General features: G+C 37.2%; 10 protein-coding genes across 17 annotated transcripts in view; 2 read left to right on the forward strand and 8 right to left on the reverse strand.

Annotated features, from left to right (window-relative positions):
- The first annotated feature begins 957 nt into the window (after positions 1 to 957).
- LOC113725616 (uncharacterized) lies at positions 958 to 4,165 on the forward strand. Its single transcript, XM_027248881.2, has 3 exons — positions 958 to 1,278; positions 2,265 to 2,614; positions 3,644 to 4,165. The coding sequence occupies exons 1-3, from the start codon at positions 1,093 to 1,095 to the stop codon at positions 3,828 to 3,830; spliced, it is 723 nt and encodes a 240-aa protein (XP_027104682.1). The 5' UTR covers positions 958 to 1,092; the 3' UTR covers positions 3,831 to 4,165.
- Positions 4,166 to 18,319: 14,154 nt separating this feature from the next.
- On the forward strand, positions 18,320 to 22,972 carry LOC113725617 (uncharacterized). Its single transcript, XM_027248882.2, has 4 exons — positions 18,320 to 19,005; positions 20,540 to 20,695; positions 20,872 to 21,552; positions 21,690 to 22,972. The coding sequence occupies exons 1-4, from the start codon at positions 18,661 to 18,663 to the stop codon at positions 22,737 to 22,739; spliced, it is 2,232 nt and encodes a 743-aa protein (XP_027104683.2). The 5' UTR covers positions 18,320 to 18,660; the 3' UTR covers positions 22,740 to 22,972.
- Positions 22,973 to 23,524: 552 nt separating this feature from the next.
- LOC113725619 (uncharacterized) lies at positions 23,525 to 28,360 on the reverse strand. Its single transcript, XM_027248883.2, has 10 exons — positions 27,960 to 28,360; positions 27,663 to 27,825; positions 26,887 to 26,947; positions 26,570 to 26,702; positions 26,227 to 26,350; positions 25,729 to 25,785; positions 25,538 to 25,634; positions 24,978 to 25,185; positions 24,458 to 24,518; positions 23,525 to 23,874 (listed from the first exon to the last, which is right to left on the reverse strand). The coding sequence occupies exons 1-10, from the start codon at positions 28,118 to 28,120 to the stop codon at positions 23,818 to 23,820; spliced, it is 1,122 nt and encodes a 373-aa protein (XP_027104684.1). The 5' UTR covers positions 28,121 to 28,360; the 3' UTR covers positions 23,525 to 23,817.
- Positions 28,361 to 31,125: 2,765 nt separating this feature from the next.
- On the reverse strand, positions 31,126 to 32,833 carry LOC113725620 (uncharacterized). Its single transcript, XM_027248884.2, has one exon. It carries the CDS (start codon positions 32,655 to 32,657, stop codon positions 31,527 to 31,529), a length of 1,131 nt encoding a protein of 376 aa, XP_027104685.1. The 5' UTR covers positions 32,658 to 32,833; the 3' UTR covers positions 31,126 to 31,526.
- Positions 32,834 to 35,869: 3,036 nt separating this feature from the next.
- Positions 35,870 to 36,415, reverse strand: LOC113721560 (RING-H2 finger protein ATL70-like). Its single transcript, XM_027245557.2, has one exon. It carries the CDS (start codon positions 36,413 to 36,415, stop codon positions 35,870 to 35,872), a length of 546 nt encoding a protein of 181 aa, XP_027101358.1.
- A 1,324-nt stretch (positions 36,416 to 37,739) lies between these two features.
- Positions 37,740 to 38,255, reverse strand: LOC113725621 (RING-H2 finger protein ATL70-like). Its single transcript, XM_027248885.2, has one exon. It carries the CDS (start codon positions 38,253 to 38,255, stop codon positions 37,740 to 37,742), a length of 516 nt encoding a protein of 171 aa, XP_027104686.1.
- A 2,474-nt stretch (positions 38,256 to 40,729) lies between these two features.
- LOC113725622 (dnaJ protein homolog) lies at positions 40,730 to 43,871 on the reverse strand. 7 transcript variants are annotated; one of them, XM_027248890.2, is made up of 7 exons: positions 43,626 to 43,871; positions 43,371 to 43,533; positions 42,541 to 42,706; positions 42,308 to 42,449; positions 41,941 to 42,217; positions 41,649 to 41,847; positions 40,730 to 41,292 (listed from the first exon to the last, which is right to left on the reverse strand). In XM_027248890.2, exons 2-7 carry the CDS (start codon positions 43,518 to 43,520, stop codon positions 40,976 to 40,978), a joined length of 1,251 nt encoding a protein of 416 aa, XP_027104691.1. In that variant the 5' UTR covers positions 43,521 to 43,533; positions 43,626 to 43,871; the 3' UTR covers positions 40,730 to 40,975. The 7 variants fall into 7 exon arrangements, with proteins under 7 accessions (XP_027104691.1, XP_071930159.1, XP_027104692.1 ...); XM_072074058.1 differs by having other exon boundaries at positions 43,674 to 43,846; XM_027248891.2 differs by having other exon boundaries at positions 43,371 to 43,539; positions 43,674 to 43,846.
- A 3,531-nt stretch (positions 43,872 to 47,402) lies between these two features.
- LOC113725623 (uncharacterized) lies at positions 47,403 to 50,491 on the reverse strand. The gene is made up of 2 exons (XM_027248899.2): positions 47,769 to 50,491; positions 47,403 to 47,631 (listed from the first exon to the last, which is right to left on the reverse strand). Exons 1-2 carry the CDS (start codon positions 50,227 to 50,229, stop codon positions 47,618 to 47,620), a joined length of 2,475 nt encoding a protein of 824 aa, XP_027104700.1. The 5' UTR covers positions 50,230 to 50,491; the 3' UTR covers positions 47,403 to 47,617.
- Positions 50,492 to 57,957: 7,466 nt separating this feature from the next.
- Positions 57,958 to 59,510, reverse strand: LOC113723806 (cytosolic sulfotransferase 5). Its single transcript, XM_072074062.1, has one exon. It carries the CDS (start codon positions 59,213 to 59,215, stop codon positions 58,262 to 58,264), a length of 954 nt encoding a protein of 317 aa, XP_071930163.1. The 5' UTR covers positions 59,216 to 59,510; the 3' UTR covers positions 57,958 to 58,261.
- Positions 59,511 to 67,573: 8,063 nt separating this feature from the next.
- LOC113721572 (probable caffeine synthase MTL2) overlaps positions 67,574 to 69,498 on the reverse strand; it is a 1,958-nt gene continuing 33 nt past the window's right edge. The window contains exons 1-5 of one of the 2 annotated variants that reach the window (XM_072074063.1): positions 69,417 to 69,498; positions 68,862 to 69,272; positions 68,305 to 68,565; positions 67,894 to 68,076; positions 67,574 to 67,774 (exon numbers count right to left, since the gene is read on the reverse strand). The exon at positions 69,417 to 69,498 is cut by the window's right edge and continues 33 nt beyond it. In XM_072074063.1, the coding sequence (XP_071930164.1) occupies positions 67,724 to 67,774; positions 67,894 to 68,076; positions 68,305 to 68,565; positions 68,862 to 69,272; positions 69,417 to 69,491 (981 nt within the window). In that variant the 5' untranslated portion in view covers positions 69,492 to 69,498 and the 3' untranslated portion in view covers positions 67,574 to 67,723. Of the gene's footprint in view, positions 68,077 to 68,304; positions 68,566 to 68,861; positions 69,273 to 69,416 lie in introns of both variants that reach the window. The other variant, XM_027245558.2, reaches the window with a different exon arrangement.

Here is a 69,498-nt window from a genome sequence, read left to right on the forward strand (position 1 = left end):
AATACTTTTACAATTTTACCATTCCCAAAAAACTCCTACAAATGTCAGTTGAAAATCGTCCAAAAGGAGACATAAGTTGTTTCAGACAAAGGAATACCGAATGCCCTCCAACAGCTAGTTATAGTAACATGTTAATTGCACAACAAAAATCATACTTCAATTAAATGTGCCTATAACACCATTTCAATAATTACACCAACACATATGTTTATATGAGTTGTATTCAATGCAAAAATAATTGCAAAATAATTCCATATTCCAAAAATACTCAGATGTCTGCATAAATCAAAGTTTTAAATGCATCAAAATGAGGGAGTTTCGATAAATATATCTAAACACATGCTACTCTCAGTTGTATCGAAAGTTTTTAAAAAACTACATAATATTCTAAATATTTCCAAAAAAATTCCTATCCATGTAGTTGAAATTCAAACCCTACTTTGACCACAAGTTATTCTTATATAGTATAAAGATACAAACTAATGGATGTTTCTACTCTTATCCTTGAATAAGAATTATTTGTAATAAAACACATGTAGGTTTAAATTAAAATACCAAGTTTGCCTATTAAAATTTGTTCAAAGCAGAGGATGGATAAGTTTTTAAAAGTAGTTGGACCCTTGGATAAATTTTCTATTTTGTAATAATATAAATTCTGTTATTGTAAGATTATTAGTATAAAAAAATGAATTCTAGTTATCGTAAGATTGTCAGTTAAAGAATGAACAATGCATCATTATTATTTTTTTTGTTCAAAATTCTTTTTAAATATATGTGTTAGTGATATGAGAAAAATCTGAAAGTGTAGTTACCAATTTTAAGTAGATTAAACTAAGAAAGATTAAACAGGATTTTAAAAAAAATACTAAGCCGTGTATTGCATATTCCTTATTCAGTCCGTACCTAGTTTCAATTTCCAGTAACTTAAGGGGTGGAAATTATAAGATTGTTCCCCGAGATAAAAGCTCTCGGCCTCACGGGCGCACAAATGACAAATCCAAACTCCAAAACCCTCCAAAATTCGAGAGCAGGGTTTATCATACGGGAAGTAAAAACACAGGGTTTGAAGGAAACCAAACAAGTTCAAAGGAAATGTGGCGAAAAGCTCTGGTATCTTATGCCGGAGGGGTTCTGCTAAAACAGCCATGGTGGCGGACGATAGCTGCCCGGCTGTCGTCGAGTTCGAAAGCCACCTCCTCATCCGTCGCCGTCAACTCCATCCTTCTCCGTTCCCTCAAAGATCATTACCTTGAAGTCTCCAAAATGACCCCTCCTCCAGTAATCACCTCCATACTACTTCTCTCTCTTTCTATCTTTTTGAATTTGATAGAAAGTAGATTCTTGGATTGTTTAACTTGTTAAATTAATTATAGTTTTATTTTCTTCTTTAGGGTTTCTTTAGTCCGTGGTTTTAGGATGTTCACCTTTTTCTCTTTTTTTTTTCTTCTTCTTTTTCTGGGGTGGTAGTGGTGGTGATTACAGTGTTGGAATTACTCTCTCCCTAAATCTATAAGTGAATTAATTATGAAAGGAATGGTTATTCTGGTCTATGATGAAATTTTGGATCCTTTTACTGTTTGGAATTGGTTTGTGTGCCTACATTTTTGTAAAATGAAGCATCATTTGGAGTATAGGCATTTTACTAATTATTCTGTTATTTGTAACTTTTATGCATTCGTATATCATGGTTTGAAAGAAGAGACAGTTAAGGAAAGAAGGGACAGTTAAGGAATATGAGGGCATTGGAAGGCAGCTAGCTTCTGTTGTGTGCTGTGCGGTACAAGCAGAAGGAGTCCAGTTAAATTTAGTGCCTAAAAGAAAAGTGGCTCCTTTCAGCATTTTAAGTTATGCAAAATTTCATTTAGTGAGACTCTACATAAACTTTGAATGCACTAGGGTGTTTTCGAACTTTCTGAATGAATTTGTGGGTAGGATTATTTTTACAGCTGATATAGCTGCAAAGTTGTGTGGATAGCTGTCAGTGTACGGCAAACAATAACTACCTGTTTCACCCAAAAAGGGGAAAAAAAAACCTTTGTGTTACTGTCTTTTTGAGGAACCTGGTTGATAATACTAGCCTTTGAATGCATTTCAACTACATATCTACCTAGGAGTTAGGTATTGGGGCGTTTCTGACAGTTGGTAATACTAGGTTGATTTAATAGAGTAAGGAGCCATAATTGACATTGTCATGCCTCTAGATGTACGGTTGGAATGTCTCTATTTCTTTTGGCCTTCATCTAAAGGAATTCCATGCTTGGCAGAAAGTTAGCCCCCCTTCTCCATTCACGGTGGTGAAAGGATCAATTGACAGTGGCGGTGCCATTCTAAAACGGTCCTACGGTGAAGAAGAAATCGGTATTTCTGTGATGCGCTTGGCTAACATAATTCCTGGAGGTGGTGAAGATGATGATGAGGAGGATGATGGCATGAATCAGTTGTTCGTTCATGTTGAAATTTCAAAACCAGGGCAGCAAGATTCTCTTCATTTCCTTTGTGGGTTGTATCCAGATGCTTTAGGAATTCACTCAGTTTCGATGAGGTCGAAGATGGAATCCTCGGAGGCTGCAGCCCTGCCTGTGCTTCTTAGTAGATACAACGGCCCCACTTTTGAGTAAGTTGCTCTAGGCTGCTTATTGAGTTTGCTTTACAGCTGTTGATTGAGTCTGCTTTTCATTCTTTTTTGCTGACTATTTTAGCTTTTTAAAGTGGACACATTATGCAAAAAAGGATGGAGTTCCTGTTTCAGTCACAGTGTTCCATTATTCCGTTGTTTTGGTAAATAAGGGCTAAAATGACAATTCTTATGTTTCTTGAGACAAATAGTTTAAGGTTTACATCACTGGTTAAAATTAGTATCCAAGACTGCAGCAACATTTCTTAATCCATGCATTTTCTTCGCTAAGCAAGTGTTCGTATGCAAAGCATCTTAGTTGAAACCTGCAAATGTAATACATGGCCAGAATGTGATGGCATTTAGATTAATTGACGCAATGTCACGTAAATCTTTGGTTGCGGGTGTTATATTGCATGCTTATGTCTCATTTCTGTTTCTAGTTTTTTAATTGAGCAAGATACTGCAAGAACAGTAAAAAGGAAATGCTCATAAGGCTTCCATGTGTTGGGTCTGTTGGAGATGATCAGTTTACAATTTTCTTTCTTGATAAGCCCCTCTTTCGGTTTTGTAATTACCTAGGTTGAATTGTGTTTTTGATGCAATATAAATGATCAGTTTACATTTAGGTGAACTGGTGGGTAATTATTAGCCTGCGGACTTTTACTTGGGGCCATTGCAAGTAAAATTTCTTGAATATTAATTAGGTGCTCGATTATGAATTGGATAAAGTGTACACTGAATATTGCCTACTGAATGCCTCTAGTTTTAATCCGGGTGAAAATATTTATAGATGAAGTTTCCTGAAGAATTGTTCTCTCTCTCTCACACACACACGCACAAAGGACAAGCAGAGTGGTTGACTAGGATATCAATGGTGTCAATCTTAGCTGAGTAGCTTCAATGAAATTTGATGTACAATTTTTACATCTGTTTTTTTTTAGTTTATTTTTAATTTTGGTGTTGGGGTTTTAATTTGATTATGCAATGCTCTTGGGCAATGACAAATTCTTTACTGATGATAATTAGGCATCTAGATGAGAAAATGAGAGATGCGCTCCACGGCTACATTGAAGAGCGTGGGATTAATGAGAGCCTCTTTCCATTTTTACAAGCCTGGCTATATGTGAAGGACCACCGGAACCTTATGCGTTGGTTTAAATCGGTGGGTACATTTGTTACTCAAGCCAAGGAAGGCGCTTCACCTGCTTCATAATTTTCTTGAACTGGTATTCCATTGATGAGTTCCAATCAGAAAATGTATCCACTTATTGAGCTAGGCAAGAATGTTAAAGAGGGTAGAGAAGGGGTGACAACTATCAAAATATTTGTTTTGTTGCTACAAGATTTAGTGGGTGGGAGTGTACATCTGTGTTGCAATCTTCTTCCCCCCCAACTTTTTTTTTTTTTTTTTCCTTTTCTTTTAGGTTCCTAGTGATACGATCTTGTAGTCCTTTTATTTGGCAGCACCATTTGCTTTAGATTAGATTTTTTTTCTAATCGGACATTGGAAGAAGTTAATAATACCACTCTTGATGCTTGAAAAATTAATTTTATTGAGAAACGCATGGTATGTTTTGTAGCCTAATCTATTCATGAATCAATCTCACCTCACCCCCAACCCAATCTCTTTGTTCGATCACAGCAATTGTTGAGGCCTGGGCCGTCATGCATATATTACCCAGTGCATTTTAATAAGCCATTGTAGCAGGTCCAAACGGTGATTAAATCAAAAGTACAAGCCCAAAGCATTAAAGGGGGCTAGTATAAAGTTTCAGCGGCCCACCTACGCGCAGCAATTTCTGTGAACTGGGAAAGAAAGGGGAAGAAGAAAAAAAAAAGAAAATCTGTCAATACTTTGCTGGCCCCTGTAATCCCCCAAATTTCAAATTCACCCACCCTTGAAGTAACGGAGTTGGAAGTTGAAGATGGTTCCTATACATTACATGCAGAGTAATTATTTTCTTTGAACTTGGCACACTCGAAAATTGATTCAATTGTGCGGCTGACACGCTAGATAAGCTGTTGGATTGTGTCCACACTTACTAAAACACAAAAGCAAGAAATAATTGAGAGTTTTTCCATTATTTGAGCTTTGACTTGTAGGCATGCCTGAGTGTGTGCAAGACTGACTTGCAAAAGCTTTTAGTGCTCCATCACTTCTTGTTACCATAGCAGCCAGAGTTTGGATTAGCCGTTTTTTGGAGTGTTTTTGAAAAACTTTGCTGTAGCAGAGTTTTGAGAGTATATTTTGGAATATTTTTAGAAAATATTTTGAGATATTTAAGAGTAGAAGAGTTTCTAAAATATATTTTGAGATATTTTTTAAAATTTTAAAAAAAATTTAAACTAATTTTTAGATTACTTTTTAGAGTACTTTTTTAAAAATTTTTAATGTATTTGAAAAATTAATTTTTGAAAAACACTCCAAAAACAGGGATCTAAACAGGAGCGCCTTGTTTGAACGAATTAAATGTAAATTCAAAGACCTGTAAAGTCAACCATACCTCTCTCTCCCTCATCTCAATAGTCAACGCAAAATGTGTGTTCATAATTGAAATTCAAAGATGGAAGCAAATGGGTAAAGAATGGTGTCCACAGCATCTTCTTCGATCCCAACCCACAGAGCGTCATCGTGGGTTTGCTGAAAAACCGAAAAGAGAAGTTAAAATGGGCAGCAGAAAAGGTGTGCTGATGGAGAAATGCATACATATCATCATCAGGATTCAGGGCCAGAGACTAGTCAATTCTGCGTCACCACTCTCCCCCTCAACCTATGTAGTGTTGATGGGCACTAGTAATATCAACCCACTTCGAGAGGGTAGGGACCAGTCGGTCCAGTTCCATTGCTTCAAAGGATCATTCATGTGCTTTGCGCATTTTCTAGTAACTTTGCTGAGGAAGTCAAAATCTGATGGGAACTCGCATGGTCGTGATTGCGCAAATTGCAACATAACCATCATTCAAGAAATGTATTATGCTTTTTAATTTGTTTTTTCTTGTGAAAATTAAGAAATGGATGCGCATACATCATTCATAATTCTTCTGTTACTGTCAATTACAATTACAAGAACTTTGACGTTACATTATATCTGCGGTGGGATATGCGATCTTTTGGCATCATTCCAGCATCTGACCTCTTAGCCCTTCTTATCCAACATCACTAGCTTTTTCCACTCATATGACTTTTACCCCTTTTTGTTACTTTTTACTCTGTGTCTGCTCAATCAAATTGTCAATGCTCAAAGTTCTCTTCTTCTTTTCTTCTTTTCTTTTTTTTGGGAAACGATAGGCAGTATTTCATATATATTCGAGACTTTATAATATTTGAGCAACGATTCAATCAGTTGTATCAAGTGTACCATGGCACTTAAGGAGTAACTAAAGTTCTCTTCTCATCCATACATATGCTTAGAGCATAAAGACTAATCTGATTACATAGAGTCATACTACTAATATTCCTTACAACAAAGGAGCACGTTTGAAACAGATTAGCTAGTGCCAGAATGTCTTCCACCAACGTGATCATGTTTGGATTGTCTCCGGTCCCAGAGTTGCTGGAGTTTAGCAAAGCTGTGAGATGTTTGTTTGCATTTATGACTTTGATCCTTCAATTCTGTGAAAAATGTTTGCATCTCAAAGTTCTCTTCAATTCTGTGAAAAATGGAGCTGCTGCAGCCCAGCTCTCATGTTGGCATAGGATGGCCTTGGAATTGCTCTTGCAGGGGCAACTTTTTCCCTTACTTTTCAACTCATGGTAAACATTGGAAGATCTTTTCGCTAATCTGTTTTAAATCAATTTACGATGAGATGGGTAGGAAATTTTTTTCCCGCGTGTGGTGGTGGCACAATCATCAGCAATTGTATGTGGAAACAGAATAATAAAAGACGGTTTGTTTTGTCTCTTAGTCGTTGCTCTCACGCTTGTCCGCCGTTGTCGCAAAAGACTCGAAGGCGGAACTCCCTCCTCATCAAATGCTCTCTTGCACAATACATCTCTCTCTTCGCATTCTGTGCATATTTATATCGGGTTTGTTTTTTTTTGGATTGATTATTTTAACTAATTATAAATTCTGATTTTCTGTACATATTAGTATTGGGATTTTTTCAATCAATTATTTTAACTAATTATCAATTCTGATTTCGGATAATTATTTGTGATGTTTTCAATTGCTTTTGTATTCTAATTTTGTTTCGTATTATAATTATAGAATTTTTTAATGATAAAAAAAGTTAAAATCTATACATAGGTTTTATTTGGATTCACCTGTTTTTCAAATATAATACTACAGTAACACACAAATAAAACAACTCCAAAAAACGCCTCATCCATACAATATATAAAAAATAACTCACAAATATACAAAAACAATTAAATTCTACAACATTTTCCATTTATTTTCACCATTCACTATCACCCTACTCACCGCTGCCACCACCCCCTCATTTTTGGTTTCTCCTCCCTCCCCCTCTCCTTTCCTCTTCCTCCCTCCCTTCCTTTATCCTTCTCTATTCCCCTTCCCTCTCTCTTTCTCGCCATCCCCACTCTTTTCTTCCCCCCTTCGATCTGGCTTTAAGTCGATCGCGATAGGGAAGAGGGGAGGGGCTAGATCGGGAAAGGGGGAAAGGGAGGGGTGACAGTGGAGAGGAAGAGAGAGGGGGAAGAGAAAGAAGGAAAGAGGGAGCGGTGGCTATGATGGATGGGGGTGGTGGTAGTGTTAATTTTTAAAAAAGGTACTAAAAATTTTTTAATTTTAAAAAATACTCCAAAATATATTTCAAAAATTCTTCCAAAAACAAATACAATAAATTTTTTTCATATACTGTTATGGTAAAATATTTTAAAATACCTTCAAAAACAATTAATCCAAACAGAGCCTAATCACTCAAAGAGTAACTTTTACTGATTCTCTATTTTCTCTATAATCAGTTTTTTTTTTATTATTCTCTATAATCAGTTTTTATATTCAGAGTTTGTAAAATTTAAAGCAATCAAGAACGAGACATCATTCACATTTTCTTGTAACTAGTTACCCACTTACGGATTTGGTCAAATAGCATTTGGCCATGCGGCTCACGCAACGCCACACAATTACAAATGCATAAAGAAGCGCATCTAAAATTTGTTCTACATTTTCTGCGAGTAACATAGTAACAAAAGAGGCAAATTTAGAATGCGGAGAACAGAGCATCGGGTCTAGCAACTTACATATAATTACTTGTTAGGATTATAGATTGACATCATAAAAGTTTGAGAGGATTTCTTGAAAAGGATCAAGCTAGCTTATCTCAGCGCATGCGGGTTGGTTCTTAAAAGGATGTGAAGTGTGTATTCTTAGTTATATTATATGAGTTTGGCATCTCCACGTTCACTGCACATTCTATTAGATCACAAGAATGCCACGGACATGTGGCTGGGCATTGCATCTTTGGAGGCGGCAATAATTGAGGAACTTGTAGAGTGGGTTCTTTTTTTTTATTTTTTTTTATTATTATGTTTAAGCATTTATAATAATCTTCTTTTGGATGTAATCCGATATTTTGACACACCCTCAAATGCAAGATTCTCTAGCTAACATCCCTTGTTATGTCATGTTCTGTGAGCTTAAAAAAGCCAACCTTCCTGGGGCCATTGGCTTGTCTATTGTTCCAGAATTCTCGTGTTGATGTTAAGCAGCATCTTCAAACCTGAAGGAAGAAGAAGGCAGTCAGTCAGCTATAATTAATGGTCAGCAAGATAACCAAAATCCTAGAGTGTTTTGAAGTTTGGAATTGGGGATTTATCCTTTTATTTTATATTAGGAGAAAAGCTGCAAACTCCAGTTGGCCATTCAGTGGGCATGCTAGTATGAAGAGCTGCAAACTCGGTCTCTGATGTTTGCATTTGGAGTCATTTTGTTCCGTCTTTCGGACTGAAACACATTTCCTCGGTCTCTTATTTCAATAGTCCATGCATGATTTATAATCAACATATTTTCTTCTTTGTTTTTTCAAGCCCCTTTCAAGAAAAATGTAAACTTGGCTCAAGAGACAGAAAGCTGTACATGTATAAAACTGTAGAAGCAAACGATGGATTCAGTACTGTTAATTGTTAAACTGAGACTTTGTGGAAGGAAAAATTGTCATCTACCATGTAAAAGCCCAATTAATGTAGAGGCAGCAAATGCTTTCCCCAGACCAAGTAGAAAAACTTAATAAAGTAATGACGTTGTTCTGATTCCACCCCATCATATTGACTTGGTTGTTCACTTCAAAGAGAAATACAAACGATGAAGTCGTTATCTTCAGTCTGATGGACCCATTATGCATCATTTTCAAGTTTGTTCTTTTTGGTTAAATGTCACACTGGAAATAAAAAAAAACACTTGTTTCTTGATGTGCTTGCCTACTGGCATTCCGCCAATCAAATTTAATTGGCCATCTAAAGGAAAGAGAGATCTTGACCCCACGCAGATATCCCCCCAAAAAAAAGCTCTTAGTTTCTGTTCTGTTACAGGTAACATAAACTGCAATATTTAATGTCCCGACTTTCATTTTTGAGATGGCCAAGTTTCATGTTAGACTAATTAGGCATGCAATTTCTGCAGAGCGATCCAAACCTTAAAGGGATTGTTCATCTGTCAAGATCCTTTGTACACTTACTTTTCCGAAAGGAGATATGAAGTAAACTCTAAACAAGAGAGAGTGAGACGAATGAGAAGCCTCAGAAACGGAGGAAGACATCATAGCAAGTAGGGGGATCATCTAACCAGCTACAGTAGGAAGATAGAGACAGATAACAAGTAATTTTCAACTAACAAGAAAGAGTAAAATATCCCTTTATCTATTTACCCATGGCAGAAATGGGTACGTTGAATAACGAATTTAATTGAACAAATTGGTTCCCATGTTAGACTCAGTGTTTGATTTCCCAAGAAGATAATTTCCCACGTTTGAATTTATCTTATCTAGACTCTAGAGGAGAAGGATAGTGTGCTGTAGTCCGCAAAATCGCCCCCCACGGCGTAGCTCGAGCAGTCCGCTTTCATTTTGTAGAGTATGACGATTTTCTTGACAACTAGAATTCGAATCCCACTGTTAATGCGTCTAGGGGATAGGGCCTCTCCACCCGGATCAGAGTGGAATTAGTTGGGCCCCGTAAGAATTGATCCGGACACTCACTCTGTTGGAAAAAAAAATTTTTGTCCGCAAAATCGATATGGTTATTTTGGGCGCAAATAAATTTGGACGCTAACTGCCAAGATGGCCGATTGTTAAGATGTTTGGCATCACTCCCAAAAAAAAAAAATTGCTAAGCTCTTTGGCATCACTTCCATTAGAGGAGTTTTATGTAGTAGTAGTAGGAAACTATTAACTCCATAAAACATATTAATTGTTGATGCATTGGTAGTTATGGGAAGGGTGAGATTGCTTGGTAAGGCGGGAAGGAATAAAAAAATACTGATAGCTGTAGAATTACTCGAAGAATATGTAAGCGGCCTGATTCCTAACATGTGCCATCCCCTTCCAAATCAAATTATAGTACAATTTTAGACATCACCCTCCCTTAGTTCATCAGCAATGGCTAGAAAAAGGAAAAACGATTCATTTTTCAAGATTTAATCCATAATCTTACGTCTATTACTTAACTTGCTTTGTAAGGGAAAACCATCCAACACATGCTTTGAGACGACAGAAACCAAGCAACAACTAGTACGAACATGTTGCCGCAATTAACAAACGCCATTCACTACAAATGAAAGAAAACAAAATTAAAAAATAAAAGCTTGAGGAAGGTTCTGGGTTTTTTTTTTTTTTTTTAGCTAGACAGTGGCTATTGTTAGGACCGGGTCAGGAAATAGACAAATTCAAGTTAGCACAAATTAGGCGGTATAACCGACCATATAATAGATAGGCGGTAGATACCAGCCATATAATAATTAGGCGGTAAAACCGACCATATAAAGACGGATAACAAAGCAAATAAAAGACACAGAAGATTTACGTGGTTCGGTCAAATTGACCTACGTCCACGGGCGAGAGAGGAGCAATATTTCTACTATGAAGAAGAAATACAAAAGCCATAGGAAAGTGGTTCCTAGGCCAATAGGCACTTACAAAAGAGTTTAGAAAATATTCCTAAATTCAAAACAAGAGAGCCTAAAATATTTGACTAAATGGGCTATATGACTCAAGAAACTAATAGCCCATATAACTCTCTTGAGTGGTGCCAATGTCTTCACCACCAAGGCCATATATTTATAGGCCCTGATGAGCCGTCTTCCTCTGGCTTTGTCCGATGTGGGACAAACGCCACATTCAACAAATCTCCACCTTGGCGTGGTCCCAACATCGACAAATCTTCTCCACCTTCGCTACATAAGCCCCAATGGGCCAAAATCACGAACAATGAACACCAACCAAATCCAAGCACTGCTTGAACTTGTAAAGTGAAAGAGGTTTTGTAAACATATCGGCTGGATTGTCCTTAGTATTGATTTTCTGAATAAGGACCTTTCCTTCAGCAATGATATCCCGAATGAAATGATATTTCACATCAATATGTTTCGTCCTCTCATGATACATCTGATCTTTAGTCAAGTGTATGGCACTTTGACTATCACAGTGAATATCAATAACACCTTGATATAGACTTAACTCGCTAAATAAATTCATCAACCACAAGACTTCTTTGATTGCCTCGGTCACAGCCATATATTCTGCTTCTGTAGTAGACAAAGCTACGACAGGTTGTAGAGTAGCTTTCCAACTAACAGCACAACCGCCAATGCAAAATACATAGCCTGAAAGTGATCTTCTCCTGTCAAGATCTCCAGCGTAGTCTGAGTCTACAAAACCAAACAAAGTATTATTATTTCTTCCAAACTCCAAACATACATTTGAAGTACCTCGCAAGTATCTGAGAATCCACTTCACAGCCTGCCAATGTGTTTTACCAGGGCAAGACATATATCTGCTAACAACACTGACTGCTTGTGCAATATCTGGACGAGTACAAACCATTGCATACATAATACTGCCGACTGCACTGGAATAAGGAACCCGTGCCATATAATCTTCCTCTTCATCTGATTTTGGTGATTGAGCAGCAGATAGCCGAAAATGGCTAGCAAGAGGAGTAGATACTGGTTTAGCATCTTTCATGCCAAAACGCTCCAAAACTTTCTCAAGGTAATTTTTCTGGGTCAAGAACAACTTCTCTACTCCTCGATCTCGATTGATATCCATGCCAAGAATTTTTTTTTAGCTGCTCCTAAATCTTTCATTTCAAATTCACTATTTAACTGCAGTTTTAAAGTGTGAATTTCTGACAAATTCTTGGCAGCAATGAGCATGTCATCAACATAAAGCAGCAAATAAATGAAAGAACCATCATTTAACTTCCGGAAGTAAACACAACTATCATACATGCTCCTTAAATAACCATGACCCAACATAAAGGAATCAAACCTTTTATACCATTGTCTTGGAGACTGCTTCAATCCATATAAGGATTTCTTCAACAAGCAAACATGGTCTTCCTTACCTTCAATTTCAAAACCCTGGGGTTGTCTCATATAAATTTGTTCTTCAAGTTCGCCACGCAAGAAAGCTGTCTTAACATCAAGCTGCTCTAACTCCAAATTGTACATGGCAACTAAAGCAAGCAAAACACGAATAGAGCTATGTTTAACAACATGTGAGAATATATCATTAAAATCAACACCTTGTACCTGACTATAGACTTTTGCAACCAATCGTGCTTTATATCTTGCATCTTCAACCCTTGGAATACCTTCCTTTTTCTTGAAGACCCACTTGCAACCAACAATTTTCTTAGCTGACGGCGGCTTTACAAGAACCCAAGTTTCATTCTGATGAAGAGATTCAATTTCTTCATTCATCGCAATCAACCACTTTGCAGAATCATCACAAGAAACTGCTTCTGAATAGGTGGAAGGCTCACCAACTGCATCAGTTTCTTCTGCAACAGATAAAGCATATGCAACTAAATTTGCATATCTTTGTGGTGGTCAAATGTCTCTCCTTGCTCTATCTCTGGCTATGGAATACTCTTCTTCTTCTGAACTATCTTCAACAGTAGATTCAGGTGTATCTACTGGTACTTGTTGAATAGAAGATCTGGTTTGAGAAGGACCAGAACTGCCAATATCAAGCTCCACCTGCTTCTGTGTACTATCAGTAGTACAAGGACTAGAAGACTCCTTCTTGGAAGATAACATAAACAATTCATCAAAAGTAACATCTCTACTGATTACAAATTTTGGAAATTTGGGATCAGGACACCATAATCTGTATCCTTTCACCCCAGAAGCATACCCAAGAAAAATGCACTTTTTAGCCCTATGCTCCAATTTTCCATCATTCACGTGCATGTATGCTGGACACCCAAAAACTTTTAAATTGGAGTAATCAGCAGGAGTACCTGACCAAACTTCCTCAGGAGTTTTGAAATCAAGAGATGCAGAAGGAGAACGGTTGACAATATAACAGGCCATATTGATCGCTTCTGCCCAAAAATCGTTTGTCAACCCTACATTGGAGATCATACATCTTGCTCTCTCCAAAAGCGTTCTGTTCATACGTTCGGCCACACCATTTTGTTGAGGCGTCATCCTGACGGTGTGATGCCGAGCAATTCCTTCATTCTTACAAAATTCATTAAATTCACCTTTACAAAATTCCATGCCATTATCTGTTCTCAACCGCTTAACATGTTTTCCTGTTTGTTTCTCAATCAAAACTTTCCATTGCTTGAAAGTTAGGAAAACATCATTTTTGTGCTTAAGAAAATAGACTCAAACTTTCCTTGAATAGTCATCAATGAAAGTCAGCATGTACCTGGCACCACCTTTAGAAGGAGCACGAGAAGGACCCCATAGATCTGAATGAATGTAATCAAGAGTGCCTTTTGTCTTGTGAATTGCTGGTGAACTGAAGCTGACTCTTTTCTGCTTCCCAAAAATACAATGTTCACAGAATTCCAATGGACCGGTACTTTGTCCACACAGAAGTCCTCTTTTGCTTAGTATGCCCAAGCCTTTTTCGCTCATGTGCCCCAAACGCATATGCCATAATTTGGTGATGTCTGTATCTGACAACGATGATGTTGAAACAGCAGCAGCACCTGTCACAGTAGATCCCTGCAAAATATACAACGTACCAGATCTGTGTGCCTTCATAACAACAAGAGCTCCTCGAGTGATTTTGAGAACTCCATCTCCACCTGAATACCTGCACCCGATAGACTCAAGAGTGCCCAAAGAGATGAGATTTTTCTTCAAATCTGGAACATGTCTAACATTTGTGAGCGCCCTCACAATACCATCGTACATTTTAATCCGGATTGTGCCTTTGCCAACAACTTTACAAACAGCGTTGTTGCCCATTAAGACAACTCCACCTTCAGTTGATTCATATGTTGAAAACCAGTCCTTATTGGGACACATATGATATGAACAACCCGAATCTAAAATCCACTCATTGTTAGACCTAAAATTATTTTCCGTTGCACAGAAAATAGTTTCATCATTCTCATCAACGGCAATACTAGCCTCGGTGGTTTCTGTATTTTTCTCAACAAATTTCCCTTTTTGCTTTTCTTTATTTTTCAATTTAAAGCAATCAGAGATAATATGGCCCTTCTTTTTACAATAGTTGCACACCACATTTTTATGTCTGGACTTAGATCTACTTCTATTTTCTGTGCTTCTCCTTTCAGATCTACCCCGAACAAACAAGCCATCAGCTTGACTCCCACTAGTTTCCCCAGTAATATCCCTATCTATCTGCTCTTTAGATTTTAATGCAGATTTAATTTCCCAATACGAAATTGTTTTCTTTCCATATATCATAGTATCACGGAAATGCTTAAAAGATTGGGGAAGGGAACACAAAAGTAATAGGGCTTGATCTTCATCATCAATTTTCGAATCTATATTCTCCAAATCCATAATAATGGAATCAAATTTATCAAGATGGGAGAGTATAAATGTACCTTCAGACATCCGAAGCATGTACAAACTCTGCTTCAAATATAGCCGATTCTCGACTGTCTTCTTCATATACAAGGCTTTCAATTTATCCCACATAGCCTTGGCCGAAGTCTCCGTTGCTACCTCACGCAATATCTCATCGGAGAGATTTAGGATAATACTGGATCTTGCCTTCTTATCCATCTCAGCAAAATTTGCATCTGTCACATCTTCTGGCTTTTTCTCAATTCCTTGAATTGCCAAATCAACTCCGTCTTGAACAAGAATGGCCTCCATCTTGAGCTGCCACATGCCGAAGTTGACATTCCTGTCGAATTTCTCGACAACCGTCTTTGTTATCGTCATTGTTGCCACAAAATCTGTAACTTGAAATTTGTCTCAAAAAACTGGCCAAACAAATATGCAAGTCTCGTGAGCGGGCCCCACAGGGTGAGCGGACCCCACGAGATAAGCGGACCCCACGGGGATGAACGGACCCCACAAGGTGAGCGGATCCCACGGATAAACGGATCCCACAGGATGAGTGGGCCCCACAGGATGGACGGACCCCACCAGATGAACGGGCCCCACCAGATGAACCTGTCTTGCAAAATATAACAACCAGCTCTGATACCAGTTTGTTAGGACCGGGTCAGGAAATAGACAAATTCAAGTTAGCACAAATTAGGCGGTATAACCGACCATATAATAGATAGGCGGTAGATACCAGCCATATAATAATTAGGCGGTAAAACCGACCATATAAAGACGGATAACAAAGCAAATAAAAGACACAGAAGATTTACGTGGTTCGGTCAAATTGACCTACGTCCACGGGCGAGAGAGGAGTAATATTTCTACTATGAAGAAGAAATACAAAAGCCGTAGGAAAGTGGTTCCTAGGCCAATAGGCACTTACAAAAGAGTTTAGAAAATATTCCTAAATTCAAAACAAGAGAGTCTAAAATATTTGACTAAATGGGCTATATGACTCAAGAAACTAATAGCCCATATAACTCTCTTGAGTGGTGCCAATGTCTTCACCACCAAGGCCATATATTTATAGGCCCTGATGAGCCGTCTTCCTCTGGCTTTGTCCGATGTGGGACAAACGCCACATTCAACAGCTATAGGTATAAACGAGTTTAATCAAACTGATTACCCTAACATTCAAGCTTATTTAGAGGTGTAAACGAGTTTAATTAAGCCGATCACCCTCGTATTCAAACTTATTTGATTATTTTAATGAATTTGAAATTTTGCTCAAACTTGACTTGTTTATTTGCTGAATTGAAGTTGAATGAACTTTTTATCGAACTTGAAAAATATTAAGCATAAAATATCATTTAAACATGACTTGACTAATTGGCGAATTAAATTCGGACGAACTTTTATCAAATCGAGTTCGATTCGAATATTAAGCAATTTGATTCATCTTTTAATCTTAGCATCGACCGACTTGGCCAACAACTCAAGGACAATGCAGTTGTCCATTAATCCCTAAAATTAGGCTCGAAAGACCGGCTTTTAACACCACTTCGTCCTCTGTTGTGGCCAGCAAATGAAGAAGCATGTAATGCAAAACGCAACATACTTGCTCTGCTTCGTTATACTTTGACGCATTCAGAGGAATAAATAATATGAAGAAACCAAGTACAAAGTACACTCCCAAAAATCAAAATAAAAGCATACCATCAATGACCAATGAATGAGTCACTTTCCAATCTTATACGTTCTTCCATTGTGAAACATTAATCTTTTATTATATATTTTATTAAACAATTAACAGCTGGTCTCTACAAAGAAGGCCCTTCCAGGGAAAAGCCCCCCAAAAAAAAAAAAAGAAAGATAAATAATCTAATGCTTGGTTGTGACTCGGACTAAAATGTCGTACTTGACCTAAACCACCATCCATTCTTTTAGATGTTATCCTTTGGCGACATGAATTATAAGCCAAATAAATTAACTCTTCTTTTGTTCCTTTGTTGTTCTCTTCCCTTCTTTCAGCAATAAGTTCTGGGATGTAAGCTACATGCTAAGATCCTGACCATTAGCCGTTAATTGAAATTCATATAAGTAATGTATAAGGTTGAAAGATGAAATAAACTATTCGATATTCGAATCGAACTTGGTTTGGTAAAATCTCATTCGAATTTAGTTTGCTAATTAGTCAAGTCAAATTTAAACAATGTTTTGATGTTAGATAATATTCAAGCTCGATACAAAATTTCGTTCAAGTTCGATTAGTTAAATAAATAAGCCAAATTTAAACAAAATTTCAAATTCGTTAAAATAATCAAATTCACTTCAACACTAGTGCATTCGATTTGATTAAAACTCGTCCGTGCCACTAGTATACATAACAACATGCTATTTCATGCAATTCTATGTACATTGCTCACTTGTTCCAAGATTTGAAACTAAAAGTACGAAAAGGTTTACACATAAATTCTTCTAGCCTCGAAGAACTGAGATTCTGACCAGTATGTATCACTTACTTGGAACATGCAAACCAATATCTGTCTGCGTATAGCTTACCATCCAACATTAATTTGGAATATTACGATATATACCACAACATATCTCAAAACTATTTATCAATTTAAATTGGATAATTCTCTGTACAAAATGGCATACCATTTGAAGATAACTATTAACTCGTCCAATCAAATCCAAGTATAATATTTTCCTTTTTTGAGCTCAACTGTTTCAAGTTATCCTCTCTTTTAAACAACGTTATCTTATTAAAGACTATTATTTCACTTCCAAATAATTAGTAGTTACATGCACCCACGACCAATATCTTATTCTCAGACGTGGAAATCTCTTTAAATCCTAAGAATTTATCCAACCATAGTTTTGTATGTTTATGAGTTTAGCCACATATGGCTATGAATTATCTTCTACTCCCTCCGTCCCACTTTGATAGTCCTGATTCTTTTTTCACACAATTTAATAAAAAATAGTTAATTTTGTTGGAACAATCAATTTAGGTAGCTATTTTTCTAAAATACCCTCACATTAATTAGAGTACAATTTTATGGTAACTTGAATTGACGGTGAAAAAAGAACCAACTCTCAGTAAATGGGGTAGGTTTAATAGTAACAACAACTTACATTGAATAAGGGTATTTTAGGAAAATTAAAATACAACTACATTATTCAATTGGAAAGTGGACTACAATTTGAGACAGACGAAAAAGAAAAACAAAACTATCAAAGTGAGACGGAGGGAGTATGTTGTAGCAATTCAGTTGCCAAAAGAATAAAACAGTAAATACTTCAAAAGATATGAAAAAAAAAATTGAGGGTAATTTATTGCTACGTCTAAGAACTTCTAATGTCGTGAAATGATCCAAAATTACAAAACTTCACTCCTTTTTGTTGCAAAAAATAAATTATTCTAAAACTTGAAGACTAATCCATCTATGCTGGTGGGCTTTTGATCTCATTAAATCTTGGCACCGATTATGAACATTTCAACGCAAACATATGGTACAGAATACAGACTTTAGTGTCACTGTTGTACCTGATTTTGGAGTCACTAAATTGGAGAGTAAGAAGAGTATCACCTGACCACCAATTAATAGTTTTCTATTATCCCCAAAAAAAAAAAAAAATTCCAAGAAACTATTTTCCACATAATCATGGGCCCCTAAAATTTTCAATAAATTGTGAGGGCCTCTAAGCAATATTAATACCGTCCTTCGTCTTAGTAGAAATAGAGACGTTAGTTCTTAGGTGGCCTTTTATTGCCGGCCCCTCCTCCCTCTCTTTTTCTCCTCTCTTCTGCTTCATCATCATAATCACACCCACAAAAACAACAAATTGTCTCGGCACTCTGTATAAAAAAATCCAATCAAATCACGCCCTCTTGAGTGTTATTCTTCCTCGCCAGTTCTAAACTAATTTTTAAAACTGTTATTTTTGATGAACACATAATCTCTCCTTTATCTTTCCAAACTTAAAAAACTCGGTTCTTGAGGGAACCATACCCTTCTCGAACTATATATATTGAGGCAGAGGCGAATAAAAACTGACCCTTTTCGCATAGTTCTTCTTTAGTCTGAAATGGTGGTGAAGATGATGAAGTGGAGGCCATGGCCTCCACTATCGTCCAAGAAATTTGAGGCTAAAATCATGATAAATCAGCTAAAAGGCTTCAAGTTTTCGCCAGAGATGTCAATGGTTGTTCAAGATTTTTCAAGACTGGCTGTGGAGATTAAGTGGAAAGGATCAAAGGGCAATGCTTTGAGTTCTTTGAGAAGAATTGTCAAGAGGAATATCACAAAGGAAGAGTCTTTAAGAGCAGATGGAGTTGTTGAATGGAATGAGGAGTTTCACAGTTTATGCAATTTCGCTGTTTATAAAGATGGTGTTTTTTACCCTTGGGAGGTGGTTTTCACCGTCTTCAACGTGAGTTCTCAATTGGGATTGCTTTGCTTTTGATTCTTGTTCATTGACTTTTTCCCTTTTCTGGTGGAGATTTTTTATTCTACATTATTGGGTTTCTTGGATGCTGTATATTGATGATAGCGGATGCTTTGACTTTTTGCCATGCTCTGTTGGGATTTAACAAGTTGATTATGTGTTACTAGTATGAAACTATATGAAAATGTCAAACGAGGCATAGTATTAGGAAGGCTAATTACAATCAAATATGTTTATTTGCTTTAATTATGCGAAATCTTTTATTGTTATAAAACTGCATAGTGGTAGTGTCTTCAGTTGAAATTTCTGGGTTAGGACGAAACTTTGACCTTTGATTAGTGAGGACTGAGATGGAATTATCCTTGCTCCGTTGTTAATAAATTTCCACTGTTTGATCGGTCTGAAATTCACTAATAAATTATCCCTTTCTTGGTTTTCTGGGAATACGGAATGTTGTCAGTATCTATTTTATGGTAATTTCCGTTCTTCAATTTGATTGCTTATGCTATGCGGCAGTCTTGTCCTTTTCTTGGTGGATTACTTCGTTGAATTGCATAATTAATCTCCCAAAACTAAAAAAAGCTTTCTTTTTCTTAAGGCTGAAATAAATAGAAACTACTTATTCGGCCTTTTTTTTTAAAAAAAAAAAAACCTTTTTTCAAACATTTTTTTTTTAATTATTGTCTTTGTTCCTTCCTTTTTTTCATTTTTTCGGGAAAATGTAGCATATTTTTCCTCAAAAAGAAATTTGAGTAATACTACTAGTATTGTACTTCTTGACCAATATGTTGGGTGGGTGTTTTTCGTTGTTGGTTGAAGAAGAAAAGAGCTTCCATCAAAAATGGTCGCCAACGCTTTTGTCATTTCCTGTTAGGCATGCACTTTTAAGAGTAGTGGCAATTTTTATGGTAGCAAATATCTATCTACTTTATTATCCAGCCACAAATTTCTGGGAATATGTCAAGCCCTTAAGTGTTGACCACCTTATTGGTTGATGCCATAAGGCTATTCTCCATGTGAACTGGTCCTTAGAGGCTATCAGCTTTCTAATAACTAATGATTTTGTGTGGCTAAGTGGAGCCGCTTATATTTTTATCTCATTGTGGACGTGACGTAAACCTGGTGTAGAGCTTACACCATTTCGTTCTTCTTTTTCTTTGCCTATTCTTGTCCTGTTGCTTGTTGGCTGAAAAGAGGAGGCAACGGATGAAGAAAAAGGAATGATTAAAGAATGATAATTATTATAACAAAGAAGACAGTTATGGCATATTTGTGAAACAGAAGAGCGAAAGCTGCTCCCTTAACTTGCACCGATTGTCCTATTGAGCTATATGACTTTGTAATCCAAGAATCCCTTTTTTTTTTTTTTTTTTTCCTTTTTTTCTGTGTGTGTGTGTGTTTGGTTACTTGGAACTAATCATTTTTAGTTTCATCTTATTAGATTTTACCAATGGTGATGCGTACAATTACATCACTTGAATTTGTTTGGAAACCTGTATGACCTTCTGCTGCGTAACAGGGTTCAAATGGAGGAGAGCTTGACAAGGTCCTCCTTGGTGCTACAGCATCATTGAACCTTGCAGACTTCACCTCTACAGCCGAACAAAAAGACATTGAAGTTAGCATTCCTCTGCAAGTATCCAACTCCAACAATGAGAGCAATGCATCACTCCATGTAAGCTAATTAAAAATTGCTCGACCGTTTTACACTTTTATTTTTAAAGCACCTCAGTTCCACGCTTATTCTTCTTTTTAATGTTTTTTGTTCTTAAATCTCAAAACAGAGACGGTTATCGTTTCTTGTTGTCACTTGCGTCCATTTTCTGAAATCACATCTCATCTTGGTTACAGCTATCTCTTAGACTTCAAGAAATGAGAACTTCTCAGGAGCCTTCAGAAATAATTCAAAGACCATTTGCCTGTCTACCACTCTCACCCTACCGTGAAGTTCTGTCAACAGAGAAAGATGAGGTTTCCACCCTAAAAGCCAGTTTAAGGAAGGTAAATCTTTTCAAGGGACTATCTACTAAGAAACCTAAGAAGGAATCTCGTGAGGATGAAGGAAGTGATGGAAAGAGCTCAGTCAGAAGTGAGGATGCTCCATGCATCTACCCATTAGACACGGATTCACTAGATGTTTCCGATGAAGAAGAGGATGCTAAAGAAGGTAAGGATACCCATATCAGGAAGTCATTGAGCTATGAAACATTGAAATCTGCAAACCATGCCGGAAGATTGTTTTACTCCAGCACAAGCAGTAGTGAAGATGAGGATTGGATCTTCTATAGCTGTGATAAAGTAAATGCAGGAAACTTGTCTCATGATGACCCAATTGCGTCAGTCTCTATAACTGATCAGTCCCTGAATAGTTCAATGCGCAGAATTCTTCCATGGAGGAAAAGGAAGATGAGTTTCAAATCTTCAAAAGCCAAAGGAGAGCCACTACTGAAAAAACACTACGGAGATGAGGGTGGGGATGATATTGATTATGATCGCCGTCAACTTAGTTCTTCTGATGAATCAAGCTTTGCAGTAAGCATTATCTTTTCCTGCTATGTTGCTAAATGATTCTTTCGAACTCTTATGATGATAATTTAATGGAAGTGGTTACATGACTCCTATTTATCTCCACAGAAATTGATCAAGCTTTACTATGTTTACTATTGCAGCTGCTCAAAACTGAGGAAGATGCAATAACAACTAGATCTTCAGTTTCTGAATTTGGAGACGACAATTTTGCAGTGGGTAGTTGGGAACAAAAAGAGATTTTTAGTCGTGATGGGCAAATGAAGTTGCAAACCAAGGTTTTCTTTGCTTCAATTGATCAGAGGAGTGAACGAGCTGCAGGTGAAGGAGCATGTACAGCTCTGGTTGCTGTTATTGCTGATTGGTTCCAAGCCAATCCTGATGAAATGCCCATCAAGTCCCAACTCGACAGCCTGATCCGAGAAGGTTCATTGGAATGGAGAAATCTCTGTGAAAATGAGACCTACAGGGAGCGGTTCCCGGACAAGCATTTTGACCTTGAGACTATCCTTCAGGCTAAAGTTCGTTCACTTTCTGTAGTTCCAGAGAAGTCCTTCATTGGCTTTTTCCATCCAGAAGGAATAGAGGATGAAGGTTTCGATTTTCTTCAAGGTGCCATGTCCTTTGACAACATTTGGGACGAGATCTCTCAATCCGGACAAGATTGCACTGCTGATGCTGACCCTGTAGTCTATATTGTAAGCTGGAATGATCACTTTTTCATCCTCAAGGTTGAACAGGATGCATACTATATAATTGACACATTGGGGGAGAGGCTTTTTGAAGGCTGCAACCAAGCATTTATCCTCAAATTTGACAGAGATACAACAATTTATCAGGTACCTAATGACACTCAAAAATCGGATGATAAAGCTGCTTGTAATAAAGTGGAGCAAAATGACCTGAAGGAGGCTGTTGTTGCTGAAGAACAAATTGCCGTTGAGAATGAAGAAGAATCAGATCCCGTCTGCCAAGGCAAATGTTCCTGCAAAGAGTACATTAAGAGCTTTTTGGCTGCAATTCCCATAAGGGAACTACAAGTTGACATCAAAAAGGGCCTGATGGCTTCAACCCCTCTTCACCACCGGCTACAAATTGAATTCCACTATACCAAGTGCTCACGACCTGTGCTGGTCTCTGATTGCATGCAAGCAATTGGTCATACGGAGGAAGTTCTACCTTTGGCAGCATAGAATGTGGTGTTTTTGGGCCGTCTAACTCAATCATTTTGTTGTGCGATTTGCGTTTTAAGATTTTCCCCTTGAGAATGCCCTTTTTACGAGGACTGCTCTTGTACAGGCAATTATCTTTTCTACCTTCTAAATGTAAAGGTGCACCTTGTTACCTTTATGCAGCATTTTCTAGAACCTTAAGAGGTTGATGCTGTAAATGACCATAAATCTAGAGTACTTGTAACTTTGTTGAAGTTGCTTTTATTGTATTCGCTAGAAATTTGGAAAAATTAGCTGGTCCATCATCGTATGGCTGGGAGCAAGGGCTGTGCCCCTCAACTAATTGATGGATTAATAAGGTCATGACATTAGCATCTTGCTCTCTTTTACCCCAGAAAGTGAGATCTTCAAACTAAAAAAGGAACATGAAACTGGGTGCAACCGGATTTCAAATACAGGATATGAAAACTTAGCAAAAGCAGCGTGCTGCGACATTGTTTCTTTGTTCTCGACCTCCAGGATACATTTAGAAGCACAGAAAACAATTGAACTCCATCCCCAAGCTGCTAGTCAGACAGCTAAGCCGGACTTATGAACAATTCATGAAGGAATTTCCTCCCCAAGATGGAAAAGAGTACCAGTATACCAGCAAGGATATGCATCATGCCTGAATGTACAAAAGCAGACCAAAGCCAGGCAGAACAAAGGCTACATCTACATGTGGCCAAGCAGAAGCTAATAAGAGAAACAAGACTCAAATGATATCCAATTCATCAGATTCCGCAGGCCTAATTTTCTCTAGCTAATTTGTCAAAATAGGATTCTGCCATGGCAGTCAGCATGCAACTTGATATAACACATAATTTAGTTCATCCAATAACCTATGTTCTGACAGCACTAAGCTTAATTTAAAAAATCACAAGCATTACTCATAGTCCTACCAAAAACTTAAGGGGCACCAATAACCACAACTAGGAATAGTTGAGACAACAATCCTATTGGGAAATCTATGCAAACAATTTAAACCTTCATCTTGAAATTTCTTTTGTAATTTGAGATGCTGGACATAGTGATTGGAGGTGCTACAGCTTAAGCGCTTTCAAGTCTGGCATAGCTGGGAGGCAAGCTTTACTACTCCCTGCATGGATGTGTCGTTCTGTCAAAATGATAAAGAGACAAATCAATTAGCATTAAGAAACTGCATTTCCCTCCATTTTGTACTTCAGAGAGAGAGAGCAAAAGAAGCCAAAACATTCAACCTGTATCTATAAAAAAGAAAACGAAACTCTAGCAAGAAAGTGCAGCTTACAGTCCTAGTAAACAGGCATTGTTGTAACAAAAGAAGCACAAGACTTAATTTAGCTCAAGCATCCAATCATGAAAGAAGAACTTTTTGCCTATTGGGAAAGTTAGTGTCCTAGGAAACAGGCATTTCTATAACAAAAGAAGCACAAGACTTAATTTTGCTCAAGCATCCAATCATGAAAGAACTCAACAAGCTTCTGGCATGTTCCAAATGAAATCAAGATCTGTTCGATCAAGACATTCACTTTAGAAACATAAGAAGACCATATAACTTTATTCTTTTTTCTAAATAAAAAATGAAGGCCATATAACAGTATATCAATATTTATGGACAGTCACTATTTCTGTATTCTGGAAGTGTCTCAGGACCCTCTTTATTAAAAGCAGAGAACAGGAGAACGAAGCTTGACTTGTTCTATAACATTTCAACTTACCAGATAAACTACATCAAAGGCCTTCTGATAGCTCTCAAGAGAGTTTTCCACATTGTCATTCCTAAAATAAGAATTTTATGAAGTCAAAAAACAAATATATTGTAGACCATGATTTGAGAGAGAAAGAGAGAGAGAGAAGCTTAATAACAAAGCACATTCAGGCAAGTGAAGCAGATTTGTATAACATTCTTTTTCATAGTCTGGTAAATGACATGTTCTATGGAGTTTAGCAGGAAGATTATTTGAACAAATTTGAAATTTCAAATTCTTAATGCGGTTCATTCTTTCTACTCAGTGGAACTGACATTTTGTCAATTCAATGCAACAGAATTCATCAGTAAATGAGACAAAACTGCTTTAAAAGCTCCAAGATATTTCACTTTCTCTTTAACTTTTTTCCCAGCAAAATGATTGTTCTTAGAAAAGGTAGCTGCAGTACAGATTGCTAGGTAGCCAGTAGTATAGTGATTCACTTTCTTAAATGCTATTGAAAAACTCGAGTCAACTGTTGTACACTTACAGAAATCCAACAGAGATCCGCGTTTCATAGTTGAGACCATCAGACATTCCCAGGTCTCCAATGTGATCACCAAGTAGCAGCACATTAGTTCTCTTCTTTACAAAGGAATTGTCTTCATTTAGCCCATTGACATTGTCAATTCTATCATGAACAGGTGCAGCCATATCAAGCGCATGCTCATTCTTATTCAGAACATGAATTGTCTTTCCTGCAGCAAATTTTAAGTTAAACCATGGACCTAATGTTTAAAATATCACCACTATCTGCCTTTGCAGACTAGAACACAAGCTTGGCTACAATTATAAATGTAGAAGAATGCATGTCCCAGAACAATTCATTAAGATATTCAAGAAGGAAAGTGAAAATTCAAATGTTTACATTACTGAAATTGCATTGTACTTGTTTCTGGCTGTTTTTCAAAAAGCCCAACTTGTTTTTGAGCTAAGAAACAATTAGTTAATTAACACTAAAAATGGGTAGACATTTTAGCAGATGTTGAAACCTAATTCTCTGAAGAAGCAAGAAAAGTTTTCTGTCAAAATAAGATAGTAGAATACAACCTTTGAAAGACACTAGCTGGCCATTCTGGTCAAATATCATCTGGTTGGATACAACCCTGACATTTTTGAAGGATCTATGAAGTTTCTGCCTGAATACCTGGATGATGTGAGCAGGGAAGGCACCACATTTCAGTAGCAAATTAGTGCATGCCAATGTATTCATGTTCCACTAACCAACAAAGACACCTGACCTCCTCTATTATATCGGCAAGACCAGCAGAAAATACAAGAACTGGAACATCTTTTTCCTGCATATCATGAAGAAGCAATTAAGGCAGCACTCATCCTGAAACATGCTCTAGTTCAGTGAATTCACGCCTAGAATATCAGGTTCATTTCAGTCTAACTTGAAGATATTGATATGCTGTTATCGTTCATTGCAGCTTAAATCAAAGCCAAATTTGTCACAAATGACGAAAAGGTACCCACATACCAAAAATTAAAGTTGCAAAAATAAATATTTCATGTTGGTGAAGGTAAAATAGCATGTACTAGAGTTTCAAGTTTTCTGTCATTTCATCCTGAAGCAATAGAATTAAAGATCAGCTCAACAGAAGCCACAAGCTTCCACCTCTACATTATGCTAACAAAACACATAAATTAAGTATGTTTTGGAGTATTTATTTAACTTCCATAATACATCATCAAAAGTATAGCATACCTAAACAAAAATTATGAATCCACTTTACCTCCAAAAACTCGAATAGTTCAACTACACCCTCCCTAAATGCAATTGTAGAATTAGTCACAGATTTCTTAATTGCATCATAGGTAAGGCCTCCCTCAACGAGGAGAGCATGACTTTTTCCCCACCTGCATGAAATGGCAGGGCTTCAGATGCTTCCGACACAATTAGAATTTTTTGAGTAGTCCATAATTTACTAAGTTGAAATTTGATTGTCATGTTGTATGCAGCTGTCATTCTTAGATAAACTGTTTTCTCTCAAGGTACTTGAAGCTCTCTATTTCGAGCTGTCATAAGGCTCACATAAAATGCAACAACTAGCTTCTACTAGTACTCAGTTCACATACCACTCTTCCATGAGTTTTGCTTTTTGATCGAGTGGAATCGTTGGATCAAATTCCAAAGGATGGTAGTATTCATATAACTTCTGCCTCTTCTCATCATATTCAGGACTCCCTTGCCGCAAAAGACCGTGGCTACCTACATTTGTTGTTTTTCACCCAAGTCAGTCTTTTGTTGCCAAAACATAATTATAAGTGTTCAGTACAAAACACAATCAATTTCTCTATTTCTGTCTGGATTTATTACTTACAATTTAAAACTCTGATGGAAATTAAGAAAAAGGCACAACTTTTTAATAAGCAGGGAATAAAAGAGAACTTACTTTGCCCTCGACGTCCATCGATCCAGTACTTCGTTAACGTAGCATCAAAATCTGCAATCACCTACAAACAAAAATAGTTAAGGACCGGAACCTTACATGAAGAGAAAATATGTAAAGACAGGAATTCAAACAATAAACATTTTGGGAACTCTAAAAATTACGTGCAAAGATCTGACCTTTCAAAAATGAGGTCTAATGTACCTTGACATTGTACCTTTTTTTGGCTAAGTCTTTGACATTGTACTTGACAAAGCATGGAAAAGAAGCCTATACATACATTTATCTTTACGCTGCTAGCCTTTTTCATTAGTATATGGGACATGGTACTTCGTGGAGATAACATGTTACAACTTTAGGGTGGAGAGCTCATAAATGCTTTTAAAGCATAATCTGCTCGAATGGAAATCAGGATAATCTAAGACGGACATAGCTCATCGCACCACAAAATGGGGTTATAAGGAAACCAATTACTACTATCCATGGTTTTGTTTTTTCCCCAATTTAGAATAAAAAAGATTAATATGATAACGAATAACCCGCAGTTACATTGCATGATCACTTTGGAAATTAAACAACTAATATCTTTCCACAATTTTGAGTATACTCTTCCGTTCCAGAATCATGTAACCAACGCAGAATTATACACAATTACTGAATCTAGATCATAATTTGTAGGTAAAGCTACCTAAGTAGGAAATTCTTGGTTTATGTAATAGTAGCACAATGCAGAACTATTTACATCAAGAAAAAATCATTCAAAAAAAGAAAGAAAAAACCTGGAGCTTTTCGGGACCCGCAAGGCGAATAGAAGAAATCTTGTGGCAAAGGGATTGAGGGTCCTTGACTACAACCTCAGAGCCATCGACAACTACGTGCTCCATTGTTTGGGTTTCTTTTTGGTGATCACTGCTGTAGCTTCTGCTACGTACACTTTTCTGTCTGAAAATTAAGAATTTATTACATAATCGCTTTGTATATGAGGAGAATGTACCAGAATAAAAAGAGCGTATGTGGGATCGGTGGGGTGAGAATTACAGCCAAAAAAATGAAGTAGTGGGATTTCAAGTGCTAACCTCCTGCTACTGGTGATGGTGGTGGGGTTGTGTTGAGACGAGGTGATGGGTATGAGAAGGCGGGCTAGAGCAGTGCTAGTGTTCCTAAACAGTATGTTAGTAGCACCGAGGTTGATCTTAGGAAGGAATTGGAGTCTACAATAGTGGTGAGAAGTGCCCATGAAGTTGGAAACGTGAGATGCTGAGATGTTCTACTTGTACTTCTTCCACGCCATTACTGCAGGAATAGGAATTTTCTGTTTTTCCTTGCGCCACCTGTCATGTTTCCATCTCCTATCTAGTATCTAGTACGGGGTTTTTTTAAGGAAAAAAGAAACATTATTGTCCCCTCTTTTCTTGATTTAAGAGTAACTCCATGAGTTAAGGGTTATTCTAGTTTTTTTTAATATATAAAAATTTGGATAAATTCGATTCTAATCACTATTAGAAGTCGAAGTGTATGTTTCGAAATCCATGGTCGAGAAATTTGTATATACAATTCATCAAAGCTTTCCTCGCATCTAACAACAAAAGCTTCTAATGGTGTTTATATCAAAAATTTACCTTTGGTCCATCTTAGTGACACGGATCGTACTTGTCCGTGAGCGCGACAGTGCCTGGCCAACCAAGTCATGCACATTGTGCATACTGTCTTGGCAGAAAAAATTGAGACTGTTAGTAGATTCACATCTCATTCTTGTATGTAGCATATGCTAGAAGCTTTCGGAACGTTCTAGGCTATTCAAGAATATGATGGAATGGTTTAGAACCTTGTAGATAAGAAGGGACTTGTGTAAATGTTTCTAGAGTCCAATTATATGTACACTTTGTGTAGAATTCTCTAGAGTTGTGTATAGTTTCTTAACTTGCCTATAAATAGGCAAAGTCCTTTCCATTTGTGGCAACCTTTGTACAAGAATTTTTAAGTGCAATAAAGCTTTCCTTTGCCTCCCATACTCTCTTTCTTTGCTTACTATTTTTACGCTTCCACACAACTTCGGCGCACTTAGTGTTTAGGTTAAACTAGCCAACCGTTCATAATTCAAGTCATGAATAATAGCTAGTGCCGCACATAGTGTTGGCTTTTAGGAAAACAAATAACCCGTGACACTAGAAGGTTACAGCCCAATAAAGGCTCAAAATACTATCAGAAATTGCATAATAAGAAGAGTTACAATGGTGTTTATAGATTGTATATTGACAAAGAATAGCTGCAAATGAGATTCAAACCAAGAATACTTTTAAATGACTTTATCATTAGAGTCAACTCCTGTTTGTCCAAGACTTTCTGGTCTCAAACATACTACTTGTAGGGATGACAATTGGGAGCACCCACCCTGCGAGGGTTGAGGGGTAGGGCAGGGCGGGAGGGAATTTTTTTCCCCGTTAAGAAACAGGGCGGGGGACACCACCCGTTAGAATATATATTTTTATATGTATATTTAATATTTAATTTAATTAATTACAAACTTCTAATAATATTATTATTAGCTATAAGTTTTATATAATGTATATTAGTATATGTAATATAATTGATATTATCAATTATACGAATAATTATACATGCCTACTAATAGAAATTATTAATTATTTATACTAAATTTACTAATGCATTTATACTAAATTCCTAATTATACTTAACACAATATCACATTTTTTTCTTAAAAAAATACAATAATAATTTAGTGATTGTATTTATTTCAAAAGCGAAAATTTGACTACTTTAGTTGTATTTGTTTCATCATGTTGGATTATATTCAAATAGTTTTTATTTGATTGTTTTTATAAATTTTAATCGCGAAATTATAATGGATAATGATTTGGTAATATATTGATATTTTAGTACTTAATTATTTACTAAAATTTGGCTTCAATAAAATTAAATGACAAATTTTTATTAATCCCGCGAGAGCACTCACGGGAGAAGCGGGACGAGATGGGAGGAAGTATTGGGCAGCAGGGGAGGGGTCTCCCACCCCAAACCTACTCCGTTGTCATTCCTAACTACTTGCTTGTTGAAGAAAAAAACATACTACTTGCTTTGTTACACAACATAAAAAGGAAATAAAAAAAAGGACAAAAAGAAATATAAAATGAATAAAAAGAGCTGTCAATGTTCTTCTCTACTTGGTCATAACAGGCTCTGGCCAAGTTTTTGAAGGCCTATCTTGGAGGCGTTTTTATTTGGGTCACCAGGATCGACGATGTATACTCGTAATTACAGGCCCAAAACTCCAATAATAGCCCTTGAATTGCCACTGTTCTTTTAATCCAAGTCATCTTCTAGGGATGTCTACAAAATGTTAGGATGTTATATATCTCACCTTGTCAGCACAAATTGAGTCCGCTGATAAAATTGAATCACTTTCATACAAAACATCGTGTATATGAATTTCACTATCGTCTTTGATGTGAGAGCTGTATTGGTGGATGATTTATACAAACTTCTATTCTGAAAGTATGACTGAAATCGAATCCATCCAAACTTTTTATTACTAAAGGAAAAAAAAAATCTATCTCATCTTGGTATTCTCCTCTTAACTATCCAAGAAATACATACAAAATGGGAAATCTGGCATGTCTAGCGGTACCTTTAGTCACCTTTTCTTTTCTATCTCAATTAACATGTGAACTCAAACTTTTTGAAAACTAGATATCAAATGGAAAGCCTGTAAAACCGTAAATATAGAAAAATGATGGAAGAAAATGACTTGTCATGAGATGACCAGATCAGCAGCCCCCTGTCGTTTGTCCTGGGTGTGGTACCATGCCATTATGGCTGTGTCTTGAGTATTGCTATGATTTATGGCTGAAAAACTTCGTACGCGTGTGCCACATTTATCCTCGATTGAACTGGAGCTGAAATCCCCTTTTTTTGAGTACGGCTGACAAGTGAAGTTTGTCGTTTTTTTATTATTTTTATCTTTTCTCGCACCTCTCCAGTAATTCAAGTATGCTAGTGTCATGCACCAAAATACTTTACCAATTATCCTTTTCCCCCCTTTTCATTTCAAATCGTTCAGCTTAATTACCCTGCAAACAACCTTATGATCACTAGGCATTAGGTATCTTAAAATCCTTTTGATGCCTGCAAAACGAGCAATTGCCCTTCATTGATTTGTCCCATCTTTTTCATGGCAAAAATGCTTTCTTTAGATTAAAGAATGGGAACTTAAAGGCGAAGACGAGATGTGTAACAACTCGGAGCACTATTTGCTTCATACTTTACAAATACTTTTGAAGCTTGTTACCATGAAAAATGGATTGACAAAGAAAAAGCAAAAGGGCCATAAAATTCTCCCTGATCAAGCCTAAAACATTCTCTGTAAAGTTTCAGGAATAGTAGATTCACTAGATCCTCTTTGGCAGATGCAGTTTCCTTTCTAAGAATAGATGCATTCCTGAACTGAAAAACATTTAACACCTCAAAGCAAGGATGGCACTTTATTTCTTCTCTTTGCATATAATGAAAGTGGATTCACTTCTGATCCCTTACAGGTTACATGAACCAGAAGGACCCCCATCTTTTAACTTCCAATTTGCACTAAGAAATCCAAAACCAATCAAAGAATAAGACCATGCAATAATTCAACAACACATGGGGCATATGAGCAATCCGTTCTCATTACATTGTGGACAGTTGACGGACTCCCCACCACCCCCATCTTCCGGTTTGATTTTCCGGCTTCCGTTGCAGTTGAAACACATGATAAACCTTACACCAGCACATCCTTCGCAGTGCCCGTTAGAGGAGTCAATAGGAATTCCTCCGAGCAATGGCCTAAGCCTTCCCTGTTCATGCAGTCCCAAAACCTCCTCTGCTCCACCAACGTACCTCCCCTTAATAAACAGCCTAGGAGGCACCACTTTTCCACCAAATATCTGCCATAACTCTTCCCTAAACTCTGAATGCATTGATATATCCCTCTCAAAGAACAAAATTCGGAAATTTTCCAACAAAAATCGAATACTGTGACAGTCTTCAAACGTCTTTCGAATCCCTCTAAGCCCTGTCGTGTACAGAATCACCGAATCAGAACCACCTGGTGGACACTTCTCTTCAAAATTTAATAAAGGATCAGCAGTTTCCTCAATTTTTCGAGCTTTTAGAGGCGGTTCTTCCTCGATACCTTGCCAAATTTTTTCTTCTATTTTAGCCCTTCTCTCTGCTTCTTGTGCTTTAACTTCCATGACTGCTTGCTCAAATGCTTCGAGAAGATTGGGATCAAAAAGGGTTCCAGAATCTAAATTCGGCCTCCTGAAATTAGACCCATTGATCTCAGCTAGGGGTGCAGCTTTTGTATCTCCGCCCCTCAACTCTTTCGGCACCGAAGAGTCGTTCTTTTGCTTTAAAGGGCTCAAGCTCTCCAGGTTCTCCGTGTTAAAGACCGGATTTTTTGCGCTTGATTGAGGCCTAATGTTCTCTTTATCGTTGATGTCGTCGTCATCAATCTCCATCTCTTGATCCTCAAGATCTTTCATTAGCTCGGAAACATCAATAATCTCAGGTTCTTGATCTCGAACAGTTCTCCGAATAATCTTCTTGGTCTCTTCTTGAAGGAGCACAGACTGATTCTGAGCTTTGATAGCTGAATTGGGAGGTGAATCAGGAACGTACCCATCTGCTGCACTGACCTGAAGGATCCTATCCGGCTTCGGGTAACCAATTGTTTTAATGGTCTTCAATTTCTTGAGTAGCTTTCCTTTCATTGACTTCATCTTTTCTCCCCTCTAAGTTGTTGTTTGCAGAATCCTTTGTAGAATAAAGTGAATTGGATAAATTTTAAAGGTGGAAAAATGAGTCCGAAAAGGATGCGAGAAAGATTAGGAGCAGGAGTTATAACTGTAATTTGATTCTTTCAGGCGTTGCAGGCTCAGACTGGGAGAAGGAGAGAGATGAGAAAGGAAAGCTGTTTAACGGCTAAAATTTCTTCTGGCAATTTAAAATTTCAAAATGATTGGGTGGGAGAAGGCGTTGCCAACGATAGCTGGACCTGGTTCCATCTTCGATTGGGCTCCAGTGCTCTGCTAATACTACTAGGTACTAGGCCCATATACTTGTACCATGGGCTAGAGAGCCTTGTATGGGTACTATACTACGTGTGGGGTTTCCAGCGTCTCTTCTGAGTTTGGTCTAATGCGGTCAATTTCTAAATGTATGCGGATTAGCTTCTAGGAATACCGATGATCAATTTCCGCGGCTCGCATTTCATACCTGAAGGATGGTGATGCATCATCGATTTTCCAGCATATTAGAGATGTTTTTCTATTATAGGCCCTGAAATTGGTGATGTTCGTACGTCATTGTTGGACCGAAACTATGCCCAGCGGAAATTGGATCCTAAGAGAAGGCAATAAATATGCAAAATCTAGCGATCTTCTATTGGACCTTGTTGGCATGTGTTCTGGTTGTCTAGTACTATACTTGTTGACTGATGTACTTGGAAATCATAAATTTGCAGCAACCGAAGATATCAAGATTTAAACAGGAGAAAAGTGAAAGCAGCAGAAATCATTCATGGTTTATGGGAAAAATTAGAGTCAATTCATGATTTGAGAGAAAACCATGGGTATGGTAGGGCACTGGTGTCGGGGTTGTGACTAAAATTTGAGCTTATTAGAAATTTAGGTTATGGGCTGTCACTGCTGTTTCGGGGAAAACTATGGAGGGAACACAACACAGTAACCCAATCTCGTAATGGGAAGTTTTAGACTATTTGTTGTTAGATTTATATATACTAGGCATTATTGCGTACAACTCTCTACAGTTCAAGCAGGCAATTAATATGAATCGAACTTTTATGTTTATTCATGAAAATAGTTTTGACTAAGAATATTTATAGTTAACTCTTTCTGCTAATGAATACAGGTCTGGCTAAAGAATAAAATAGCTCTCGTCTAACCATTCGCAGAGGGGAAATTCTTGCCCAACCATTTCTGCTTAATTTGGCTCCATTTCTTTAGAGTTTGTTATGCAATCATCTGCATTAATTGGCCCATTTCCCCATTTTACTCTGGTTCACTCTAATTTAAATCTGCACCTGTTCATCGTAATGGCCGGTTAGACTGGCGATACATTTTCAGGTTACCCCATCCTCAACGTTTATGTCAATTTTGTTTAGAGCAGACAAAAGCCCTGCAAATTCTCATGTTGGATTTTATTCCGGCGAGGGTAAATGGGGATGCATGTAGATACAGTTCTTCCATTAGGTGGCACGGTCTTGATTAGCCGTTATTACATCCCTTGGCATTTACTATTCCGACTTTTCGTTTTCGTATTCTCCAAATCTGACGAACTACTTAACCGCTTCACTAGTTCTCTTGGCAAAGAACAAATAAAATTCTTATCCGGGATCGAAAAATGCCTACCCGCCTTTTAATTTCACCAGCATTCATCATTCTTCCTTCACTGTTGATTCAGTCTTTTGGCCTAGAATACATTGTGGGAGACTCCTTTTGGTCCATCCCCACAACCAATGACTTCTATACTAACTGGTCTTCTTCCCACTTTTTCCAGACAGGAGACACTCTCTGTAAATGCAATGACTTGTCACTTGTACAGATTGAGATTCGAGAATCAATCATTTCAATTTGAGGTTACAACACTTTAATCTTGGCACTGATACGCGGCTTTTTTTGTTTTTGTTTTTTTTTGCAGATTTTGACTTTGATTCAGGGCTTCATAATGTGATGGAAGTGTCAAGAAGAGAGTACGAGAGTTGCAGTGCAGACAATCCCTTTAAGGTTTTCTGGGATGGCCCGGCAAGGGTTGCATTGATGGAGGAAGGTGTGTTTTATTTCGTATGCAGTATTGCAAATTATTGTGCATTAGGCCAAAAGCTTAGTGTTGCCGTCCATAGTGAGAAAAATTCCCCACATTCTGCGCCAACTTCATCTCAAAGACCGCCAAAGTCTTCCCAGCCTTCACCGGATGCATCTAAAATGCCACCACCTGCTATGACACCATATTCATCTCAGGCGCCTACGAGTATGACGGATTTGTCTGTCTCATTAGTCACGGTGAAAAGTGCTGGCGATCAATGTTGCAATGATGCAGTCTGTTTGGGCTGGCTTTCTTTGTTTGGCTTACTTTTTCATTTTATCTGAGGATAGCTTTTACGGACGTTGGACAAGCCAAAAAATTATGAATGGGAGATGTTGGACCATGTGTATACTCTGGAAGGGCAGAAACACTTTTAGTAAATACATCTGGCTGGTGTGACCTTATTGGTGGCCCATAATTTGCAATTATTCAGGGAAGCAGTTTCTTGTTTCCGTTACTTAATTAGGTGGCAATTGCTTCTTGCCCTCTCTGCTTATTTCTTCATAAAAGGAAACTTTGGCCATCGTTAATTAGGTTTTCTTTTTCATCTTTTTAATTGCATCAATCTACACTCTCAGAAATTCTGATGTTCAAATTAGTACAAGTTCTTTGCTGCTACTGCCTTCGGTACAACTTGTACCTTAAGCACAGCAATGTAAGTTGGATTAGTGAAACGCATAGACCTAAATGATCTGATGCAAATTTCAAGTATCTATCACTGTGAGGTCTGTCTCATGCACTTAACCCTTAAACAGTGCAAAAACAGTAGTATTTAGTATAGCATGCAAGGAGAAACGAAAGGACCAAAAAAGACGAAGGAATGATAAAAATCTTGATTGCGATTGAAACTTAGATATTCAATTTTTCTTGAATATATATCACTTAACCATAAATTCTAAACACAAACCTGATAATCTTAACCATAAATTCTAAACACAAACCTGATAATCCTATGCATCTTTCTATCTCTATCTATCTATCTATCTTGTGGATAAGGGAACCATATATCTTACATATTCAATTTTTCTTGAATATATGTATCACTTAACCATAAATTCTAAACACAAACCTGATAATCCTATGCCTCTTTCTATCTCTATCTACCCATCTATCTTGTAGATAAGGGAACCATATTCTCCACAGCGAGAGGATGTTCCAGGGGAGATGGCATTGGTGAATTTCGACAGACTGGACAAGTGGGGTTAAGCTTTAACCAAGGATCAACGCACTTGAGGTGGAAAAAATGCCCACATTCAGGTAACAGTCTGAGCATATCCGTATCTTTGTAGTCCTGCAAGCAAATTGAGCAGCCTGAAGCTGTGCTGGCACCATCAGGATTCTTAGCTTGAGAGTAGAGGAGTTTTGGATATGAAAGTATGGTGGCTTCATCTAAGCCTTGTGGGATGCTCGCTGAATCATCATTGACAGAGAAAGAGGCTGCAGTAGTATTCATGGAGTTTCTGCGAAGGAAGGGGTGGTTTCTGTTGTTAGTATTGGAACGGAAGCGAGTGTAGATGTAATAACAATATGTGATGATTACGAGAGCTAGAAGGATCCCAAAAGAAATCCCAATGCTATAGCCATAGGGTCCAACGGTTTCTGGACCTTGATTATCACTGGGTTCATCTTTGGTTGCCTCTGATGTGCTATTCATTTTACAAGAATGGAGAGATTTTTTTCAGGAGTTGTACGTGAGATTGTGAGGATGAAGAAGAGAGAGAAAAGGGAGAATGGCTTCGTTGGGATTCTTGTACTTGATAGTAAAAAAAAAAGGATGATGATTTCGTATGGCTCATTTCACAAGAAATTGATATAGAGTTTGACTTGTAGAAACGATTTAAATCAGCATTTGCTGTCCAGAAACAGTTAAGGAGTACTGCATAATTTTCCTAATAAAAAAAACAGGGTTCATCAGCGTATAATCGGGGCGGGTGTGTTCTTCATGCCTTTTTTTTTTCCCTGAATGGATGGTGGACAAAACAGAAGATAGCTTCGGGCTAGTTGCTTCCAGCTTAGTCAGTATTTTGCAGATGTCAAACCGCCGTTTTCTGGACAAGGATACCCAATACATATTCCATTTCATATATTTTGCTGACAGAAATATCGAATTCTTTGTCGACATTTTCCTAAAATGTCGGATTCATTACAATTTATATGATGATTTTGTAATAAGTCTCGACATTCAAGTCTGCTATGCAATTTTGAGAAAAGTCTCCCATCCTGTGGCTGCCAACCATATGATATGGCAGTTTTTAAAACGCAAGCATATCACGATATACTTTTGGAGACTGACCTTAACCAGAGTTTTTTCAGACAATGCACGTCTTCTTCTGCTGGTTGTACCTATTTTTTTTTTTTGCCTAATATATATAATATGTATCTCACCACATCCATGTCATGCCCAAGAATTAGGGTCCCTGATCCCAGAGTGGTTACAACTTACCATCATTATTTAGAACTCAATTATGCCGCTAACCAACAAGTCATGAGAAGGACGTTTTATCATTAACTCTCATGCGTCTTCATCAAGTCTTTTCTTGCAAATTAGGCCTGCCATCGAATTTCCTATTCCAAATGTTAGGCTTCGCTAAATGAAACTGTTTACGCCATTCTTTGAAACTGTTTACGCCATTCGACACTTGCCGGCAAAAAAAGCAAGTGCCGGGTAGCCAACAGCAGCAAGCATGGTGTTATGTGATTCTTTAAAACACAATTAAGCAACTATTGAAAAAAAAAACATTGCTCTTTGCCCCATGCTCACTGAGATTACTATACTCAATTTATTTCTTGTAGTAATGGTACACATTTACTCTGCAGAATCTGAGTTGAGGCTTGTGAGCAAACCCAAAATTGGGTCCTGAAGGAGTATTTCCCTTAATTCTGTCGAATGTACAGGAGAAAGAAGGGAAGGAGACGTCCAAAGAATAGAAATTTCGTTTGCAAGTTTTGCAAACGAAAATTAAACAAGGAAAATGGGTTCAATTTTGATGCATAGACGTGGGAACAACCTCTGCAAGAGGAGTTGGCAGCGGCGAGCTGCGACAGATTGGGCAAGTGGGATGAAGCATTAACCAAGGATCAATACACTTGAGGTGGAAGATGTGGCCGCACTCCGGCAACAGCCTGAGCATGTCAGTTTCTTTATAATCAGACAAACAGATTGAGCAGGCTGAAGCAGCGGGATCATCTCCTTTGTGAGGCTTAGCCTGAGAATATAACAATTTTGGGTAATTCACAAGGGTCGCCTTATCCAGGCCGCCTAGCTGCTGCGCGGTGATTGAATCATCATGGGTTCGGTAGAAGGAGAAGTTGGTGGTGCTGGAATGAGAAGACAGCCGGTTGCATTTGTAGGAGATGTAGGAGATGATCACTAATACAACAAGGACTAGAAGTGATAATCCGATGCTGTAGGCTACATCATCAATAGCACCCTTGCTGAAATTGATGCTATTTGAACGACGACTACTAGAGCTGTCCACTGTGCCGCCATTCATTTTCTTCTCTGAAACCTAAGCCTGCCTTTCGAGATGGAAAAGCAACGTTTACTAAAATATATACATATATGAGAAAAAAAAGGGTAGATGATGGAAAGGATAAGGTTGGATTGATCAGGCAGACTTGTTTGGTAACGGAGGGAAAGATTCTTGGAAGATCGAGGAGAAAGGTGTTTGTCTTTGTGAAAGAAAAAGAGGATGATCACCGTCACTGGATGTATTTTGCACAAGCTTGTAACTTGACTAGTAATGCATCTTTTGATTGGACGGAGATGAAGGGTCAATATTTTGCGTGTTTCAATGGCAAGTGCTGCTTGTGTATATAATTATAATATATACATCAGATCTAATTTGCAATGTTCCCGACTGTTCAAAGTCAATGAACTGAAAGCAGCGACTCCTTTGCTCATGCATTCTAATGGAATATGGTGCTTAAATTAATGTATAGTAGTATTTCTAAAAACAAACCTTGGTATCAAAGTATTTCTGATTGCAATCAATCACAAATTTTACATTATTATCTGGATACAATTAGGCATTTGACTCTTAAGGCTCCCACTGGCGATCAACCAAATTTACTGCTAGTTGCTTTTCTGGAATTGAATGGCCCATAATGCAATGGAAGTCCACATCTAGACTCTAAAACGCAAAATTAATAGTAGTTGCTTTTATTAAAGCATTGCTTCTGTTGTTTGCATAAATTTATAGTAGTTGCACATATTTGTTGCAGTAGCAAGGGCTGGATATGATAGTTTACTTTAGAAGCCTGACAAGAATGAATGAGGTCTTTCCTTTTATAATGGTTTAAAGCTGTCTAGTTGCCTGCTTGGCTTGGAACAGAAGTCGTTTACCATAGTGGGTATTCATTACCATAGTTACTTGTATAATTTTAGCGTTTATTAGTTGCATTTCTTGTAAGCAAACAGTAGAATAATGAGTCAACAACATCCTGGTTCTTGATTGATGGCATGGCGCGCGTGTGTGTGTGTGTGTGTGTCATCAACAAATATCAACAAATATATAGCTCCAAAACCAGATAGCCCCTTCCCCCGCATGCATGATGCATCCGGTCAAAGCTCCTCTATACCAATGAATGCGATCTCTCATTTCGAGTCAAAATTCTCCTCCTATGAATTTTATCTTCACAAGCACCCAAATCAATGTATCCGTGTCTATAGAATTGGCAGAAAAGCAGCACAGTACTTGGTTGACCCCAGCAATGCACACCCGCATGTACTATAGTGAATAACAGCCGATGAGTTGGATTGGCATTGGCTTCGTCAACGTTTGCACATGCACTATATGAGCCGCATTCGTCATACACAACAACAACAACTACTACTACTACTAAATTTCATATTAATCTGTACAATTAATATAAGCTGGGGAAGGGGAAAGCGCTTTGAACAAGGGCTAGATTCCAACTGATTAAAACAATTAATTCAGCCAGTTTCATCCACCCCAAATTTTGATTGATTACGCGCAATACACGATTATGTTCCGACGTCGTCTGTATCACTGAAGAAAAAAGCAAGCATGCATGCACGTGGAATGGAAAGGAAAAGCCAATTTGCTTATGACTTAATGCATGCCCGCAATATACTACGCACCGGACCAATTTGCTTATGACTTAAATTTCTGTGGAAAGGAAAAGCCACCTACCTACCTACCTAAAGCCGAGATTTCTGTGAGAGCTCATAATAGACTCGCGAAGCTGCTCTGCATTAGCAGAAGGTTATCCTTAGTGGATGGCATTGCCAGTTGAACATCAGAACGTGACATGTAGTTGGGCTTCTAAAGGACAAAGGGTCAAGATTTGTCATGCAAACAACACAGCACCAGGGGAAGGTCGCAGTCCAGGGACAGAGATTCAGAAGGTGCTCCTCAGTCTGAAGGGTGCTTGCCACAAAGATTAACCTCCATGAATATGCTTTTCAATTTTGATTTTTCATTTAAACCACCAGAAAAAAAAGAGGAAAGAGTATAGGCGAGCAAATAAACAATGATAAATCGCGGCCCAAAAATAGAAAAAAAAAACACCCATGTTGTGTCACAAGGATGGATGACCCCGAGACTAGAAAGTGAAGCCACTGGACCGCGAGTTCAGCAGCACATCAGACACGATTTCACAGCCCCCATGCCTGCAGTGTACTTTCAGAATATAAACATGGCTGTGAAGTTAATAGCACTTGAATATAAACTGCAAAAAAGTTTTGTCCTACCTTGATCACCACACCCAACGCCTCACTGCAACCGTTCTTGTTCATCGGATTTAAAGCAGAGTACCGTCCACACTCCTACAACAAGAAGGAAAGAACAAAACTAATGGAGTAAAGCCGCGGCAGCAACAGAATAAATTTGGATCTTCCCCTGGTTTAACAAGGACCTACCTGGCTTTACTACTACATAATGCACGATGTTAACTATCCATATTCCTAACACCCGCTGCTGCGATAGAATAAAACAAATGCATGTAAACCGCATATCAAACTCGCGTTTTGAATCACAATGGTCCACTGTGAACATTGGATACAGTATCAGTTTGCAAAGAAATGCAAAAGTTACAAATAGTTAACTAGCAAATCTAATTCTAATAAAATTGAGGACAAACATTGTACAAAATGTCATTGCCTCAACAAACCTATTAAAGCTTTAATAAAATACTGATTTCTCGCTCATCTCCTGGATTTGGCTCCTTTTTCTACCACTTTCCTCCCAACTCACTGCTGGGCACACTGCACTCTCTGAGCACCACCATGCATATCTTCATCTTCCTCGTATGCTTCTTGCGCTTGTTGTTTCCTACGCATCTCATCCTCAATGTTTACGTCATGTAGTGTGGTCTCCTCACACTCATCCAACTCCATGTCAGTAATTTGTTTTGTGGTCTTTGGTGGCAACACAGCCTCCAGAGACTTGCACTGCTCAGGGTCCAGATAGTCCGGGAATTCCACATTAAAGTGAATATACAATTTACCTCTCATAAATGGCCTCTGGTACACCACCATCCCCTCATCATTTATTGCCTTGAATTGATCTGTAGTAACACCAAAACAAGGATGGGTTAATGGGGTAAAGCATCTAGTATATATGTGGAATTCTTCCATTCCCAATTTTGCATACAATTAAAGGATTACTTGTCACCATCAGCATCTTAACGAAGTATTTGTGAAACCCAATCCACTTGTTACCAAGAGTTCAACAAACAAGGAGAGTAACATCAGCATGAGCATTTACCAATGAAACAATCAAAGAGGTGAAAAGCTGACATACATCAAGAACTTCGAATGTTCAGTGACTATTTAGTAAAAAGGAAGAACGGATGAATTAAGGAGTTGTTTCTTCAGACAATTGGTTCAGACTAAAATGGTCAGTAAACTATTCGGGACCTACCAGGCTTGACCACTTCTCCGGGCTGGGATTTAATAAGAAGTTGCCTGCCATCCAGGTGAGTCAAAATAAATTGGAAGCCGCAAAGAGCCTCAGTCAGGGAGAGAGTGTGCTCATAGAACAGGTCATCATGCTTGCGCTTGAATTTTGGATGCTCTTTCTGTTGCAGGACAAAGACAATATCCCCAGTAACTGTGTCCGGCTGCAAAGTAAAATCCAGTTAAATCTACACAAGCAGATAGTCATTCAACATTGATATAGACAATAAAGCAAAAAATTGTCAGAAAGAGCATACTGCTTCATCAGCTTCACCAGGGAATGTAATTTTTTGCCCATTTTGCATACCCTTCTCTACGACAACTTCCAAAACCTTCTTTTCCTGCACAACCTTCTCACCCTTGCACTGTGGGCAGCGATCCTTGTCGTTAATAGTTTCACCAGTACCTTTACACTCATTACAAGGATGCTGCATCTGCTGTATCATCGACGGACCAAGCTGTCTAATAGAAACTTTCATCCCAGACCCCTGACAGCCCGAACATTTCATTGAAGCACCTGATTTAGAACCTTTGCTGAAACTCAGTAAATTACACCACATCAGAATAACTGGGTAAACCATCATTAAGCAGCAAAATATAATGGTGACCAGTTGTATTACTCACCCCTTGCACTTTGGGCACAACACGTTTCGTGAGAGGGACAACTTCTTAGAGGTTCCATTGTACAGGTCCTCCAAAGAAACTTTAAGAGGATGAATGACATCCTCTCCCCTTCTTTGCCTTCTGCCTCTGCTGCTTCCACCTCCTGCATATGAGAAAATTCAAGAGATTGTCATCATGCATCACAAGTGCCAGTCAATTTGGATGTCCAATGTCATCCCCAATCAGCCACTTACCACCAAAAGGGCTACCACCAAAGAATGACTGGAAGATGTCAAATGGATCATGGACACCACCTCCACCACCCATTCCTTCCTTCAATGCATCCTCACCATACTGATCATAGATCTCACGCTTCTCTGGGTCACTAAGTACCTCGTAGGCTTGAGCTAGCTCTTTAAACTGAAACCACAGAATACTTCTTGTTAAAGCTACCATCACCCAATGCTGTGAGAAGTGACCACCTATAGCAGAAAATTATTGATATACTGTTTCACAATCAGCACAAAAAATTCGTACTTTGACACACCTATTAGAAACCACAATGACGTGAATTTAACCTTTTCAAGAAGAAATACTTAAGCAGCTTATGCACTTCCAGAGATGGTTTGCAGAAACGAACGAAATGGTAATAAGTAACATGGAAATGAAATACAATGATTTAGTGAAAGGGAAGCAATTAGTAAGTGAACAATATTTGATGTGTTGTTACTGAAACAACAGCATATTCAGAGTCATCCAGAATCATTATAGAGCAAACCAAAATAATAAAGGAGCAAAAAAGTATGCTCTAAACCATAAAACCAGTAAGGAAATCGTGTTCAATTACTATGTCAAGACTTTGAATAGGCAAAGTTACGACCCTTCTGTTAACGACCAAAAAATTAAAGAGTTCCTAAAGCCAATATATGTTCGCATGTACCAGCAAAACTGAGGCATAAATGAAAAAAGAGCCCATTTAGAAATAACAAATAACCCCACCCTCCCACCCACTCCACCCAAGAACAGCATAAAGAATGAAAAGAAAATGGGAAAAATACCAGGCGACAAGATTATAAGATTATACCTTTTCCGGATCTCCTCCCTTATCAGGGTGATTCTTGATGGCAGCTTTACGATAAGCCTTCTTGAGATCATCTTGGGAGGCGTTCTTGGAAACCCCCAATACCTCATAGTACTTTGTGTTATCGCTCCTTTTCGGCGCCCTCCCAAACATCTTGTTCTTCGATCTACTCCTTCAATCACGAACAATTTCACAAAATTAGATAGAAATCAAGAAAGATTCCCCGAATTTTACCGATCTATTGGTCGATTAACACACCAATCGTGAAAATGTCCAAGACAGAGAAGAAGAAAAGAGCGTACGGACGGAAACCCTAGAGGGATTGACGGTCGAGTGTTGACTTGGGAGCTGGCGGACGGGGTAAAATTAGCGGCCTAGCGAGCCACGACGATCGAGAGCGAGGGAGAGAGAGAGAGGGTTCGTCGAAGGTGAGATTTGTGGCTTTATTTTGAGGCGAAGAATTTGGACGGTCCAGATTTGCTGTCCGCTGGCTAACTCTCAAGCGTCTAGAATCTTCTATTACGGCCTTCTGATATGAACTTTGAAATCTATAGTACCCATATAATGTTATCCCTTTTTTTCAGTTTTAAAGTGTGAAAATAAATGAAAATACAATTGGTCATGGACAAGCTCCACACTAGTAAAAATGAAGTCTCAGGTATTCCTCCATTTATTACGAGAGGCATCACCACGCTCGTGCAAATACTTCTGATGTGTTACAAAGAATAACGCGAAGAGAAACGTCCATTATCTTGATCTTCAGCCCGTTTGTTTGGAAAGTGTTTACTTTTGATGGAGTTCCAAATAATAACGTGAAAAGAAATATCTACTATTTTGATTTTGAACCCTTTTGAAAAGTGTATTTCGTGGGTATTTATGTAAAACTTTAATATAACATATTGTGACGGGATTTATAAAAACACTTTCGCGAAGGAATTGAAAAGCTTTTTTATTTTTTTCTTTCTTTTTCTTCCCTGTCCTCTTCTTCCTCCTTGCCACGGCCATTACTCCAATTAAGGGGGCAAGGTGAGGGAGAAGAGAAAAAAGAAGGAGGAGGGGAAGAGGAGAAAGAGGGAGAGGATGAAGTGCAAAAAAAAAAAAAGAGAAGCAACCGGCGGCCAGCACCTACAATGGTGGTGGCGGCGGCAGCAATGAGGTGGGGGGAGTTAGAAGAAGAACCGAAAGAAGAGTTTTGAATATTTTGAGATGTTTATTTTAAAAATTTTAGAGAGTATTTGAAATTTTATGTAATTAAAGTTGTTAAAAAACTCGTAGAAAAAAAAAACTCACCAAAAACTGAGGTCCCAAACAGGTTTCGTTTTCTACTGGCAATCGACAACCTTTACGCATTTGTTTCAAGAAGCTCGCGGAGAGTCCAAATACAGAGATACTTTTTCCATCCACACCTTGAACTCCAATGTCCCATACCGGGAGAGTTGGGGGAAGTTCGACTGAGAGCCATAGAAGATCGGAAACTCTTTTATTTGATGCCTTGAAAGTACAATCCCCACACATTAACAAACAGAATCAACAACACGAGAATCCTGTTATCTGTCTCAAACTCATTTTGCTTCCTGTTTTTTCGTATTGCAAGGTACAATGGACTTCTATACTAACTTGTGAGGGAAGTTGATGCAGTATGTGCAAGGTTTTGAGCTTCTACTAATGTCAGCCATCGCTATGCACAAATAACAACATAACTAGGACGGAGGACTAGCAGATTGCTGAAGGATATCCAAGCTTCAGCTTGGCCAAATGATAGCCGAAGTCTTTAAAATACTACTTTAATCCTCCAGCAGAAGCACAAAATATTTGCATCCGCCAGCCAGAAGTATCAGAAACATGGTGCTCCAATATCTGAGCAACAGTATGAAGATTCCGGGCTTAGGATTGATCAGGGCACTTACAATCCTCGCGTCATGAAATTTTGCAGCAAAAGCCTTTAAATTTAGAATATCAGGCTGATGATACAGATTAGGAAGAAAAAAGGTCAAACGTTTTGTGACAGCATTATTTTGAGTCAGATTAATTTACCTGCGGTCATACACAGAAACCAGGCAAGAGCTTTGCAAGTCTCTTGATTAACCTTGTGGATGCATTTGTTTTTACAAGCTTCTGATTGGCATGATCTTATGTATATTCTGGGTCATTCATCAGTATTTCACATCTAAGATGCAATGAACCAATGTATTAGGCTCCTGGCCTATTATCAAATGCCAATAAAAATCTGCGGGGCAACACAAGGACGTTAGTCAGATTATGGGGAGCATAAACCTTTTTCACTAAATGAACTGTTCAGACTAATATACCCTGATCGGCAAAAGGTTACAGAAAATCACAAAAGATAGAAGGAAAAAACAAAAAGACCTCCACAACCATATACACCATATATATATATATATATATATATATATATTTTAAAAGGAAGCTTTACATTTTTCACTACAATGTATGAAAAGAGCCGTAACTGTCTCTCCCTTAGACTCTTGGGTTTACAATTGACTTGACTTGGCATTTCTCCTTTTAGATTCTAAAAGAACACACAAAATCACTTGGCATAAGGCAATGTTGTTATTGATGTGATATAACTAATTTTCAACAACAAACCTGAAAGGCATACCTTCTCTTGCGCCTTCCAACTTCTATTGCAGTTTGATCTTTTTCAGATAAGAAAAAAAAGCTTCATGGATAAATTAGGGATGGTTATAACATTTCGAAGTTATGCTTCTCTCTATTGACTCCATCATTAAAAGAAATTTCTCTCCAGAAAGGCCATAATTGCAGCCTACTTAATTTCCTGCAATAGGAAATATTAACTTCATCAATTTGGTCAGCTATGTCTGACAGGGCTTTCATCTAATCCACTACAAAGTTGTTCCCCTTACAACTTGTCAATATTAAGCAACAAGAATACTCATAAATGGCATCATGAATTGAATAGCTAATATTCATGTTTAGGTTCAAACATAATCAATAACAAAGCACAAGAAGGCAATGAACGTTCTCACCCTGAAAAAATGATTTCAAACTGATGAATTTCTCACTTCACGTTTCTCATCAGCATGTCATGATTGACAAAAGCAATTCAACTGCACAAGAACCCTGGTTTGGTTATATTTGGCATTCATGCCATTATTCTAAACGAGCTGAAACATAACTGTCAATAGCAGAAAATTTACCTACTTTGAAAGATGGAATCTACATAGAATAGCTGCATGGGACACTCATCAGCATTCTTATCAATTTACCAAGGATTGCTGATCAACATAAACCACTGTGATCTAATAACCTGCTAAAAGAAGGACAAGGCTAGTGACACACGAGAATGGGAGGCAAATGTTGTTGTATTGCTGGCTAGGCAGAAGTTGAAACTCAGATTTTCATATATTTTGCTTCACAGGTAATCTAATGTATAACTGAAAAAAAAAAAGATAACTGAAACAGAACCTAACCGGTCAGTTTGATATAATTAAGCTCCCCTAAAGATCAGAAAGGCCCAATATTATCCAAAATTTAATGGAAAAGTAGTTAATCAATTGCGCTGTAGCATCAATTTGCAAATTCCTTAGCCAAACTATTTCCTCCTTTGACATATTTGACATGACCAACCAAATTATATTTACTACCACATTAGCATGCGGGGAATAAGCTATTGCAGAAGACGGTTAGGAAATGCTCTTATCAGCCTTATGTTTAATGACCATAATGTAGAACATTCAGCAATTGAACTTAACCTGTTTAAGTACTCAAATGGTGGAAAACATCATGCAGGAAGGGACAACTTTTAGAGCTCTGAAGGAAGAAAGATAACAAACCAACAAATAAATTAATAAACACACACAGACAAGCTGTAAAACAAATAACACTTTCCCATACCAAAAGAATTTCCAACTGTGAGCATAATTGTCAACCATGAAACACATTCAAATGCAAGTTATATATAGAAGTATGGGACTAGACAAGAATCCTCAGTTTATGTCTTAAGATAGTTAAGGGAGCATAAACTCTGAATTAAAATAGAAGCAACTAACCTAATTTGCTTTTGACCTGCTCACTGAATCTCAAGAATGTAAGCAATCTGAACTCCTTGATCTCCTGGTTTTACATTCTAATGTTCCTGGGCAGAGTGTGATCTAAACTTCGTGGTGCTTGTTCCTCTTGCCAAATCAACTGTATCAGGCAGTGTAAGACTTGAGAAGGCCTCAAAGACAGTGCTATTCCCATTTCCCACAAATATGTTATCTGCTCCTTCAATCTCCCATACCTGCAGCAACCTCAAGCTAAATTTCTCTGGCTACTTGGCCATAACCAAATACGGAAAAAAAAAAAAAGCTAGAACATTCGTTAAAATAACTGGTAACTGCTATCAGCAACACAATTAACCAACTTCAAACAACATACCAGTAAAGTCAGCAGATTTCTTATGCCGGAACTGTACTTTCTTGGCCTTTAAGATACCATGGTATAATGTTGACATGGTGTGGCTATCTGGTTCTATTCCCTTTAATGACATCTCATTGACTAGACTTACAGCCCTATCCACATCTCTCCTCTTACAATACCCACATAGCAGGGCACTATAAGTTACAGTATCAGGTTCTAGACCAATATCAATCATTTCATTAAAAAGGTCAATAGCATCTTGAAGATTGTTCGATTTACAATGACTGTCAATTAAAGCAGTATAACAGATGGCATCAGCTTTCAAATTCATCTCCTTCATTTCAACCAATAAAGGAGAAATGTCTTTCTTTTGGCCTTCCTTTCCAAATCTTTTTTCCCTTCTAAAATTAATCTTTGAATATCCATCCAGCAAAACAGTGTAAGTGATGATATCAGGAGTTATACCTCTCTCCTTCATATCATTAAAAAGATCACAAGCCTCATTTAAGCAATTCACCCTACAATAACCATTCAACATTATTGTGTAGGTAATAACATCTGGAGTTAACCCCTTGGCAACCATATTATCAAACACCCACCGTGCCTTCTTCATATCTCCAGAACCACAGAGAGCAGCAATAACTTTAGTACACATTTTCTCACAAGGGCCTTCAACAGAAGACAGCACTAAATCAAATAACTTTATAGCTTTGTTATATTCGCCTTCTGTGCAAAGGCAACTGAGAAGTTTTAGACAAGAACTTCTTTTTACCACAGCTCTATGCTTTGCAAGCCTAAGGAATAGTTTAAAGGCCGCTTCTGTGTGATTTGATTCACAATAGCCATCAATCAAAGCAGCATAATTTTCTAAACACTTATCTTCCAAACTAGTAAAAAACTTTTCAGCTTCCTTTACCTTCCCGCCAATACATAAGCCTTCAATGATCATGTTGTATGTTGTGGTGTTTGGTGCCACACCTTGCTCTTTCATGTATTTTACAAGGTCCAATGCCTCTTTAACACATCCGTTTCTAGAAAACCCACCGGCAAGAACATTATAGGTAACAATATCAGGCATCAGACCATTCTGCTCCATCTCCTCAAGTAAGTCTAATGCACAGGAAACTCTTCCTGCAAGACAGCACCCATTAATCAAGGTGGTGTAGTTCACAACATCTGGAACCATTTTCTTACGCCTCATCTCATCTAGCAATCTCACAGCTTCTTCCACTTTTCCAAGTTTGCATAAAGCATCAATTGCAACATTATATGCAATCTCATCAAGGTAAATTCCTACATCGTTAAAGCTCTTGAACTGATCGACTGCCTCACCAAACATGCCTATCTGACACAGGCATTGAAGAATTGAGCTGACAATTACACAATTAGTTCTGATATTTTTAGCTGCCATTTCGTTATGGAAAGCCAGAGCTTTAATTATATTTCCAACCTCGCAATAGCCTCGAATCAAGGCACCATAACAAAATTGATCAGGCATTAGTCCATGCTCCTCCATCTTAAGCAATACCTCCTCTGCTTCTTTTAGTTTATTTTCATTAACAAAACCACGCAGCACAGCCGTATAAGCATATGCATCAATAGGCACACTTTCTCTACTCCAGGCTATCAACACTTGATAACCCAAATCTGATCGTCCATGTGAGCAAAGCCCTTCCAGATATGTGGAATAAGTAAAATTATTTGGGGTCACACCAGCTTCCTCCATCTTCTCAAACACATCAACAGCTTCCTCCAGAGTACCCTTCCTACAGAATGCCTTAATCACAATACCGTAAGTGTAAACATTTGGACTCAAACCTAACCTCGTCAACTGCTTATACATAGCCACTGCCATATCCACCTTTCCACACTCAACCAACCGGTTCAACAGATAATTACACGCCAACAAAGACACCCCAAAACCACGCCTTGTCGTCTGGAACAAAGTATCAATAGCCTCATCAAACATACCCACAGTAACAAACGCCTTAACCATGGCTTCAAGAGCCCGAGCCAACAAATTCGACCCCTCAACATTTAGTCCTTCCACCAACGCTTCAAACAAATCCGAAATATCAAAACCCAAATGCTCTTTTCTCGACTTAATCACCTCCAACAGTACAGAATCTAACTTCATATCCATACCCCAATAACATAATATCCTAATAATAGCAACATAGGTCCCAACATCATGCTTAAACCCACGCTCCTTCAATTGCCTAAATATTTGCAATGCAGAAATGGGTTCTTTTTTCAAATTATTGAGGATTTCAATGACCCCACATGAATTTAGCTCCCAAACAGGATCATCGATTTTAGTGTCACTTTTATCAGGGATTGAAATTGATTCATCAGCACTTGAGTCCGAGTAACATGGGGTCAACTGAGTTAGCGCTGAAACTGCCCGAGACCGTATAAATTGACTGTTTCCGAAGAGTTTTCTTTGGGAAACTGACCTGAATGTAGAAACACACCACATGGAATTGGCAGTTAATAAGCCACATAGAGGAACAAAACTGGAAATTTCTGTGCTCCCATAAGCTTCTATCTGCGATGGAAAAGGAACTGAAGCGTTTCTGGAGAGTTGGGATTAAAGTTTAAGCTGTGGAAGGCAGGCATGGAAGTGTCTTAAACCCTACAAGAGAGCCAGACTTCAGGGCTTTGAATTTTTGTAAAGCCCTTTCATGGGCTATGTTCCGGATAACCCGGTTACCATGGATCCTATGCTCGGGCGACTCCCTTGTTTTTTTCCTTTCTTTTTTTTTTCCCTTTAACCCGTCATTTCCTCGCAATAATTGCTACTTTGCTGGTCGCTATATTTTTTGCCCCCGTCAATATTCTGCGTGCGGGGATGTGTGTTTTGAAAAAAAGCGAGCTACCGTAAAATAAGTTACAGTAAAATTTTATATAAATATTAAAAAAAAATACACATTTCAAACAGATTCACAAATATCAGTATCAAGCTCCAATTTTTATGTTAGTTACCTAAAAAATTTGAATTTATGAATAAACACAAGAAATAATTAGCACTTAAGTATAATTTACATCGTAAATGATAAGTTTTAGGTTCAAGTTCTCTCCTATGAAAGAAAAAAAAGAAACTTTGTAAAAGAAAAATAAATACTTAACTAGTTATCCTTTGTCAACAGCCGTTGGTGTGTTATCCATTGTAAACTGCGCTTGGAACTTGTAGCTCCACGAGGCCCACCAATTCTTTTGTGTTTGAGCTGTTGAAACCACGACGGACTGAGGCCCATAATTGCTATATTCTTCACTCATCAGATAGTCTCTTAACTTTCACCACTTGTAGCAAAACACGTTATTGTCGCATGCACCTACGGCTGTGTAAAGAGCTCGCACGGGTGAGTGGGACTTGGAAACCTGCAGCTTCCACGAAGGGCCGGGAGTTTTTTTGTCAAAATAACACTGCTGTTGCTAAAAAATATTTTCAATGTGATTCATTTTTAAATTTTATTTTCATAATAATGTTATTGTTGCCATCCAGTTATTTTGATTGTCATGTAGGATAACAATAAAAAGGAAAAGTTCTAATTTAGTTCATAGTTTCCGACATGAACTAAAAATTTAAATTTTTTTATTATAGAGGCACAAGAAAATTGCATAACTTTTTTAATTTTCTTATAATTATTTAAAATAAATTCTACCATTACTGACCTTGCTATTATTGGTCTCTGAATTTTTCTAAATGTGTCAGACCTATTAAATATATTTTTCAAAATATAAATTTTAAAAATACAAAAAATTGCAACGAAAATTGTAAGCAATTACAAAAACTTCAAGGCTATCATATTTGTTTATGTCATTCTTCCTACTCCTTGAAAAGGCAAGAAAACAATATTCATTTGTCTTATGATTATTGATTCGAAAAGAATATTTTTTAGATGCTATCAATATAAATATTGACTCCTTAGAATTAAGTTTGACAAGGGAAAGATGAAGAAAGATAAAAATGTAAAAAGGTTTAGAGAGAAAATTAGAAAAAAAATCATGAAAGTAATAAATTTTAAAATTAGATTACTTTCAATGGGTTTGTTTGGATAGAGAATTATTAGCCAAAATTTATTTGTTTACATCATCATTACAATTTTCAACGCACCTTTTTATCTTCCCAATTATCTTTTTATCTCGCATACATCACATCTCAAAAAATGCTACAGTAAAAATATCTCAAATAATTAATATATGTCATTGAATAAGAGTTATTTTGACAATAAACTCAAGCGGCGGAGAGTACTAAACTGCTGATACAGAACGTGACTTCGAGGGCGCATATCTATCAAGTATCAACGAAACAGAGAAGAGGCCGTGCGTGTGTGCTGTCGGAATTAAACATATCAGATGAGGTCCCAGACCCTAACGCGTTTCATGCAAATTTTGTCCGTGCCAGGCAGCTAAAGCCACTCAGCAGAATCAAGGAGTAATAAATCATTAATTGTCCTGATCATGCCCTTTAAAAGGTAAAGCATTCCCATGTCAAAGGTACATTAATTGGCCTGATCATGCCATCGTGTTGTGTTGGAAGGGCATTGCATTTTTTAGGTTGTACTCGTCAGTCTTCAGTTGATGTGAGTTGTTACAAAAAAAAATCAAGTATCACGCAAGCAAGATCAAGATGCCCAACAGTCTTGAGTGGGAGTATAAAGAAATTTCTTGGTTTGTACAGCCTTCGCTTTGTATGGATATATCACAGATGAAGAAATGGGAGATGATGAGTGTGTACGGACATTGTTATTATTTGAAATATTATTCGGGATAATTAGTATAGTACTTTTTATGATTTGTTATATATGAGATAAAAATTGATTGACAATATGAAAAGCGTATTAAAAAATGTGTTTATAATGTAAGTTAAATAATAGTTGGAAAAATTTTGTATCTCAAACATAATTAATATTTGGAAGTTTTTCTATTTCAGAGAAAAAACAATTATATTTAGATTCCAATTAAAAATAATAATAATTGGAAGCTTTTCTATTTTGTAATTGAATCTTAATGTCAGAGACCTAGCTATTGAAAATTGGGAGAGAACTAAAACTACTCTCAAAAATATTCTAAAAAATCTTGGATGAAAAAACTCTCATAACTTTGAGAGGGCACACTCCACCACAAAAACCTTCGCCACTCTGGTTTTTTCCAAGCCCCACGTTTTGGCACAAGTGCGTTTGTTCATACATTAGTTAGACGATCTTTCGTCCAGGCTATAACGACAACAATTTGAACAAGTTTCATGATTTAGATCTGATATGAAATTTTTTAAGGATGGCTTTTGTCACTTGTTTAGTAAACATTGGATAGACATCACGGGACAAGATGGTCAACAACAATTTTTATAATCGTGTCGGTGGTTTATAGGTTAGATTTGATTGCTTTCGATCTTCGCTTTGTCCTTTTTTTTTTTTTTGTTGACAACGACAATTGTATAACCTATTCTATCCTAATTCACAAGAGAGAGGGAAGCTAAAAAGGCCTGTCTTAGAAATAGAGGTGTCGAAATGGGGTGACTTGTGTAGGTTTGAATTGGATAAAATGGATAATGGGTATCAGTGAGTAAACTCATTTATATTCATTTAATTAGATGTGTATAAATGGGTAAGTCAAAAAATGAATTAGATAACCCAATTATCCATTTATTTTAGTTTTTTGTAAACACATTTAAATTTATTTTTGTAAACTAAATTATCAATTTATACCACTCTTTGCACCCATAATTAGTTTTAAATAATTACCTATAATGTTCAATAAATCTAATTACCAATTTTTTTCCATCCGTACTCTATGTTGTAAAATTACATACTATTTAATAATTGAATAATAAAAATATACTCCTATTAGATCAAATGGGTATTTTGGCACCACACTTAGAATTTGAATCCTCATCTCCAGTTCAAAGAAGAACTCAAATCCCTCCGTGATGGCCACTGAACCAATCTCAGTGGTTGATCTTCACTTTGTCCCTTGCTGTAAAACTTGCCCTGCCTCCAGTATCTCTGCTCTCTCTAGTAGTCTGTCTGCCCGTGGGCGTGGAGGCAAATAATTGTAATCTCATGAAATATGGAATTTTAAGACATTTTAGCTATCGAAATCATGGATGGATCTTGAGCGTAACTGCGAAAGGTCTTCCGCATGCATGCCAAAATGAAAAAGGAAGGCGCATGCGTTGGAGAGAAATTTTGGACCGAGGGCAAAGGACAAATGGTATGGACCAAATTTAAGACGCACTACTGTAATTTGTTACCAAGCGTTTTGAAAAACTTTTAAACTCAAATGTCACTATCCCACAAATGTGACAATTCATAAATTTCTAGACGTATCAAGCACGAGGAGGGGATTTGGTGCTAAATTTTGTGCCATCTATGAGTTGTTTTAATTTTATCCTCGTCGTAAAAGTAAAGATGTAGCAAAGATATCTTGTAACTTCTAGTAATTTCTGATTCCAATAACTTCTTTTTTATTAATTCCGTTTGCCTAAGAAAAAAATCCATAACTTCTTTTTTTGTTTTTTGTTTTTTGGTAACAAAAGGACAAACTTCTAATAGTAATTTTTTTTATTTTAATGAAATAACGATTTTTTTTCTTGATTTACATACTCGTAAGGTGTGCTTTTCCCACTAGTTAAAGTAGTGTTTAGACTATTGAAATGGGCTCGCTAACCCAACTACAGAATTAAAACTAAAAGGCTAAACTGCATGTTCCTCAAACTAAAGGCTACAAGCTTTAATTAGATTTAAATCTTGATATTAGACACAATGATTTCCCAATAGTACTGCCTTGTTTGGATTGTATTTTCTTGGATTTTTTTTGTAGAAAAATTACTGTAGCGCTTTGATGTACGTGACAAAAAAAAGATAATAAAAAAATGTGATCGCGAAAAAAGACCCAATTTTTTGACGAAAAATGGCTGTCCGAACGGGGTCACACGGACAATCTTGTTTAACAAATACCATGCGGAAGTGCCCCTAGCATATTTTCGCAGGATAGTGGTTGATGTTCCGATAATCTATAGGCCATACTGTATGCTGCATAATTACTGTGATACTTAGTTGTGTGCGCTGAATGGTTTTGTTTCTTGTGATAATATGCTCACAAGTTCTATAGACAAGCCCTCATGTTGCTTGCATACTTTACATTGGTCGATTAACGGATGAATAAACTATTGGTTGATTGAGTTACTTTGGCCGGCCGGCTAATTGATCCATTGATTATTATTTTTATTATTATTATTATTGATAAATGTGCGTATCGACGCAGTAGTAGTGGTTGTTGCGTCGTGTGAACTCTGTCTGACCCAAGATCTGATCTCCGTGAAACATATTATTATTATTGCTTCGACTCACGTGAAACATTTTTCAGGTGGCAACTGGCGGAGTTTTTTTTTGTTTTTGTGCGTGTGTGTGTGTGTGTGTGTGATGGGGAACTGTAAAAAATAAACACTGAGTGCCGACCAAAGACCTAATCCAGACGAGGCGCGGGGAAGGTGGTTCTTTGGAGTTGGTTGCTGGTGTGGCTGTACAGATCTGGTGGAATGCAATGTACAGATCGGTAGTGAAGAGTTTCCCACGCTGGGGAAGAGATAGGGAGCGGCTTTCTGAGCTTAGAGTGGAGATAAAAAAAAGAAAAGGATTAGAAGGGCAAGAAGTAGCAAAGGGCTCATTGCTTCCTTTTTCCTTTTGTTGTATGAAAAATGTTTTGCGAGAGGAAAAAAAAAAACCACCTCCCATTTGCTCTGCCGCATTTTGTTTCTGCTTTCCAGTTTAAACTGTTCTGAGTAGGGCAACGGGGTGTGTGTGTGCATCATCAATTTTCTTCACTTTGTTAGTTGGAGGCATATATGTGTAGTTAGTCGGCGATTGGGGGATGCAAAGTTCTTTCTTCTTCTTCTTCTTTTTTTTTTTTAAAAAAAAAAAAAAAAAAAAAAAACTTATCATCTCCTCCTTGTTTCTTCAAGTATTAATAATAAATGTAGAAGGTGCATGGAAGAACTTTCATCTGCTTCTTTCTTTATGTTCTCCGCTGCTTGTAAATTCAGTATAAGAATCATACATCAATCCGAATGTTTTATTTTTTATGACAAACAAACAAAAAAAAATAATATATATTTAAAAGAAAAGGAAAGAAAAAGTAAACAATCGACCGCTGCCGTTTCATATTCCACACTGGGCTTTTGGGCGGATCCCTATAAGGCTGCCTTCAATCCATTAGTCCCTGGCAATCCCAATAAGCCCACTCTGGACAGTTTAATAATGCATCCAATGCCGATCATCCTGCATTAGTCTACTTGGTGTCATATCGAACGCAGCCAATCTTATATCAATGAACTCGAAAATGAAGGCTACCCTTCAGTTGCAAGACAGGAAAAAAAAAAGAAAGAACCATCATTTCATTGACTTCTCCCGATAATCTTTCCTTTGCAGTCATATGACTCAAAGTGAAGAGAACAGGAATATGATTCCTCTTCTTTTTTTTTTTTTTTTTCTCGTTTTAACCTCCCACCTTTTCTCACGCTCTCTTCATCTTCAACTTTCAAGTTGTTCAGGATTCAAATCATGAATTTGATAATGGAGAGAATTCTTAAGGGCTTCTCTTCCCACTGGCTAATGTAACATCTTTACAAATCATATTTTTATTTATTATTTATTTTTCGGTCCACCACTCTTGCAGTCGTTTATTTTCTGGGAAGTCCTCTAATCTTCCAAAATTGATAACCGTGGCCATCAGTGCTGCTACAGTCTCCCGATGAACAAATGTTATACAAGGAAAATAATTAATTTGGTGAAATTGGTCGGAGCAGAAGAACATTTTCACAACAAATTACAAGATGAGTTATCTTACTACAATAAAATGTGTCTTGCCTTGCTTCCTTTCATATGCTATTTTCTTCAAACCACACATGGTATTGGTGAAACATTCCAAGTTTCATATTGTGAATGGTCTCTGGACCATGGTTTAAAGTCTCGGCCAAGTCGTCTCCAGAACGGATTCATCCGATACGATACCGGAACGAGGTGATTTCAAGATAGTTGAGAATTCAGCCTAGAAGTCTCCTATACGGATAATCTTGGCCGAGTTGGACCGAGTTATCAATTCGCAATTTATATTTTACAAATATTCTTTTGATTTATTATTATTTTTTATTTAGCATATTTTTGAATATTATTCATAATTTTTAAAATATTAAATGCTTCAAAATTTGTATCTCGTCGAGATCGTGCCCGATATGTTGATATCGATGTAGAACCGTCCGGACCGCGACCGGAACTTTGAACCATGCTCTGGACAACACTTGAATCACTTGAAATTTCATTTGTTTTTCTTCAGAGGATGATCTGGGATTCCATGATATTGCAGTAAATGGTGGTTTCCATTTTCGCTTTAAGACGAACCTTTTTAGGACCGCTAGGTAGGTTTGTTTGCGAATTCAGGTGGGATAAAGAAGGCAAGAAACTTTGCTGCCGTCTTCTAGACGTATATAGCTGATAGTTGTGAATTTAATCAGAGTCATCACGCTTATATACGTACGTTGTTGGCTAGTGAAGCATATTGGTTTTTATATCGCCGGCACACTTAACCCTTCTCTGGATTCTTCGAAGAAAATGAGCATATGGGGTGGCTTTGATGATGTGAAACGTAATTGCTTTAAAGGGCAACTCGACGGCCTATCAAATTCAAGCTGGAGTGATAGATTCTTGGATTCACAGCTTTTATTACACTGCCGAATGCGAAGGGTATGCTATGTGGAGGCCGGTGGGGGCGTGGCAAACAAAACCTGGAAATTTCTTTATCAAGAATCCTTTTGGTTGGCACCGCGAGAGGAATAGGCCCCCCTATCAATTCATACACCGTGGCCACGATGGAATCATGCCTAGAATTTCGAGTGGGCAACCTGAGCCAAGGGGTATTGCCTATTGGTAAACTATCAACAATACTTGTACGCGATACAGAAAAATCAGTTTGCCCCAAAGAAAAAATCAAAATTTGATGATAATGTGAAGCCCTCTATATTGCTTGCACACATTCTTTTTTTTTTTTTTCTGTTCTTTTTGCTTTCCTGCATCCGAATTTGCACACATTTACTTGTACAGAAACTCATAATCTTGTTTCTGCATAAGTACACGTAATGTACACATAAAATTTAGCTATGTTCATCACGCGCACGTCGAAATGGACCTAAAACATATGTCCAAGAATATATGGTCAATAATTGATGGCTAGCAATAATGCTAACCATATGCTTTATTAGACAGACAAAGAGGAATTGTAAGGAAATAACAATAAATGGTTGCAGAATCACCAGTGTTGGTTGATACATTTTGTAAATCAAGCAGACACAAATTATTTTTCACACTCAACAGGGGACAACAAAGACCTGGGAATTCAAGGAAAGATGTCATCAGGTCTTCAACAACTGGTAAATGATGAAGACTACTAATTCAACACATTTGAGAATTGAGACGGCTATGCAGAGGGAGGGAAGGATAAGGTCGAGGATCATATCATATCACCAGATCAAGACCCGATCCTGCCAACTTCGTCTTTGTAATTTGGTCAAGCCTTTCTTCCATCTCAGGGGTAAGGGCGTTCTTCCAGTCCCCAACCACGCCGCGCCTGAAAAAAGAGCTATTGGGCATTTGAGCCCAAGGGTCGAACCCAGTCTTATTCACCTCCAAGTTCTTAAGCCTTTCCAAGCTGCTCCTCCACAACACTTGATCAACTTGCTCCTCATTTTCGAATGGTCGTCCGAGGAAGGCAGCCAGTTTCTTGACTTGCCCTTTCGGGTCACTTTTCAGCTCTTCATACTTGAGGAAAAGTACCCTTTCTGGCGCCCTTAAGCTCTCATTCCAAAATTGTAACACATGATCAAAAAATGGACCAAATGGATGTACTCCGTTACAGAATCCCTCAAATAACACCTGAATAGGATATTGCTTGACAGTACTAAAAAAATGCCACATGGAGACCAAGGTATCTTTGGGATTGCGGACTATATAAACCATTTTACACTTGGAATTTTTTATGGAGTCAGGCAAGACGTTATAGGGCATGTGAGTGTGAAAGAGTCTTGGTGTCGGCATGCTAGAGAGATCAGGATTAGGATTTGCTAGGTAGGTTTGGGTCTCCAGGGTCTGTACATAGACAGCAGGATGGTTTTTGAGTAAAGGGTCTTCATTGATGTCGCTAATTTTAGGCCCCATGATGCAAAAAAGGAGTGCCTTGAGCCAAATGGTACCTGTTTTTAGAGAGGAAGCCAAGATGATATCGTCGTCCCTAGCTTCAAAATTTGATTGAACTGACTTTGCAGCTTCCAAATGGCGAGGTGCATACCAAAATCCTTCCCACTGGTACAGAGTAAAGGTATCTCCATAGCTTATTTTGGGTAGCTGATCGAGTAAAGGCTTCAAGGAATCAGAATAATGCGCCGCTGATGATTCAGTATCGGGGGTTGCCATGGTAAAGACAATCAAGGAGAAATGGGTGCGCTGCAAGTATTTGTACAAGAACTACTACACTAGTAGATATGTACAAGAACCACTACACTAGTAGTTTTTACTTTTCAAGTGAGCCACCCGCTAAAAGAAGTGTCGGTTAACGAATGATAGACAGTAGGAAGTTTCGGACTCAGTTAATGAATGATTGTGGGAAGTTTCGGACTTAAATAACAGTAACGCAGAAAGCAAATTTCGAGGCGTCTCGTGAGTCACACTACACAATAGTGGTCCTTCCTTCCATGGAGTTTGTCCACCGGGGGGGACAGAGAATCCAAGAAATGTTTAAAGGTAATAAAACTGGGGGGTTTGCATCTCCATGAACAGCAACTGCACCAAGCTTAGTGGCCACCAGTTGTAAGTATACGTTGTAATTTTGAAAAGTTGGTCACTAATTTTCTCAAATTTGTAAGTATTTTTGCCTCGTGAGAATTTTTTTTTACCCTAACAAGAAACGGATTTGATTTAAGAAGTAAGAAGGAAGCAAAGGATTTTAAACAGCGCTGGATTTTATGCATATCTGTAACCTTCAAAACTAAAGCATTTGTGCTGTCCAAATGTAAACCTAAATACGACAGATATAGAAATCAGATCGATACTTGTGCATATATGATGCAATCTTCACCCACGAATCCCTTCTTATTCCAAAAAATTTTGCTAAGTTCCATTTGTCAATAGACAAAATTCAACGACGATGTTATATCGACCATGGAATGTTTCCAACAGCAGTTGTATCTAGAAATTGCTGACTAAGCCTTTCACAACTACTATATGAGTTGTCAATTAAAATAACTAATGCTCTTAAAGATAACTTCTTTAAAGGGCAAAGTAAGTATTTTGTCCTAAATAAATTTTTGAACAAATTTGCACTGACTGTTAAACCTTAACCTTCAACAGCCAGCAGTAATTAGCCATTGATAAACTTCCAATCAAATAGTCCTCTACCAAAGGATCAAGAAAAAGGGTGCAATAAGAGCATAATGTATGATCGCGTTTGGATTGCTAAATTATTTCAAATAATAATATTTCGCTTGCATCATAAACACATTTTTCAATTTATTTTTTTATATTCTCGATTACTTTTTATCTCACGTACATCACATCACAAAAAATACAACAGTAATTATTACAAATAATAATCCATCCAACTGTGGTATCCAGGTCCGACCAAAAGTGTCAAGGGGCAACTCATTGCACCCCTAACACAAATGGTATGGTTTGCTTTTTGGATTTTTCGCCTTAGCAAATTCTCCCATTTTATAAAGAAAGAAAGACAGCCCCAACAGCCAAGAATATGTTAGAAGTAACCATGGAAGCTTTAATTAATTATCTAATCTAGGCCTGAAGGAGAACAGCTGGTGACACGCAGATTCCTAACAACCAAGAATTTATGCAATGGAAATCTAATGCCAACTACTCTGGTGGAGAAGATAATAGATTATTGGGGACTCTATTTCTACACTCCTCTGCGTCCTCTTTGTCACGATTGTGACGTCTCACCAACCTTCACTTATTTCAAACGCTGTAGTTGGGGTGCACGAATCCTGCAGACCACAACATCAAAATTGTACGTACGTAGTAGTAACAAAAATCAGTATTCAACTTCAAAAACTTATGAAAAAAAATGTCGACAATATATAGAAGAAAACGATGAATACTTTGCGTAACTGATCTCCCAATAAATGTGATTGTAAGAATCACAAGCTTGAGGTGTTATTGTTGAGACATATTTGTCACGTGTTACACGCTTGTTTGGAAAGGTATTTTTTTTTCCCAGAAAATTTTTATGTTTTTCCATAAATGCATCTCCCACTTACCTTTTAACCTTACATTCGTCAAATCGTTGCAACATATTTTCTATAAAAACTCCAAAATATAACATGGAAATTCTGTGTTTTACTATATATTTGGATGTCCATTGAGATAAATTACTTTATTAACATATTAAGGATCAGTCTAACAAGAGTTCAAAACATTCATTAAATTGTAGTTCAAATGTTAAATATTAGAAAAAGTAAAGTTAATTAGGAAATATTTATAAATACAAGAAAAAATAATAATTGTTAATGTGTGAATTCGCACAGTAAATTAAGTGTAATTTAAGGTACGTTAACAAGTTCTTATATTGAACACTCGTTAGGAAATCACATTTATTAAAGTCCATCCGGCCTATTCAAAAATTTGGAAATTTCAAAGAAGATAAATAGATCTTGACTAGTAATTTGTAGTACCTCCGTCCCACTTTATTATTCTTTTTTTTTTATTTTCATTTGTTCTAAATTATAGTTCACTTTCCAATTGAATAATATAATTAACTTTCAACTTATTTAAAATACCCTTATTTAATGTACTTTGTTATAAGTGAATATGACCTAACCTTATTTAATAATTGTTTTGATTGACGCCTTGAATGGTATAAATTCTATCAAGAAGATATCTAGATATTGACTAGTAATTTGTACTCCCTCCGTCCCACTTTGATATTTTTTTTTTATCCATTCCAAATTATAGTTCACTTTTTAATTGAATAACATAATTAACTTTTAACTTATTTAAAATATCCTTATTTAATGTATTTTGTTATCAGTGAATATGACCTAACTTGCTTTGATTGACACCTTGAATGGTATAGATTCTATCAGTATTGTTGTTATAATTATTATAAAGGTATAACGATTAATCATATTCCTAATGTTAATATTCGAGTATTTTAGAAAAATAGCAGACTAAATTTACTCTTCTAATATATTCAATTAATTTTTCTTTAACTGCGTGGGAAAAAAACCAGAACCATAAAAATAGGACAAAGGAAGTATTTTAAAAGTATCAATGACAAATATTTAAAGTTAGGGTAAAGACGAGGCCAGCTGTAAAAACTTGTGTATAATTAAGAAAAATTAGGAGAAAAAAGGGGGGGGGGGGGGGAAAAAGAAAATAATTGATTTGTCAAATATGCATGCCTTTTGGATCTGTCTCAAGACCCAACTTAGCCAAACGGTGAGATTCTGATTCGATCTTTCTTGTAAAGTTCAGAGTTTTTCATTCAACTAAAAATAAAATATTAAACAAATTCTAAATTTTTATAATAGCACTCTTACTATCTTTTTTTTTAATATAGTCTAATAAAATAAAAATTATATAATAAAAATAATAGTGGAAGTGCTATCGTAAAAAAAATAAAATAAAATTAAGTACAATTAAAATTTTTCTTAAAATAAAAAGTCTCCTCTTTGGATCCTGTTCAGTCAGCCTTCCTACATGTCGCGTAGCTCGATGAAGAAAATATTCGTATTCTGTTCTCACATTTACAGAATACTTATTTCCGGATCAAGAAAATCCAGCTATTCATATTCCCAAGAACGTTAATCCAGAAAATGGAGATCAGCATACATAAATCTTACTCTGGGATTATTAGCTGAAGTTTTTTGCTTGATAGCCCAGGATATAGATCAAGATAGTATCAGACCCCGTTTCACCAGGACAAAACAGAACTTATCCAAAATTTCTCGTGTTTTTGTTTTTTTTCCCAACTTTTGGTTTTTACATTTATTGCTTCTGTATGGTCACGTGACATCCTTTCCGTTAACAGTTGTTAAACACTTTTTATCTTATTTCGTAAGTTTTTTAACAGGGTGTCCAATGGGTATTACGAAGACACTTGGGTATATTCATGCCCTAATAATTACTCCCTCCGTCCCACTTTGATAGTTCCGTTTCTTTTTCCACACAGTTTAAGAAAAAGTAATTAATTTTATTGGAAAAGTAAATTTCGATTGCTATTTTTTTAAAATACCCTCACACTAAATATGGTACAACTTTATGAAAATTTGAATTGATGGTAAAAAAAAGAATCAACTCTCATTAAATGGGGTAGGTTTATAGTAACAACTACTTACATTGAATAAGGGTATTTTAGAAAAATTAAAATATAACTACATTCTTCAATTGGAAAGTAGACTACAATTTAGAACATATGAAAAAGGAATACAAGACTATCGAAATGGGACGGGGGAAGTATTATCTTTCATTGTATTAATATATTTTTCATAATTAATTTTACCTTTTAAGAAATTTAACACCCAGGGCATATATGCTAACAAGTGTACCACTGTTAGACAAATCCTTCTTATTTCTTTACACGTAGATAATATTTTCATGACTCATGATTTTGGATGTCCTTTGAGGTAAATTACTACTTTGTTAAGTTCTAAACAAAAAGTCTCTATGAGTCCAAGATCCTTTGAATTAGAAGTGGATTAATCATTTGGACTGTCTTCCCCTTTTTTTATTGTTTCCTTTATTATTATTTTTTCACGTACTTTGTATTAGAGGAAGAGCAACTTAAAAGATTCAAAAAAAAATTCAAAATTGACTAAACCACCACCCCTTGATCTACGCCGTTGCCTTGCGAGTTTTAAAATTATTTTGACCATGACGGACTACCCATCTCTTTAGAATTTGATTGGATCAGTACAAAATGTTGTGCAATTCTTTCTCGTGGTCCATGTGATTCGTCTGGCAGGAATCCGACTAATCCGTCCAATAGCCCAGCGACATCGCAAATAATCTCCGCAGGTTTGTTTTCAGCTGTTGGATGCACTATTGAGTCGAGAATCTTGGTGAGACTCGGAACGCGACTTCGCCCACGCAGTTTATCAGATTGTTTTCAGCTGTTGCAGGCGCTACGTAGTCGAGAATCTAGTCTTCTTCTTTTTTTTTATTTTTTATTTTATAGCCTAATCTATTCTACGTTAAGGGGAGGGGGCGGGCTTAAGGAGGTCCAGGGATAATTCGGAGGAAATTGAATCACCACCGAATTAAACGGATGTATAACATATTTACATGAATTTTTTTTTGAAATAAATCACTTAAATGTGGCATTTTGATGGAAACCTTGCTTCCCACCTCATCAAGTTAGGTGGTGGCCACCATCTCAAAAGCTGGTGATTTAGTCGAGAAACCTTGCCTTTCACCCCACCAAACCAAGTTAGGTGGTGGTTTAGTCGAGAATCTAGTCAGCGACGGAGTAAATTCTGATTTTTAAGTTTTCAATAAGATTATTGTCTTTTTGCAATCATTCACGCTTTGTACGATAAGCAAGGCCTGGTATCAGCAGTCTCAATGGTCTGGCTCGTGCCGATAACCAAGATCGAATCCGTCCAAATTTCTTTCCTTGAAAAAAAATTAGCATGAATCTGAAAAACTGAAAAAGAAATAGGTAAGTAATATTTGTATTTTAAATATAGTTTCCAACACTTTACTCTATTATTTTGTTAAGTAAAAAAAAAATTATTATATGTTCAAAATTATCTTACCATGCAAATATCAGTTTTGTTTGGAAACTATTTTTATAAAAAATAGGTATGTTTCTAAATTTTTTATAAAAATATATATATATATTACTATAACAATTTGATATATATTATGTAAAAAAGATGATTAAAAAATATATTCGTGAGAAAAAACGTAGCAAACAAACAATTGGATCCACTCCACCAATAGAAAATGGAAAACACACCCGATCATTATTAGTCAATAAAATACAAAACAGACCATTGGATTCAATCCGCCAACAGAAAATGGAAAAGCGACATGATCACATTCACGCTGTAGTTTCAATCCACACTATGAACAAAAGCAATCGAAAGATTTTAATTCTTCGAATTGTTTACTACTATTATTATGAATTCAGTGGTCCCTCGACCCCCGATTGCAACTTTCAATAATTCCTTTCGCCCCCACGTAGACCGTCCCCGTGACAACAGTGTCTCGTCACTTTCGTTCATATGGTTGTTCAACTTCTATCCCTGATTGGCCATTTGAGCTCTGTAATCATGCTGGTCTAATTAGATAATCTCGGATTATTGCTCAGAAGAAAAAAGAGAATCTCACGCTGTTATTATATGCTTCGGACAGAAGAATCTCATGATTGTAGCTATAGCGCATTGAGGGTCTGTTTGGTTGGAAGTAAAATGTTTTCCTTGGAAAAATATTTTTTGTGGAAGTAATTTTCCATGAAAATCATTTCCCTTTCATCATTTTCAGGTGTTTGGTTAGCTTATTGAAAATATTTTTTTACTTTATTTTTCTGATGTTTGTTTAACTTTTGAATGAACTACGAACGTATAATTTGGGTTATCCCTCTTGAATGAAGTACAAACGTGTAAAGCGTACATTGAGCCTGTGTGGTTACTGTAAAAAGTTTGTTTAACTTTTGAAATATTTTCACTTTTATCTCTATCTTTACTTTCTACACATTATAACTACATATTTCTTCCCATGCAAAATAAGAAAATTTATCTCATTGTTTAACTTTAAAAGATCTTGGAGAAATGTATATATGAATAAAAAATATCTCCTTAAGCAATAAACAAATTGCTGGCCATTTAGTGTCAAATATCAATCACATGCAATGCTTATTGTAACATATATCTTGCACTCTCACTGTTGAAAGTTTCTCTAGAAAAGAATGTCCCTATTATACAGAATTAATTACTAGCATAGGATGAGCATGTTGAGGTTTTTTTTTTTTTTTTTAATTTTGAATATACTAGGGGGAGGGTTGGGTTGGGTGGTACGAGTAGGGCTGCAAACGAGCCGAGCCGAGTCGAGCTTTGAGCTAATCGAGCCGAGTCTTGGCTAAATTTTATCAAGCTCGAGCTCGACGAGCTGGCAATTTTCGAGCTCGAGCTCGACTCGAATCAAGTCGAGCCGAGCTCGAGCTCGAAAAAAATAAAAAAAATTATTTTATTTTTAAAAAAAATAAATAAAATAATATTTTTTTTCTGAATAAATAATAAAATATTAAGGATATATCCGTAATTTCACTATGAAAATAAAAAATAAAAAAAATATATATAATATAAGTAATTTTATTATTAAATAAAAATAAAAATAAAAAAATATATATATATACTCAAGCTCGCGAGCCGGCTCGCGAGCTAACGAGCTTAATATTTTGAGCTCGAGTTCGAGCTCGAGCTTGACTCGAGCTGGCTCGAGCTTGATTAATGTCGAGCTCGACTCGAGCTTGACTCGAGCCGCTCGATTCGTTTGCAGCCCTAGTACGAGGGAGGGAATGTAAAGAAGAGGTCTTGGATTGAAATCCTCTTGTTTACACTAAAAAAAAAAAAAAGAACATACTACAAGATGTTTTTAGTAAGTTTGGAACATACTACAGGCGGGATGCATGTATTTCGGAAAACAACTTCAATAAGTTTGGAAGGGAAGTTGTTTTCCATAAGATGAGTAAAAATATTTTACATAGGAAAATGTTTTCAGTAACTGGAAGAAATTCTACACTGGTATTGATAATGAGTACAAGATCATTAGGTTTGAATGGTTGGCACACAAGCGAAAAATTTTGAAACAAATAAATAAAGGAAGTTGGCTAAACTATAGTATGGGTGGAAAAAATGAACTATATATATATTAATCATCAGAGTCGGTTCAATGATCAAAAGAGAACATTTTCATTGTCACATTCAATGTTTGAATTTTGAACTTGACAATTGGATGAAAAGAGCGTGATGAGAGTTGAGAAGTGACGAAAATAATAAGATGCTACTCCATTGATACCAATTTACCATACAGAAAAGGCAATTCTGAATTGAACGATCTATTACATGTCATTTGTAATTGCCCTATTTATTTCGCTTTCTACATTTACATATAATTACGATGCTGTAGTTCTCGTAATTTGGATTTTAGGGTTAAGTGAGCTTGGACGGGCTTCAAGTCGGAGCACATCCTGATTCGTTCATGTTATCTTTAATGAAATGTGCGGGGCCCAAACAGTTGGGTTGGGCTTTAACTGGTCATGTTTGGGTTCCGACATCTAAATCCTAAGGCAGACAAACCCAAATCGCTTTTTCTAGAGCCCAATTACAAAACAATTATGCTGAACCGAATAACGTCCAAAGTCCAAAAGTGTGGCTCATAGTTTGCAAATTCCTCGATGGGTCTGGTTCATAGGCTGGCATTTCTACTCCCTGTGATCGTTCAAGTGTTCAAAATCCAAATCATCATTATAATATTAAATGGCATTATTAACAATTAAAAAAAAAAGTGATGTTATATGATATTACAATGATGCCCTCGACGCTTGATTGACCACAAAATTCAAAAGAGACGTAAACATATCAAGATACATGTTCATTAATTTATTAAGTGGCATAAAAAAAAGTGATATTTTTATACGTATCACGTAATATGTCAGTTTGACCTGAATCAGCAGACATTAGTCTAATGATCTCACGATTGTGGATGAAACATTTTATCAATTAGCTCGTGCTTCGTTGTCAGGGTGATCCTGTGAAAAGATTAAATCTGCGAACTTTTGCTTCAAAACAACTTTACGAGCTAAACTGTAATGACAGCCACATTTGAAATCATCTTGGTACTACATATCTAAAAACAAATATTTACATGTCTGCCTTGTGTGGTTTCTTGGCGAGAGAAATGATGAGATTATTAAAGAAGCCTTTGCCCATGCGGAGAGGCGTTGCTGCATTCTTGGCAAACCTGTGGAATAAGTCGGCTATAATAGCTTCTCCAAAATGGCTTGCTAGGATAGGTTCCCAAGCTGCTCTAACGAATGATGCCACATGGGCTGCTCTAACATGTTCATCGCAGAAGCGTACCTGGGAATGGGATCCTAACTGGTTATCATCAATGCAGAAGCCAGCATCATGACGGAGCTTAAACGTCTCCACGTATACAATTTCAAAAGAACGTTCCTCCTCAATTATGTGCCTGACTTCTTCTACTGAAGGCGCATAGATTGGAACATTGAAACTGTCCAGTTTTTCTTCCTCCAGACTTCCCTGTGGATATGCCAATCATCAAGTCAATTCAGATATAGAGTGGAACTTTGTCTACACAATGTTTCTCTATCGAGGTTACAGAGAATAAATTTGCATCCTTTTTTATTTATTTATTTATTATTATTAGCTAAGGTAGGAACTCTGAATAAGCAAGCTAGATAGCTATTTATTACTAGAGTATTTCCGATCACAAGCATCTGCTGATGAAAGGGAAACAGAAATTAAGACCTCGACAACCAAGTCGTTTATTGCCACCTCAAGTAAGTCTAAGATATTTGGGCCGTCGAATTCATCTCCTTTACACATGAAAGTGAGGAGGATTCGGCCATGTGAAACCAACTCTTCCGAATGCATCCTGAGAAATGTGGTAAAATCTTTCGTAAATTGATCCAAATATGCCTTCTGGATGGCCGGAGGACTTGCTTTGGAAGAGTAAATGCTCCCTTTATTCGCACTGATCCCCGATTCAGTCACCAAACCACTGGGAACCTGTCAACGTGACGCGTCTCAAGCTGGTAACTTGTTACATTGTTGGAGCATTTTGTTAGGGTCAATTGCATGTGGGAATACTACAAATCATGAGCCGCGACCACACCAAAAAAAAAAGAAAAAAAAGGTTGTTGATTTCTTGAGAAATCTTTTCTTGGGTTGGGTTCTTGGGGATGTCTTGAGAATTGTTAAAGAAGCCTTCCATGCATAGTTACTAATGTGTTGAATGAAAATCATGCATGAACTATCTTTGCTGCAAGAAAATGGAAAATGATTAGAGGGATTGATTCAAAAACCTGAGATAACCAATGGAGACTGTAAGAAGAGTGTAAAAAATGGACGGACTGCTCGGGGAAGAGTCTGCCGTAGAAAGAGTCTGCTATCAGGCACGATCCTATTTTGCTTCCATTTTCTTTTTCAAGTTTGCGGTAGAAGCTTGGCAGCGACTTGATAACCGTATTGAAATCATTTTCGAAAAGATCATTCAGAAAAACCTGAATCGTGGGCAGTGCAAATTCATTGTCCATTTCCTGGCTAACTTTGTCAATACTTTGTATGATGTCCGAAACTGTTAATAGTGTGTTTGGTCCTGAAGAGCATCCCAAATCAGCAACTCTAATGCACTTCTCGTCGTAGGGTAAGTTGGTCCGCAACAATTCTTGTATGCATTGTTCAAGTACAGGCTTCACCTTGGTCAGTACCAACTTCTACATACACCACTCAAAAAAAAAAAAAAGTTAAGCCAAAAAAAGGGTACGCTATGTTAGAGATCAACGTATCACAGTCTTGTGTTACCACTCCTGTGACTGCGGGCGCGTGCGTGTGTGTTTGTCAAAGAGGGATAGACAGACTTGGTAGGATGAATTTTTGGCGTAGCTTGTATCGCCTTCGCCTCCACTCATGTGCAGGACTCGTTGGAGTTCCATTTCTGAT

The sequence above is a fragment of the Coffea arabica genome, chromosome 2c (assembly GCF_036785885.1).
Source record: "Coffea arabica cultivar ET-39 chromosome 2c, Coffea Arabica ET-39 HiFi, whole genome shotgun sequence".
Taxonomy (NCBI): Eukaryota; Viridiplantae; Streptophyta; class Magnoliopsida; order Gentianales; family Rubiaceae; genus Coffea; species Coffea arabica.

Excerpts from the sequence above, each read along its gene's own strand:
- LOC113725616 (XM_027248881.2), top strand. The coding sequence starts at position 1,093 with ATGTGGCGAAAAGCTCTGGTATCTTATGCCGGAGGGGTTCTGCTAAAA. Across the intron at positions 1,279-2,264 it reads CCAAAATGACCCCTCCTCCA|AAAGTTAGCCCCCCTTCTCC; the intron begins GTAATCACCTCC and ends CATGCTTGGCAG. Across the intron at positions 2,615-3,643 it reads TACAACGGCCCCACTTTTGA|GCATCTAGATGAGAAAATGA; the intron begins GTAAGTTGCTCT and ends GATGATAATTAG.
- LOC113725617 (XM_027248882.2), top strand. The coding sequence starts at position 18,661 with ATGGTGGTGAAGATGATGAAGTGGAGGCCATGGCCTCCACTATCGTCC. Across the intron at positions 19,006-20,539 it reads TGGTTTTCACCGTCTTCAAC|GGTTCAAATGGAGGAGAGCT; the intron begins GTGAGTTCTCAA and ends GCTGCGTAACAG. Across the intron at positions 20,696-20,871 it reads AGAGCAATGCATCACTCCAT|CTATCTCTTAGACTTCAAGA; the intron begins GTAAGCTAATTA and ends TCTTGGTTACAG.
- LOC113725619 (XM_027248883.2), bottom strand. The coding sequence starts at position 28,120 with ATGGGCACTTCTCACCACTATTGTAGACTCCAATTCCTTCCTAAGATC. Across the intron at positions 26,948-27,662 it reads CGGGTCCCGAAAAGCTCCAG|GTGATTGCAGATTTTGATGC; the intron begins GTTTTTTCTTTC and ends TTTTGTTTGTAG. Across the intron at positions 25,786-26,226 it reads AACTATTCGAGTTTTTGGAG|GAAAAAGATGTTCCAGTTCT; the intron begins GTAAAGTGGATT and ends CATGATATGCAG.
- LOC113725620 (XM_027248884.2), bottom strand. The coding sequence starts at position 32,657 with ATGAAGTCAATGAAAGGAAAGCTACTCAAGAAATTGAAGACCATTAAA.
- LOC113721560 (XM_027245557.2), bottom strand. The coding sequence starts at position 36,415 with ATGAATAGCACATCAGAGGCAACCAAAGATGAACCCAGTGATAATCAA.
- LOC113725621 (XM_027248885.2), bottom strand. The coding sequence starts at position 38,255 with ATGAATGGCGGCACAGTGGACAGCTCTAGTAGTCGTCGTTCAAATAGC.
- LOC113725622 (XM_027248890.2), bottom strand. The coding sequence starts at position 43,520 with ATGTTTGGGAGGGCGCCGAAAAGGAGCGATAACACAAAGTACTATGAG. Across the intron at positions 42,707-43,370 it reads AGGGAGGAGATCCGGAAAAG|TTTAAAGAGCTAGCTCAAGC; the intron begins GTATAATCTTAT and ends CTGTGGTTTCAG. Across the intron at positions 41,848-41,940 it reads CTGGTGAAGCTGATGAAGCA|CCGGACACAGTTACTGGGGA; the intron begins GTATGCTCTTTC and ends TTTACTTTGCAG.
- LOC113725623 (XM_027248899.2), bottom strand. The coding sequence starts at position 50,229 with ATGTGGTGTGTTTCTACATTCAGGTCAGTTTCCCAAAGAAAACTCTTC.
- LOC113723806 (XM_072074062.1), bottom strand. The coding sequence starts at position 59,215 with ATGGCAACCCCCGATACTGAATCATCAGCGGCGCATTATTCTGATTCC.